The following is a 72,089-nucleotide window of genomic DNA, read 5'->3' as shown; positions in this document are numbered from 1 at the left end:
TACAGATATTTAATCTCTTTGATTACTTTTATTCTAAAGGTAATAGAGGCATTTTATAGTAATAGAGGCATTTTATGCCTCTTAGTGCAATTTTAAATAGGATCAATTCCCTCATTTCTTTTTCTGTTGTTTCATTATTGGTGTATAAGAATGCAACTTATTTCTGTACATTGATTTTATTATATCCATGACTTTGCTGAATTCATATATCAGTTTAGCAGCTTTTTGGTGAAGTCTTTGCATGCAGTTTTCCATGTAGAGTATCATGTCATCTGTCGAAAGTGAAAGTTTTGGTTCCTTCTTACTGACTTGGATGCATTTTAATTCATTTTGTTGTCTGATTGTTGAGACTAGGACTTCCAACACTATGTTAAACAATAGTGATGAGAGTGGACATCCCTATTATATCCCTGGTCTCAAGGGAAAAGCACTCAGTTTTTCCCCATTGAGGATGACATTAGCTGTGGGCCTTTCATATGTAGCTTTTATTATGTTAAGGTATATTCCTTCTAACTTTCTTGAGGGTTTTTATTAAGAAAGAATGCTATATTTTATCAAATGCTTTTTCTGCATCTATTTACAGGATCATATACTTTTTATCCTTTCTTTTATTAATGTGATGTATCATGTTGATTGATTTTCTAATATTGAACCAGCCCTGCAGCCCATGAATGAATCCCACTTGATCATAGCAAATAATTCTTTTAATACACTGTTGAATTTGATTTGATACTATCTTTTTGAGATTTTTTGCATCTATGTTCATGAGAGATATTGGCCTGTAATTCTACTTTTAGTGGAGTTTTTGTCTGGTTTTGAAATCAAGATAATGGTGGCTTCATAGAATGAGTCTGGAAGCTTTCCTTCTGTTTCTATTTTTTGCTACAGCTTGAGAAGAATCGGTATTAACCCTGATTTAAATGTCTGGTAGAATTCCCCTGGGAAGCTATCTGACCCAAGACTCTTAATTGTTGGGAGATTTTTGAAAATTGATTCAATTGGTCTGTTTGAATTTTCGATTTCTTCCCTTTCAAGTTTTGGTATTGTGTGGATAGTCTAGGAATTTGTCCATTTCTTCCAGATTGTCCAGTTTATTGACATATAATTTTTCATAGTATTGTCTAATAGTTGTTTGTATTTCTAATAATTGTTTGTTTGGCATTGATTGTGATTTCTCCTCTTTCATTCTTGTTTTTATCTATTTGGGTCCTCTCTCTTTTCTTCTTGAGAAGTCGGCTAGGTGTTTATAAATTTTGTTTATTCTTTCAAAAATCCAGATCTTATATTCAGTAACCTGTTCTAATTTTTTTGATTCTATATTGTTTATTTCTTATCTAATCTTTATTATTTCTCTTCTTCTGCTGGTGTTGGACTTTCTCTACTGCTGTCCTTTATTCTTTTATGTGTGAGGTTAGGTTCTGTATTTAGAACCTTTCTTGTTTCTTGAGATAGACCTGGATTACAATGTATGTTTCTCTTAGGATTGCCTTTGCTAATTCCAAAAGGGTTTGTACTGTTGTATTTTTATTTTCATTTGCATCCATATATTTTTGAAGTTCTTTAATTTCTGGTTAACCCATTCATTTTTAATAGGATATTTTTAAACCTACATATATTTGGGGAATTTAAAGTTTTTTTCTGCTTAATTTTAAGTTTCATACTGTGACCTGAAAATATGCATGTATGATCTCAATCCTTTAATATTGGTTGAAGACTATTTTGTGACCCAGTATGTGATCTGTTTTGGAGATTATTCCATTTGCACTCAAGAAGAATGTGTATTTTAGGGGCCCCTGAATGGTTCAGTCATTTATGCATCCGACTTTATCTCAGGTTATGATCTCACTGTTTGCGGGTTCAACCCCAGTGTCAGGCTCTGTGCTGACAGTTTAGAGCCTGAAGCTTGCTTCGGATTCTGTGTCTCCCTCTCTGCCTCTCCCCCACTCATGCTCTGTCTTTATTTCTCAAGAATGAATAAACATTATTTTTTTAAAAAACGTTAAAAAAAAAGAATGTGTGTTCTACTGCCTTTGGATGAAAAGTTCTAAATATATCCGTTAAGTCCATCTGGTCCAAAGTGTCATTAAGAGTTGTTTCCTTATTGATTTTCTGCCTTGATGATCTTCCCTTTGTTGTAAGTGGAGTATAAAAATATTTTTTTTAATGTTTACTTATTTTTGAGACAGAGAGAGAGCATGAGTGGGGGAGGGTCAGAGAGAGAGAGAGGGAGACACAGAATCTGAAACAGGCTCCAGGCTCTGCACTGTCAGCACAGAGCCCCACGCGGGGTTTGAACTCACAGACCATGAGATCATGACCTGAGCCCAAGTCGGATGCTTAACCGACTGAGCCACCCAGGCGCCCCAGTAAGTGGAGTATTAAAGTCCCCTACAATCCTGGTATTATTATCTACATATTCATTTATGTATGTGATTAATTGATTTATATATTTGGAAATTCCACATTGGGGGAATAAACATTTACTCTTAGCTCTTTTTGAATGTTAGACCCCTTAATTATGATAGGATGTCCTTCTTCATGTCTCGTTACAGTCTTTGTTTTAAAATCTGGTTTCTCTGACATCAGTATGGCTACTCTGGCTTTCTTTTGACATCCAGTAATGTGATATTTCCATCACTTCACTTTCAAACTGCAGGTGTCCTTGGGTCTAAAATGAGTCTCTTGTATGCAGCATATAGACAGATTAAAAAAAAAATCTACTCTGCTATCCTGTGTATTTTGATTGGTGCATTTAGTCCATTCAGATTCATAGTGATTATTGAAAGATATGGATTTAGTGTTACTGTGTTATCTCTAGGTTCTGTGCTTATGGTTATCTCTGGTAGTTTGTAGTCTTTGGTGCTCTCATATAGTCCCTATTAGAATCTCCTGCAGGGATAGTTCAGTGGTCATAAACCCGTTTAGTTTATGTTTGTCTAGGAAAGCCTTTATCTCTCCTTTTATTTCAAATGATAGCCTTGCTGGATAAAGGCTTCATGGCTGCATTTTTTTTCCTATTCAGCATATTGAATATTTCCTGCCACTGCTCTATGACCTGCAAGTTTCAGTGGATACATCTGTTACTAACCTCATGTGTCCACCACCCTTTTGTTCCTAGCTGCTTTGAGAATTCTCTCTTTATCTTTGTAATTTGATACTTACACTATATGTCATGGTGTTAACCTGTTTTTGTAAATTTTGAGGGGGATTCTCTGTGCCACCGGGACTTGGATGTCTGTTTCCTTCCCCAGATTAGGGAAGTTCTCAGCTATAATTTGTTCAAATATATTTTCTGCCCCCTTTTCTCTCTCTTCTTCTTCTGGAACTCCTATGATACAGATATTATTAGGTTTCATTGAGTCACTTAGGTCTCTAATTGTCCCCTTGTGATCTAGTAATCTCATTTCCCTCGTTTATTCAGTTTCATTATTTTCAATAATTTTATCTTCTATTTCACCCATTCTCTCCTCTGTTTCTCACATCCTTTTCACTATGTATAATTTACTTTGCATCTCATTTACCGCATTTCTTAATTCATCGTGACTACTACTTGGGTATCTGATATCTGCAGCAATCGATTCTCTGCTGTAATCTATGCTTTGTTCAAGCCCAGCCATTAGTCTTATAACTATTATTCTAAATTCTTGTTCAGATATATTGTTTATATCTGTCTTGAGCAATTCTCTGTCTGTCATTTCTTCCTGGAATTTCTTTTGAGTAAATTACTTCCATTTGTCATTTTGGCTAGTTTTATGTCTTTTACGAGTTTTAATAGATTGTTATATATCCTGCACTTGTGAGTTCTACCGTATTTAAAAAGGGTCATACACTGTCCAGGGTCTGGCACTTTAGGAAGTGTTTTTGGAGTGGGTTGTGTACACTCTGTTGTTGCATCTTTGGCTGCTCTATCTCACTGCTCATAGTGGTGGATTGGACCTTCCACTGGATGTGGTTTGATATGTTTGTTGAAGTAACCCTGAAAAAGAAGAAAAAAGGGGAAGAGAAACCTTATCCCATACAAAAAGAGAAATGAAAGGGGCAAGAAAAAATACCAGGCAGGGAATCATGAAACTATAAGGCTTAATCCAGAGATAAAGAGAGGGAGGAAAATAAAGAAGGAGAGGTGGAAAAGGTGTAAAAAATAGAGTAAAAATGCGTGATTAAACAAACAACCAGAAGAGAGAAAGAAAGTTAAAGAAAGAAAGAAAGAAAGAAAGACGATAGATATAGATTAGATATAGATATAGATATAGATGATATAGATATACTAAAATTCCAAAGGGAAGAAAAGGAAAAAAAAAAAAGGAGGAAAGTAAAAAGAAAAAAAAAAGAAGGGAAAAGAGAAGAGAAGGAAAGAAGAGAGAAAATAATAATAGTAATAATAATAACAAAACAGACTAACATACAAAATCACAGGACCGTTGTCCATTGGTGCTTGGGACTGGTGGCTGTGTGGATCTGGAGGAGAGGCCATTTGGTTTGCTCAGCATCAGTCCCATTCTGGTAGATAGGCAGTTAGCAGGCATGGAAGAACTGGGTTTGGTGTAAGTAGGTCCCGCCTCCACTGGGGGCTGCTGTCCTGTTTTCTGAAACCCCACTGTGTTGGTGATGGGGAAAAAAATGTGACATACCAATCTCTCTTCCCCACACCAGGTCTCTCAGACCATACTGTTCAGGCAACAGAGTAGCGTGGGCACTCAGCCTGTCTTGCTCCACAGTCTCCCAGACCTCCTAGGTGCTTCAGCTGGGATTCAAAACCCATTGTCTTAAGGGATCCAAAACCATATGGACCTGGTTCTGGGGTAGTGCTACTCCATGAAGCTGACAAAGGGCCTGTGACTGGTGCTAGCAACCATTGTCCTTGGTGGAGCGAGGGCGGGGGGGAGGTGGGCAATAAACTCTTCCCACAGTACTTGAGGGAAGGGACAGTTGTCTCCCAGTGTGCCCCTGAGATCACTACCTTGACCCAGGCCTGGCTTCCATCCCCCATGCACACGCAGGCAGGAGAAAGATGTGGTCAGGAGAAAGATGTGCATCCCTGAAAACTCCTATTTTCAGCTGCTAAGGCTGTTTGCAAGTAGAAACTGGCTCTCTATGTATTTCTCATTCCCCAGTCCATGGTCTGGAGAGGTTTTTCTTTTGTCCAAATACAATACTACATTTACACAGACTCTCTTTATCTTCTTGTCTCTCCACAAACAGGTACCCACTCCTAAATATGTATTTATTAATTTTGCTTTATTCACATTCATATAGCTTTGATAAATATACATTTTTATTTTTTTTAGCTTTTATACCTCAAGTATTTAGATCATTTAGGTTTTAGTTTGCTAACTGACTTTTCTTTTTGATACAGTTCTATTCTTTCATAGGTGAAATTATCCCTATTGCATATTTTACCTCAGTTACATATTATTATAATAAAAATCAGCATATGCTAAAATACTGTATTTATAGTTTCCCATTGGGTTTTCGCATGTGATGCTTTATAACTGAAATCAGTCATAATTTACTGGGATCCTCATCCTTTGGAGTCATCTCCTTTCTTATTACTTAGTCATTAATTCAAATATTCATTAAATGCAAACTACATGATAAACAATGCACTTTTTTAAAGGGGCTACAAGTGAGCACTGTGGATCTTCTATGTAAGTTATGAATCACTAAATTATATTTCTGAAACCATTATTACACTGTATGTTAACTAACTTGGATTAAAACAATAAAATAAAAAGAGGATCCAGTATAGAAACTCATAACATAACATAACATAACATAACATAACATAACATAACATAACATAAATGTATAATTGTGACCCTTAAATTTAAAAAAAAGTGAGCACTATATTTTTTTCTGATTTCAATAATTTTAATTAAGCAGGAGAGAAATAAATATGGCAGAAAAATTATAATGAATTTTATTTTATAATTTTATAATAATAATTTTAGAATAACTAAATAATTTTATAGTATGTAAATAATTCACAATTTTTCAATTTATAGCTTGAATATTCTTGCTTGATAAAATATAGTGTAGCCTATTAATTTTGAATATCAGACAACTAATAATCATTATTAATGTAAAATGCATGACACAATATTTGTGGCAAAGTTACACTAAAACGTATTTGCTGTTTATCTAGTATTTAAATTTATCAGCTGTTCTGTGTTTTGATTTGCTTAATTTGGTAATTGGCAACATGTGCTTCTATGTAATCTACATAAGCTGTAATTTGCTATGTGTTTGTTGTTTCTGCTATACCTTACATACAGAGATACATCTAAGGGGCTTGGAACTTTATTTATACTTTAGTAAGTGATGTTTTGTGACTTTGTGGCAAAGAGTTATACTTTTGTAACTTAATTTGGTGAAATAAATAAAACTGAATTGATTATATGGTTTATATCTAAAAACATTACCAAATTCAATTGATAAATCTATTATATACAACATTATATTATTTTTACATCCTACCAAAATTTTAAGTCACTTCAATAGAAAATCTTAATTTCTTAATGTCTAGAAAAGAAAATGACAGACCACATAAGGCAACATAAATTATTCTTGACTTTGCTCTGCTTCACGAGAGAACAACTAACAACTATACATAGACAAGACACCACTGAGACAATCCTAAAACACAAGAGGAAGGCCAAGGAACACCCCTGTGCCACAGAAACTAAGACAGACAAGAATAGTAACAGAGATGAGCGCCTTGTGGCTCAATTGGTTGAGTGTCCAACTTCGGCTCAGGTCATGATCTCAAGGTTCGTGGGTTTGAACCCCATGTTAGGCTGTGTGCTGACAGCTTGTTCTGCGCTTGGAACCTGCTTCAGGTTCTCTCTTTGACCTTCCCCCATTCACACTCTGTCTCTGTCTCTCAAAAATAAATAAATGTAAAAAAAAGTAAAAAAAGAATAATAACAGGGATGTCTACATCATGACCTCATTAATCCTTTCCCTGTCCAGCACACCCCCATGCAGATGAATTCTTCCTAAACCTACAGTTGTTCAGTAGGAAAAGAGAAACCAGGGATAATACCCATCCCCACCCTCACCATTGAAGATCACTTCATGGAAGCCTCCACTTTAGTTTCGTCCCTCAGTATAATGGAAATGTGCAGGGCTCAACCACTGGGAATCTGATTGTGAGGGAGAAGGAGGGAGGGGATTCCAAAAACCACCACTCAATTCTTGGCAGACTAGGTTCTTACCTGCAGGGTCTAAGCAGAAGTTCCTACCAGTGGTTTTGCTATCTGCAGAAGTACAGAGATGCAGTATGGCCAGAGAATTTAGTAGGGTGCAGGTCTGTCTGGGTCAAGTGTTGAAATGAGAAGTATGGCTCCACACACACACTATAGAGCATAGCTCTTGGCTCATGCTGACTGAAAATCTTATTTGGGAAAGTTTGGGAATTCCCATAAGTGGGTCGTCCCAGTCCTGCCAAGGTAGGAGAGCTGACTCATAGTCCAGTGGCCAAAGAGTATGGCCCCTGCCTTAGGTGAGAGGAAGGTCCAGTGAGAACACCTGGAAGATGATTAATGCAGCAATGCTAGCATTGAAGGCTAAATATGCAGAGCATAGGGGACGGACTACAGGACTCTAAAAGAAACAAACAATACTCACATTACAAGAATTCCAGAAGGAGAAGAGAAAACAAGAACAGAAAATATATTTAAAGCTACAGCGAGTGAAGGAAATAGATCTCCATATCCAAAACGACCAAAGGATACCAAATAGATTGAGTCTGACTACAGCTACATCAGTACCCATTATAATTAAAATCATAGGTCAAAGACAAATAAAAATTTTATTTATATTTATATTATTATTATTATTATTATTATTTTGCTTTGAATGATCTGTTTTTATTCATTACCAATTCATTTAGGTTCCTCTCCGACCATTGTATTGTCTGGTTGGATTTTATTTTATTTTATTTTATTTTATTTTATTTTATCATTTATTTATTTTATTTTTAATTTTTAATTTTTTTAAATTTACATCCAAATTAGTTAGCATATAGTGCAACAGTGATTTCAGGAGTAGATTCCTTAGTGCCCCTTATCCATTTAGCCCATCACCCCACCCACAACCCCTCCAGTAACCCTCAGTTTGTTCTCCATATTTATGAGTCTCTTATGTTTTGTCCCTCTCCCTGTTTTTATATTATTTTTGTTTCCTTTCCCTTATGTTCAACTGTTTTGTCTCTTAAAGTCCTCATATGAGTGAAGTCATATGATTTTTGTCTTTCTCTGACTGACTAATTTCACTTAGCATAATACCCTCCAGTTCCATCCACTAGTTGGAAATGGCAAGATTTCATTCTTTTTGATTGCCAAGTAATACTCCATTGTGTACACACACACACACACACACACACACCACATCTTCTTTATCCATTCATCAAATGATGGACATTTGGGCTCTTTCCATACTTTGACTATTGTTAGTGCTGTTATAAACATGGGGGTGCATGTGTCTCTTCAAAACAGCACACTTGTATCCCTTGGTTAAATTCCTAGTAGTGCAATTGCTGGGTTATAGGGTAGTCCTATTTTTAGCTTTTTGAGGAATTTTAAAAGCAATAATAGAAAACAACAAAAAATACATATAAAAGAACCCCATAAAAAGATTGATGGATTGTTCAACATGCATCCTTCATGACAGAAAATACTGGTTTACAAGTTCCAAATACTGAAAGAACAACTTTCTTTTTTTTATGTTTAGGTTATACTCAGTTTTATTTATTTATTTATTTATTTATTTATTTATTTTTTACTATATGAAATTTATTGTGAACTTGGTTTCCATACAACACCCAGTGCTCATCCCAAAAGGTGCTCTCTTCAATCCTCGTCACCTACCCTCCCCTCCCTCCCACCCCCCAATAACCTTCAGTTTGTTCTCAGTTTTTAAGCGTCTCTTATGCTTTGGCTCTCTCCCACTCGGTTTCTGTTAAGTTTCACAGGATCCACATAAAAGTGAAAACATATGGTATCTGTCTTTCCCTGTATGGCTTATTTCACTTAGCATCACACTCTACAGTTCCATCCACGTGGCTACAAAGGGCCATATTTCATTCCTTCTCATTGCCACGTAGTACTCCATTGTGTATATACACCACAATTTCTTTACCCATTCATCAGTTGATGGACATTTAGGCTTGTTCCACAATTTGGCTATTGTTGAGAGTGCTGCTATAAACATTGGGGTACAAGTGCCCCTATGCACCAGTACTCTTGTATCCCTTGGGTAAATTCCTAGCAGTGCTACTGCTGGGTCATAGGGTAGGTCTATTTTTAATTTTTTGAGGAACCTCCACACACTGTTTTCCAGAGTGGCTTCACCAATTTGCATTCCCACCAACAGTGCAAGAAGGTTCCCATTTCTCCACATCCTCTCCAGCATCTATAGTCTCCTGATTTCTTCATTTTGGCCACTCTGACTGGGATGAGGTGATATCTGAGTGTGGTTGTGATTTGTATTTCCCTGATGAGGAGCGACATTGAGCATCTTTTCATGTGCCTGTTGGCCATCCGGATGTCTTCTTTAGAGAAGTGTCTATTCTTGTTTTCTGCCCATTTCTTCACTGGATTATCTGTTTTTTGGGTGTGGAGTTTGGTGAGCCCTTTATAGATTTTGGATACTAGTGCTTTGTCTGATATGTCATTTGCAAATATCTTTTCCCATTCCGTTGGTTGCCTTTTAGTTTTGTGATTGTTTCCTTTGCTGTGCAGAAGCTTTTTATCTTCATGAGGTCCCAATAGTTCATTGTTGTTTTTAATTCCCTTGCCTTTGGGGATGTGTCAAGTAAGAAATTGCTGCGGCTGAAGTCAGAGAGGTATTTTCTTGCTTCATCCTCTAGGGTTTTGATAGTTTCCTGTCTCACATTCAGGTCCTTTATCCATTTTGAGTTTATTTTTGTGAATGGTGTAAGAAAGCGTCTAGATTAATTCTTCTGCATGTTGCTGTCCAGTTCTCCCAGCACCATTTGTTAAAGAGACCGTCTTTTTTCCACTGGATTTTCTTTCCCGCTTTGTCAAAGATGAGTTGGCCATACTTTTGTGGGTCCATTTTTGGAGGCTCTATTATATTCCATTGTCTATGTGTCTGTTTTTGTGCCAATACCATGCTGTCTTGATGATGACAGCTTTGTAGTAGAGGCTAAAGTCTGGGATTGTGATGCCTCCTGCTTTGGTCTTCTTCAAAATTACTTTGGCTATTCGGGGCCTTTTGTGGTTCCATATTAATTTAAGGATTGCTTGTTCTGGCTTTGAGAAGAATGTTGGTGCAATTTTGACTGGGATCGCATTGAATGTGTAGATAGCTTTGGGTAGTATTGACATTGTGACAATATTTATTCTTCCAATCCATGAGCAGGGAATGTCTTTCCATTTCTTTATATCTTCTTCAATTACCTTCATAAGCTTTCTATAGTTTTCAGCATAGAGATCTTTTACATCTTTGGTTAGATTTATTCCTAGGTATTTTATGCTTCTTGGTGCAATTGTGAATGGGATCAGTTTCTTTATTTGTCTTTCTGTTGCTTCATTATTAGTGTATAAGAATGCAAATGATTTCTGTACATTGATTTTGTATCCTGCAACTTTGCTATATTAATATATTACTTCTGGCAGACTTTTGGTGGAGTCTATCGCATTTTCCATGTATAATATCATGTCATCTGCAAAAAGTGAAAGCTTGACTTCATCTTTGCCAATTTGGATGCCTTTGATTTCCTTTTGTTGTCTGATTGCTGATGCTACAACTTCCAACACTATGCTAAACAACAACGGTGAGAGTGTACATCCCTGTTGTGTTCCTGACCTCAGGGAGAAAGCTCTCAGTTTTTCCCCTTTGAGGATGATATTAGCTGTGGGCTTTTCATAAATGGCTTTTATGATCTTTAAGTATGTTCCTTCCATCCCGACTTTCTGAAAGGTTTTTATTAAAAAAGGGTGCTGGATTTTGTCAAAGGCCTTTTCTCCATCGATTGACAGGATCATATTTTTCTTATCTTTTCTTTTATTAATGTGATGTATCACGTTGCTTGATTTGCGAATGTTGAACCAGCCCCGCATCCCAGGAATGAATCCCACTTGAGCACGGTGAATAATGCTTTTTATAAGCTGTTGAATTCGATTTGCTAGTATCTTATTGAGAATTTTTGCATCCATATTCATCAGGGATATTGGCCTGTAGTTTTCTTTTTTTGCTGGGTCTCTGTCTGGTTTAGGAATCAAAGTAATACTGGCTTCATAGAATGAGTCTGGAAGTTTTCCTTCCCTTTCTATTGTTTGGAATAGCTTGAGAAGGACAGGTGTCATCTCTGCTTTAAATGTCTGGTAGAATTCCCCTGGGAAGCCATCTGGTCCCAGACTCTTATTTGTTGGGAGATTTTTGATAAGTGATTCAATTTCTTCGGTGGTTATGGGTCTGTTCAATCTTTCTATTTCCTCCTGATGGAGTTTTGGAAGTGTGTGGGAGCTTAGGAATTTGTCCATTTCTTCCAGGTTGTCCAATTTGTTGGCATATAATTTTTCATAGTATTCCCTGATAATTGCTTGTATTTCTGAGGGATTGGTTGTAATAATTCCATTTTCATTCATGATTTTATCTATTTGGGTCATCTCCCTTTTCTTTTTGAGAGACCTGGCTAGAGGTTTATCATTTTTATTTTTTCAAAAAACCAACTCTTGGTTTTATTGATCTGCTCTATAGTTTTTAAAAAATTTTTTTTTCAATGTTTTTTATTTATTTTTGGGACAGAGAGACACAGAGCATGAACGGGGGAGGGGCAGAGAGAGAGGGAGACACAGAATTGGAAACAGGCTCCAGGCTCCTAGCTGTCAGCACAGAGCCCGACGCGGGGCTCGAACTCACAGACGCGAGATCGTGACCTGGCTGAAGTCGGCCGCTTAACCGACTGCGCCACCCAGGCGCCCCTGCTCTATAGTTTTTTTAGATTCTATATTGTTTGTTTCTGCTCTGATCTTCATTATTTCTCTTCTTCTGCTGGGTTTGGGGTGTCTTTGCTGTTGTGCTTCTATTTCCTTTAGGTGTGCTGTTAGATTTTGTATTTGGGAGTTTTCTTGTTTCTTGAGATAGGCCTGGATTGCAATGTATTTTCATCTCAGGACTGCCTTTGCTACATCCCAAAGCATTTGGATTGTTGTATTTTCATTTTCATTTGTTTCCACAATTTTTTTTTTAATTTCTTGTCTAATTGCCTGGTTGACCCATTCATTCTTTAGTACGGTTTTCTTTAACCTCCATGCTTTTGGAGTTTTTCCAGACTTTTTCCTGTGGTTGATTTCAAGCTTCATAGCACTGTGGTCTGAAAGTATGTATGGTATGATTTCAATTCTTGTATCCTTATGAAGGGCTGTTTTGTGACCCAGTATATGATCTATCTTGCAGAAGATTCTATGTGCACTCGAGAAGAAAGTATATTCTGTTGCTTTGGGATGCAGAGTTCTAAATATATATGTCAAGTCCATCTGATCCAGTGTATCATTCAGGGCCCTTGTTTCTTTATTGACCATGTGTCCAGATGATCTATCCATTGTTGTAAGTGGGGTATTACAGTCCCCTGCAGTTACCACATTCTTGTCCATAAGGTTGCTTATGTTTGTAATTGTTTTATATATTTGGGGGCTCCCGTATTCGGTACATAGACATTTATAACTGTTAGCTTTTCTTGATGGATAGACACTGTAATTATTATATAATGCCCTTCTTCATCCTATGTTACAGCCTTTGATTTAAAGTTTAATTTGTCTGATATAAATATGGCTACTCCAGCTTTCTTTTGACTTCCAGTAGCATGATAAATACTTCTCCATCCCCTCAATTTCAATCTGAAATTGTCCTCAGGTCTAAAATAGATGGGTCTTGTTTTTTTATCCATTGTGATACCCTATGTCTTTTCCTTGGTGAATTTAGTCCATTTACAGTCAGTGTTATTATAGAAAGATATGGGTTTAGAGTCATTGTGATGTCTGTAGGTTTCATGCTAATAGCGATGTCTCTGGTACGTTGGCTCACAAGATCCCCCTTAGGATCTCTTGTAGGGCTGGTTTAGTGGTGAAAAATTCCTTCAGTTTTTGTTTGTTTGGGAAGATCTTTATCTCTCCTTCTATTCTAAATGACAGAGTTGCTGGATAGAGGATTTTGGCTGCATATTTTTTCTGTTCATCACATTGAAGATCTCCTGCCATTCCTTTCTGGTCTGCCAAGTTTCAGTAGAGAGATCAGTCAGGAGTCTTATAGGTCTCCCTTTATATGTTAGGGCATGTTTATCCCTTGCTGCTTTCAGAATTGTCTCTTTATCCTTGTATTTTGCCAGTTTCACTATGATATGTCGTGCAGATCGATTCAAGTTATGTCTGAAGGGAGTTCTCTGTGCCTCTTGGATTTCAATGCATTTTTCCTTCCCCAGATCAGGGAAGTTCTCAGCTATAATTTCTTCAAGTACCCCTTCAGCACCTTTCCCTCTCTCTTCCTCCTCTGGGATACCAATTATGCGTAGATTATTTCTCTTTAGTGCATCACTTAGTTCTCTAATTTTCCCCTCACACTCCTGGATTTTTTTATCTCTCTTTTTCTCAGCTTCTTCTTTTTCCATAAATTTATCTTCTAGTTCACCTATTCTCCCCTCTGCCTCTTCAATATGAGCCGTGGTCATCTCCATTTTAGTTTGCAGCTCATTAGTAGCATTTTTAGCTCCTCCTGGCTGTTCCTTAGTCCCTTGATCTCTGTAGCAATAGATTTTCTGCTGTCCTATATACTGTTTTCAATCCCAGCGATTAATTTTATGACTACTATTCTAAATTCATTTTCTGTTATTTTGTTTAAATCTCTTTTGATCAGTTCATTAGCTGTCGTTATTTCCTGGACTTTTTTTTGAGGGGAATTCTTCTGTTTCGTCCTTTTGGATAGTCCCTGGAATGGTGTGGAACTGCAGGGCACTTCCTCTGTGCTGTCTTGAATAACTTGCATTGGTGGGCAGGGCTGCAGTCAGACCTGATGTCTGCCCCCATCCTACTGCTGGGGCCATAGTCAGACTGGTGTGTACCTTCTCTTCCCCTTTCCTAGGGCGGGATCCACTGTGGGGTGGCATGGCCCGTCTGGGCTACTTGCACATTGCCAGGCTTGTGGTTCTGGGGATCTGGCGTATTAGCTGGGGTGGATTGGCAAGCTGCACAGGGGCGGGTTGGGCAGGCTCAGCTCACTTTTCTTTAGGAGATCTGCTTCAGGATAGGCCCTGTGACCCCCAGAGGGAGTGAGACCTGCCACCGTAGGGATGGATCCACAGAAGCACAGCCTTGGGTGTTTGTGCGGTGCAAGTTCCCTGGCAGGAACTGGTTCCCGTTTGAGATTTCGGCTGGGTGATGGGCGAGGGAGATGGTGCTGGTGAGTGCTTTTGTTCCCCACCAAACTGTGCTCTGTCATCTGGGGCTCAACAACTCTCCCTCTCCTTGTCCTCCAGCCCTCCCGCTCTCTGAGCAGAGCTGATAACTTATAACCTTCCAGATGTTAAGTCCCACTTGCTGTCAGAACAAACTGTGTCTGGCCCCTCTGCTTTGCAAGCCAGACTCAGGGGCTCTGCTTTGCCAGTGGGCTGCCCCTCTGCCCTGGCTACCTCTCGCCAGTCCATGTAGCGTGCAGCACCTCTCTGTCCTTCCTACTCTCTTCCGTGGGCCTCTTGTCTATGCTTGGTTCCGGAAAATCATTTCAGCTAGTCTTCTGGTGGTTTTCTGGGTTATTTAGGCAGATGTGGGTGGAATCTAAGTGATCAGCAGGACACGGTGAGTCCAGCGTCCTCCTACGCTGCCATCTTCCCACCTTCTGAAAGAACAACTTTCAGCAAAGAATACTATACCAAAGTTTCCCTTAAGAAATGAAAAAAGATAGACAAACACTGAGTGAAATCTTCACCACCAGACCACCAATAATTCATTTAATACTCATGGTAAGCTCAAAGGAAAAAATCTGTGGTAGTAGTATAAAAGAGCATGATGAAGTCAAAGCATACTGCCCCACATGACACCAAAATACAGAAATAGAAGGATAAATTACAAGAAAAAAAAAAGGAATACAAAAGAAGAATACAATTAACAAAATGCCAACAGTAATTTCTCATTTTAACAATATTTTCATTTGTAAATGAATTCAATCATCCAATCAAAAATACAATATGGTTTAAAGGTTTGAAAAAAAGCAGGGGCTAATAATATGCTGCTTACAAGAGACTGACTATATTCTTACAGATACACATAGACCAAGAGAGGAGGGAGATATTTAAAGCACGTGGGAAAAAAAAAAGGAAGGATGGCTATACTTTTATCAGAAATAATAAACTTAAAACTAAAAATAATGGAGACAAATAAATTCTTTAAATAAATATATATGGGACAATTAATCAAGGAAATAATTGTAATAGTTATACATGCAAGAATGCAACAATGGAGCACTTAAATAAAGCTAAAAAAGTAACACAGCTAAAAGGAGAAATAAAACCCAACAAAATGATAGTTAGGAAGTTTAATACCATGTTCCCAACACTCAAAAGATCATCCAGACAAAAAAAGAGATAAAAATAAGAATACCATGGATTTCAAAAACAGTGTACACAAAAGGACCTAAAATATATATACAAAATACTGAAAATAAGTGGATAAACACCTTTCTCAAGTACACATGATGGATTTTCTAGGATATACATATGTTGGATCATAAAAGAAATCTCAGCAAAGTCAAGAAGACTGACATACCAAGTGTCTTCTGTGAATTCAGTGTTATGAAACTAGAAATGAATAACAAGAAGAAAACTGAAAAATTCACACTAATTATTTTTTAAAAGGAGGGGAGGGTGGGTGATGGGTATTGAGGAGGGCACCTTTTGGGATGAGCACTGGGTGTTTTATGGAAACCAATTTGACAATAAATTTCATATATTGAAAAAAATGAATAAATGTTAACAAAAAATTTTAAAAAATAAATAAATGTCTTCTAAACAAATGAGGATGTAATGAAATAAGACAAATTTTGAAAAGAGTATTTTGAAATAAATTAAATGGAAGCACAAAATACCAACCTTATGGGATGAAGAAAAATCATTTTGAAGTGTAAGTTTGGAGCAATACATGCCTACATTAAAATACAAGAAAGATTTCAAATAAACATACTAACACTATGCCTTAAGGAACTAGAAAGGAAGAACATAATGAAAATAAAGTAAGCAGAAAAAAGGGAAATAATTAAGATTAGAACAAAAACAAATAAAACAGAAAATGGAAAAACAAGGTTCACCTGACTAGCAATTATTTCTTTGAAAACATAAACAAAATTGACATTTACCTCAACTAATCAAGGGAAAAAAGTGGATCCAAATCAATAACATTATAAATAAAAAAGGAGATATTACAAATGATACCTTTTCAATATACAAAGGATTATATGATGAAAAGGTCAGAAGAGATACTATGAACAATGAAATGCCAACAAACTAGACAACCAACAAATGGACAAATGCTAAGAAACATACAAACTAACATAACTACATAGCAATGTAATAAAATGTCTACATAGATATTTTACTAATAAGGAGTTTCAATTAGTATTCCAACATCTCTAAAGCTGAGTGAAGACCAGATAGTTTCATTGTTGAATTTTACCCAACATTTTAAGAAAAAATAAATCTGAAATTTGTTCACAAATCCACAAGCTCTCGAAGCCCTATATGATTGGAAATTTTATGGAGGCTACATCACACAGGTGTGATCGATTATTAACTTCATTTCCAGTCCCTTTCTCCTTCCTATAGAATGCAGGGCAGAGATGAAATTTCTAATAGTCTGAGGGGCCAACATGGCAGAGAAGTAAGGGGTTCCATATTCCTGCGTCTCTCAAACAAAAATGCATTGAAGCCAAGAGACTTTCAACCCCAAGAGACTGTGAGGAAAAGAGACTGAGTCTACCAGGGAGACACCGGGAAAACCTGACAGGCCGTAGGTGGGTGATTTCAAACTGGGGGAGATAAAACAGGTCATGTGTCATGGAGGGGAGGGATCCCCTTCTGCAGAGAGACAAAGGGTAGAGAGAGGGTGGCTGGGGAAGTGTAGGACTGTGTCTGGACAAAAGCAAAACCTCGGACTGGGATGGAGAAGGAGCCCATCTCTTACTGCCAGGCTTTTTTGGACTAAGGCCAGCTGCCCTGTTTGCGCACCTGGGGAAGAAGGGCACCACACCGAGGTTTGGTGGTAGGTAGGGGGTGCAGTCTGCAGTAGGAGAAAGCTATCCCCTCCCTAGACTACTGTGGGGAAAAGCCTGCCATATATCTGGTGGTCCCTAGTGGCCCTTCCCCAGTACCTGGCTGCACACAGTGGGAGTTTGAATCCCAGCCAAGCACCTGGGCATGGGAGTTGGTGGAGCAAGACAGCCTCATCTACACCCCCCACACAGTGAGGACAGCTCAAACTGAGCGATTTGGGACACAGGTCCCTGGAGAAGAGACTAAGGGTTCGCCATTTTTCTTGCCACGACCACCAAGGCGGGGCCTCAGGGATTGGTCCTCAGGGCCCACAGTGGAGGCAGGACCTGCATATACCAAACCATGCCCCTCTGCACCTGGTGACTGCAAATCTACTGGAGTGGGATAGATACTGAGGAATCAGACTGCCCCATCTTCCAGACCAGCTTTGCTGCATTGTCTGGATGAATTCTAGGACAATTCTTGTTACTTAGGTATATTCTTCCTTCCTTTTCTCCTTATCCTTCCTTCCTCTAGCCTGGTTACTCTAGTTGTTTTTTAAGCAGACATGTTTAATCCATTCTCTTGATACATGTTCTATACTCCTTTCCTTTTCTTTCTCTCTCTCTGGAATAATCAAGTCACATAGTTTCTCTGGGTAACTAACTTCTTTTCTTTTTCCCCACCTCCTTCATTATTTTCCTTTTTCTACTTCCAGATTAAGCTCTTTAGTCTCTGAGCATGGTCATTGTTTATTTTTTCTTTTTCCCTTCCCTGTAATTTCTCTCTTTATATGTGCTAGTCCATCAGCACCATCTCCACCATGTTCTTGTAACTGGTGTTTCTGGTTTTATGCTTTCGGACTTGTTTGTTTGTTTGTTTGTTTGCTTGCTTCATTTGTTTGAGTGTTTGTGTGTTTTTGTTTCCTATTTGTTTGCCTGTTTTTTTTTTCCTTTCCAGGGCTACTTCAAGGAACAAATCAAAGCCCACCCAGTGGAGGGTCCAAAACATCACTACAAGTAAAGAAATAGAATAACCAAAATCACAACAACAGGAATGAAGTAACACTCTCCAAACAACACTTCGTGAAGGGCCTGGCCATGTACAGTGTACAGTAATATAGCAGTGCTTGCAGGTGCAGAGTACATAACAAGCTTTTAAAACTCATTAGGGACAAAAAACTAGCCAAAATGAAGACACGGAAGAATTCTCATGAAAAGAAATTCCAGGAAGTAGTGACAGATAAAGAATTGATCAAAAACAGATTTAAGCAACATAACTGAACAAGAATTTAGAATAGCAGTCATAAGATTAATTTCTGTCTTTTTTTTTTTTTTTTAAATTTTTTTTTCAACGTTTTTTATTTATTTTTGGGACAGAGAGAGACAGAGCATGAACGGGGAAGGGGCAGAGAGAGAGGGAGACACACAGAATTGGAAACAGGCTCCAGGCTCCGAGCCATCAGCCCAGAGCCTGACGCGGGGCTCGAACTCACAGACCGCGAGATCGTGACCTGGCTGAAGTCGGACGCTTAACCGACTGCGCCACCCAGGCGCCCCAATTTCTGTCTTGAAAAAAGCATAGAAGACAGTAGAGAATCTATTGCTGTAGAGATCCAGGAACTAAAAATAGTCATGATGAATTAAAAACTGTTGTAAATGAAGTGCAACATAAAATGGAGGTGGCCACCACATGGATTGAAGAGGCAGAGGAGAGAATAGATGAACTAGAAGATAAAGTTATGGAAAAAGAGGAAGCTGAGAAAAAGAGAGATAAAAAAATCCAGGAGTATGAGGGGAAAATTAGAGAACTAAGTGATACACTAAAAAGAAATAATATACGCATAACTGGTATCCCAGAGGAGGAAGACAGAGGGAAAGGTGCTGAAGGGGTACTTGAAGAAATTATAGCTGAGAACTTCCCTGAACTGGGGAAGGAAAAAAGCACTGAAATCCGACAGGCACAGAGAACAGCCTTCAGACGTAACTTGAATCGATCTTCTGCATGACATATCATAGTGAAACTGGCAAAATACAAGGATAAAGAGAAAATTCTGAAAGCAGCAAGGGATAGACGTGCCCTCACATATAAAGGGAGATCTATAAGACTCCTGACTGATCTCTCTTTTTAAACTTGGCAGGCCAGAAAGGATTGGCACGAGGTCTTCAATGTGCTGAACAGAAAAAAATATGCAGCCGAGAATCCTTTATCCAACAAGTCTGTCATTTAGAATAGAAGGAGAGATAAAGGTCTTCCCAAACAAATAAAAACTGAAGGAATTCATCACCAGTAAACCAGCGCTACAAGAGATCCTAAGGGGGATCCTGAGACCAAGTACCAGAGACATCACTACAAGCATAAATCATACAGACAACACAATGACTCTAAACCCGTATCTTTCTATAATAACACTGAATGTAAATGGATTAAATGCGCTAACCAAAAGACATAGGGTAACAGGATGGATAAAAAAAACAAGACCCATCTATTTGTTGTCTACAAGAGACTCATTTTAGATCTGAGGACACTTTTAGATTGAAAGTGAGGGGATGGAGAACTATTCATCATGCTACTGGAAGCCAAAAGAAAGCTGGAGTAGCCATACTTATATCAGACAAACTAGACTTTAAATTAAAGGCTGTAACAAGAGATGAAGAAGAGCATTATATAACAATTACAGGGAATATCCACCAGGAAGTGCTAACAATTATAAATGTCTATGCGCCGAATACAGGAGCCCCCAAATATATAAATTAATTACTCATAAACATAAGCAACCTTATTGATAAGAATGTGGTAATTGCAGGGGACTTTAACACTCCACTTACAACAATGGATAGATCATCCAGACACACGATCAATAAAGAAACAAGGGCCCTGAATGATACATTGGTTCAGATGGACTTGACAGATATATTTAGAACTCTGCATCCCAAAGCAACACAATATACTTTCTTCTCGAGTGCACATGGAACATTCTCCAAGATAGATCATATACTGGGTCACAAAACAGCCCTTCATAAGTATACAAGAATTGAAATCATACCATGCATACTTTCAGACCACAATGCTATGAAGCTTGAAATCAACCACAGAAAAAAGTCTGGAAAACCTCCAAAAGCATGGAGGTTAAAGAAAACCCTACTAATGAATGAGTGGGTCAACCAGGCAATTAGAGAAGAAATTAAAAAAATATATGGAGGGGCGCCTGGGTGGCGCAGTCGGTTAAGCGTCCGACTTCAGCCAGGTCACGATCTCGTGGTCCGTGAGTTTGAGCCCCGCGTCAGGCTCTGGGCTGATGGCTCGGAGCCTGGAGCCTGTTTCCGATTCTGTGTCTCCCTCTCTCTCTGCCCCTCCCCCGTTCATGCTCTGTCTCTCTCTGTCCCAAAAATAAATAAAAAAACGTTGAAAAAAAAATATATATGGAAACAAACGAAAATGAAAATGCAACAATTCAAACGCAGTCCTGAGAGGAAATATATTGCAATCCAGGCCTATCTCAAGAAATAAGAAAAATCCCAAATACAAAATCTAACAGCACACCTAAAGGAAATAGAAACAGAACAGCAAAGGCAGCCTAAACCCAGCAGAAGAAGAGAAATAATAAAAATCAGAGCAGAAATAAACAAAATAGAATCTAAAAAAACTGTAGAGCAGATCAAATAAACCAAGAGTTGGTTTTTTGAAAAATAAACAAAATTGACAAACCTCTAGCCAGGCTTCTCAAAAAGAAAAGGGAGATGACCCAAATAGATAAAATCATGAATGAAAATGGAATTATTACAACCAATCCCTCAGAGATACAAACAATTATCAGGGAATACTATGATAAATTATATGCCAACAAATTGGACAACCTGGAAGAAATGGACAAATTCCTAAACACCCACACTCTTCCAAAACTCAATCAGGAGGAAATACAAAGCTTGAACAGACACATAACCAGCGAATAAATTGAATCGATATCAAAAATCTCCCAAAAAATAAGAGTCCAGGACCAGATGGCTTCCCAGGGGAGTTCTACCAGACGTTTAAAGCAGAGATAATACTTATTCTTCTCAAGCTATTCCAAGAAATAGAAAGGGAAGGAAAACTTCCAGACTCATTCTATGAAGCCAGTATTACTTTGATTCCTAAACCAGACACAGATGCAGTAATAAAAGAGAACTACAGGCCAAAATCCCTGACGAATATGGATGCAAAAATTCTCAATAAGATACTAGCAAATCGAATTCAAGGGCATATAAAAAGAATTATTCACCATGATCAAGTGGGATTCATTCCTGGGATGCGGGGCTGGTTCAACATTCGCAAATCAATCAACGTGATGCATCACATTAATAAAAGAAAAGATAAGAACCATATGATCCTGTCAATCGATGCAGAAAAGGCCTTTGACAAAATCCAGCACCCTTTTTTAATAAAAACCTTTCAGAAAGTCGGGATAGAAGGAACATACTTAAACATCATAAAAACCATTTATGAAAAGCCCACAGCTAACATCTTCCTCAATGGGGAAAAACTGAGAGCTTTTTCCCTGAGAACAGGAACACGACAGGTATGTCCACCCTCACTGCTGTTGTTTAACATAATATTGGAAGTTCTAGCATCAGCAATTACACAACAAAAGGAAATCAAAGGCATCAAAATTGGCAAAGATGAAGTCAAGCTTTTGCTTTTTGCTGATGACATGATATTATACATGGAAAATCCGATAGAGTCCACCAGAAGTCTGCTAGAACTGACACATGAATTCAGCAAAGTGGCAGGATACAAAATCAATGTACAGAAATCAGTTGCATTCTTATACACTAACAATGAAGCAACAGAAAGACAAATAAAGAAACTGATCCCATTCACAATTGCACCAAGAAGCATAAAATACCTAGGAATAAATCTAACCAAAGATGTAAAAGATCTGTATGCTGAAAACTATAGAAAGCTTATGAAGGTAATTGAAGAAGGTATAAAGAAATGGAAAGACATTCCCTGCTCATGGATTGGAAGAATAAATATTGTCACAATGTCAATACTACCCAAAGCTATCTACACATTCAATGCAATCCCCATCAAAATTGCACCAGCATTCTTCTCGAAACTAGAACAAGCAATTCTAAAATTCATATGGAACCACAAAAGGCCCCGAATACCCAAAGTAATTTTGAAGAAGACCAAAGCAGGAGGCATCACAATCCCAGACTTTAGCCTCTACTACAAAGCTGTCATCATCAAGACAGCATGGTATTGGCACAGAAACAGACACATAGACCAATGGAATAGAATAGAAACCCCAGAACTAGACCCACAAACGTATGGCCAACTCATCTTTGACAAAGCAGGAAAAAACATCCAATGGAAAAAAGACAGTCTCTTTAACAAATGGTGCTGGGAGAACTGGACAGCAACATGCAGAAGGTTGAAACTAGACCACTTACTCACACCATTCACAAAAATAAACTCAAAATGGATAAAGGACCTGAATGTGAGACAGGAAACCATCAAAACCCTAGAGGAGAAAGCAGGAAAAGACCTCTCTGACCTAGCCATAACAATCTCTTACTCGGCACATCCCCAAGGGCAAGGGAATTAAAAGCAAAAATGAATTACTGGGACGTTGTGAAGATAAAAAGCTTCTGCACAGCAAAGGAAACAACCAACAAAACTAAAAGGCACCCAACGGAATGGGAAAAGATATTTGCAAATGACATATCGGACAAAGGGCTAGTATCCAAATCTATAAAGAGCTCACCAAACTCCACATACGAAAAACAAATAACCCAGTGAAGAAATGGGCAGAAAACACGAATAGACACTTCTCTAAAGAAGACATCCCGATGGCCAACAGGCACATGAAAAGATGCTCAACGTCGCTCCTCATCAGGGAAATACAAATCAAAACCACACTCAGATATCACCTCATCCCAGTCAGAGTGGCCAAAATGAAGAAATCAGGAGACTATAGATGCTGGAGAGGACGTGGAGAAATGGGAACCCTCTTGCACTGTTGGTGGGAATGCAAATTGTTGCAGCCACTCTGGAAAGCAGTGTGGAGGTTCCTCAGAAAATTAAAAATAGACCTACCCTATGACCCAGCAATAGCACTGCTAGGAATTTACCCAAGGGATACAGGAGTACTGATGCATAGGGGCACTTGTACCCCGATGTTTACAGCAGCACTCTCAACAATAGCCAAATTATGGAAAGAGCCTAAATGTCCATCAACTGATGAATGGATAAAGAAATTGTGGTTTATATACACAGTGGAGTACTACATGGCAAGGAGAAAGAACGAAATATGGCCCTTTGTAATGACTTGGATGGAACTGGAGAGTGTGATGCTAAGTGAAACAAGCCATACAGAGAAAGACAGATACCATATGATTTCACTCTTATGTGGATCCTGAGAAACTTAACAGAATCCCATGGAGGAGGGTAAGGAAAAAAAAAAAGAGGTTAGAGTGGGAGAGAGCCAAAGCATAAGAGACTGTTAAAAACTGAGAACAAACTGAGGGTTGATGGAGGGTGGGAGGGAGGGGAGTTTTGGTGATGAGTATTGAGGAGGGCACCTTTTGGGATGAGCACTGGGTGTTGTATGGAAACCAATTTGACAATAAATTTCATATATTGAAAAAAAATAAAAAAATAAATTAAAGAATTGAAATAATAAACAAACAAACAAACAATTAAATTGTGTTTTGGCCAGGAAAATGATATTCCAAAAACGTGTATGTGTCAATTGTTAGAGCTGAATGCAAAGAAGAGGGACACTAAGGAGATTCTGTCAAAACATTAAAATAATTCAGCAATTTATTCTCCATACTTGCCCTTCCCCACATCTTCATGAATACTCTGGGCACTTGTTGTGGAGTCTATAGATAAGGGGATTTGGCATGGGCTTAAGGATGGTGTAGAAAACAGAGATCATTTTATCTTGGATGGGAGAACGATCTGAAGTGGCAGCATGTATATGAACAATATTGTTCCATAGTACATTCCCACCACCCTGAGGTGACAGGAACAGGTGGCAAAAGCTTTTCAGCGACCATCTCCAGAACCCATGCAAATGACAGCCAGCATGACACGAGCATAGGAAGCAATGATGGTTGTTACAGGGATAACAATCCTTACAATACAGCGGTAAAAAAGAACTTCTTCAAATGTTGAGGTATCATTGCATGAGATGAATAGCGTGGAAGGAAAATCACAGAAGAAGTTGCCTATTTCCCTGAACCCACAATAGGAGAAGGAAAATGATACCATCAGTAGAGCCCAGGATCCAAGAAGATGCAGCCATAATTCCACAAATTTTAGGGCTCATAGATTGAGATATCTTAGAAGATGGCAAATGGCAACATAATGGTCATAAGACATGACTGCCAACAGGAAACATTCACAACCTATTAGTGATGCATAGAAGAAAATTTGTGTGGCACACGCTGCCACAGTAATGGACTTGCTGCCAGACAGGTAGTTGAAGGCCATCTTGGGTACAGTAGTGCAGATGAGCATGAGATCCATGAGGGACAGTTGGCTGAGGAGGAAGTATATGGGTGTGTGGAACTGGGTGTCCAGGTAGATAAGGAGAACCATGACAGTGTTTCCCGTGAAGGCCACCATGAAGATACCAAAGACCAAAGAAAAGAGGAAGATGTCATAGGGCTTTGATCAACGATTCCCAAAAGGATGAAATCAGAGGAGGGGCGCCTGGGTGGCGCAGTCGGTTAGGCGTCCGACTTCAGCCAGGTCACGATCTCATGGTCCGTGAGTTCGAGCCCCGCGTCAGGCTCTGGGCTGATGGCTCAGAGCCTGGAGCCTGTTTCCGATTCTGTGTCTCCTTCTCTCTCTGTCCCTCCCCCGTTCATGCTCTGCCTCTCTCTGTCCCAAAAATAAATAAACGTTGAAAAAAAAAAAAAATTAAAAAAAAAAAAAAAAAAGAAATCAGAGGTAAAATCTGATTGTCCCATGCCATGATGAATGTGTTCTTTATCTATTATAACAAAAATTGATGCTAATTAATTAATTTGGCAAACATGTACCCAGTGCCTTACAAAAGCTTGTGATTGTGGTAATTCTACAGGTGAATGATTAAGATGACATCACCAGGATTAGGAATTTCAAAGATCAAAATGTATAATATCAGAAAAAATATTTTCTGTTAGTACCGTCTAGTTTATAAAAGTGTGAAACATTTAAGTTCATCTTCTAACTATCCTTTGTCTTCCTTGGAAAATTAAGATAATAATATACATTTTATATAATTGATAATGTTTCTTAGAAAAAGAAACTTCCCCTAAAAAATCAGACAGTGTGTGGTAATATTAGAAGTCCTTTACAGATATGTTGATAGAGAAATTAAGCTTAAGTCTGCATGTGGAAGAAAAATATATTAGAGATAAAGAATACAATATGAACCTTTGCTCTCAAGATGCTAGAAATTTTTTTTCTATCAGTGTTAACAAAACCTTTACATTTGTCAATTTCTTTACAGTTTAATGTTTATTTATTTTTGAGAGAGAGAGAGAGAGAGAGAGAAAGAGAGAGAGCACAATCATAGAAGGAGCAGAGAGAGAGGGAGACACAGAATCTGAATCAGGCTCCAGGCTCCAAGCTTTCAGCCAGAGCCCCACACAGGACTCGAACTCATGAGCTGTGAGATCATGACCTTAGCTGAAATCATACACTCCACTGACTGAGCCACCCAGGCGCCCCAATTTCTTTACAGTTTAGAGTGTTTCATTTGTACTTACAGCAAATATTCTATACACCAAGTGAATGAAATGAGAAAATATTTTAATTATACAAATATAAAACTGTTGTACAATTTTTCTTTAGCTCAATGTGATATCCCTTCAAAAGGGATATGTTGAGTCCTCAACCCCAGCATCTCCAAAAGTAAACTACTTTCAAAATAATTAGTAAAGATGAGATGAGATCATACTGAATGACTTGTGCAAATACCACTCCAATAGGACTAGTATCTTTATAAGAAGATAGCCATGTGACGACAGAGACACAAGTGGAATGCATGATAATAGAGGCAGAGATTGAAGTGATACATCTACATACTAAGGAATTTCAATTATTGTTGGTCCTCACCAGAAGCTAGGAGAGGGGTTTGGCTTCTTTCTTACAAGCCCCAGAAGTAATCACCCTTGCCAATATCTTCAATTTTTCCTTGTAGTAGTCTCCATTACTGTAAGATAATATATTTGTGTCATTTTAAGACAACCACCATGTGGTACCTTGTTATGCTTTTCTAGGAAACCAATATATCCAAAATGTCCTCTAAATAATTACTACATACAAAACCAGAAATTCACAGAAACTTAATGTCCAAACATTCAAACAATGTTTCTGAAGTTCTGTCTATGTGTTGGGCACCGGGAGTAAATCAGCAATCACAACAGGCACAAAAACAAAACAAAACCAAACAAACAACAACAAAGAAACTTACCCTTACCAATAGAGACAAAAACAAACAAACAACAACAAAAACAAAAAAGACACCACTATGAAGGTGTGGAAACATAATTGAAATGGAGTGTTCCATTTTGAAGAGAGTACTCAGGGGGACCTCACTTATCTGGTGGTATTTGACTAAGTGCTAGGGGGAAGTTAAAAAAAAGACAGCACATCATAATAAAGAACAATCCATGCATAAATTCCACAAAGTGGAACATGCGTGAAAAATTTACATATATACAAGATTTTAGAAAAACAGATATTGCTAAGTTAATGTTTCATGTTCACTGTAGCATTTAAAATTTATTTTTGATGTGATTATTTATGTATGATAAAAGTTTGTATATGAAGCAGGTCATTCCAAGTAATAAAAACAGTGTCATAAACAAAAAGACTAGCCTGATGAATATAACAATTAACATTCATGTTACTTTTATTAATCCATGCATCACATTTTTTGAAGAGGTAAAAAACCCAAACCAAACCAAACCAAACCAAACCAAACCAAACCAAAACAACAACAATAACAACAGCAAAAACTTAAGTAGCAAGGAAAAATGTAGCTGACAGGAAGCTAGAACCTTGAATCTAGCCTCATGAGTTTGAATTTATTTTTCATTTTTTAAAAGAGGGTATGTAGTTCTTTAAGTTGAATCGTGTATACAAATTGTGAATGATGCTGTGAGTAAGAAAGAGAAAAACCTAAAAATATTTTAAAATTTCAATTCATAAATGATCACGACCTACAAATACTAATCTACCAGAATGACTTCTCTGTATTTTGATCTCATTAAGTCTCAAAGAAGAGTGACTTGATTCCGTGACAGTGATTTTCTGTGTATGTGTCCATAACAAGTTCAACCCATAAATCATGGAAACCATTCCCAGATATTGACAAAAGTATCACTGAACGAATTAATTGATATATACACTGACTGGCCAGGATTTGACCAGAAAAATTAAGCAAAACAGTATGCGAAATGATGCCAGGCTACATATTGATGTAATCAATTCTGGATGCTAAACTAATTATACTCGTTTGTAGAGGAATGGTCAGAAAAAAAAAATAGATGAGAACAGGAAAAAAATTTCATGAGCAAAAATTTCCATAGTAACCCTTTTTCCAATAGCAAAATACAGCATTAAAGTACATTAATTCCCGTTTTAAGAGCATAGCTACACTCTCTGATAGCTATACTATAATTAATGAGCCTCAATAATGAAATGTTGAATTAACAGATCACAGTTAACTCACAAATTCTATGATATGAAATTTAAATACAGATGATACATTATTTAAGAAGTAGAGCAGTATCAAAATAATGGTTATTATTATAACCAAATCAGGAGGTTATATAATTAGAGAGTGTCAGACTGATTTCCAAAAAAACATTGGTAATGTTATTGTAAAGCCTTTACAAAAGTGCTTTATACATAATAAATTTGTTGTTAAATTTGAAGTTATATGAATCTATTTAAAAATACATATAAAGGTCTTAAAAGAAAACATAACAAGTGTACAGGTTCTGTGAGTGTGAGCTGTGCTTACTAAAAGAAAAGACAATGAGGTCTCAAATTGCATTTCAAATGATGCACTCATATTCTTATTCTCATTCTATTCTCATATTCTTATTCTCAGCATTATATGAAAATAAAACATGGATTTTTACCCAATTTTTTCCATGTGTGAGCTGAGGCAAGTACTTAACACCTGCCACAATTCTCATATTCTTACAAACAGAGTACTATCACATTTCTCGAAAAAAAATGCACAGATTAAATGAAAGAATCACATAAAGTTCTTAGGACTAAAATCACTTAAGAAATGAATCCAATTATCTCCAGATCTCCATTTTCAACAGAATGTTTGGCATTAACTTGCAAACACTCTTACCTGATTGTTTATACTGTCTCTTAGTAGGAGTCTAAATAGCATATAATTTCAATGAGATATTACACTACAGAAAAAGAAAATTACATATTTTGCATGTTTTTATCTACATAATAAAAAAGAAACACTTCACACATGATTGGAAACTTTATCATTATTAATAAATGGAAAACATACTAAAGAACTAGAGAAAATAAACACATCTAGGGATACTCATAGTAACCCCTAGTAATCATGACAGCTACTCATAGAAATCATGAAAGTGTCCAAAGTCTTCATAACAGCACTCATTTAAATATCATTCTCAGTTTATTATATTATTTAACATCCCAGAAAATCAGCATTACTCTAATTGCATGTGTATGGTACATCCTTGATCATGAATACACATATACCTGTAAAAATATAACTTTCTTTTAAAATGTTTGAAACAGAAAATTATGAATATATTTTCACTTTATTCTAGAAGCACTCATAGAATGTGGCATCATACCTGCTCTGAATTATTTTATTGAAATCTCACTCTCTTTAACTTCCCTGGAAGACACAAATCATCAGTCTAAAGTAAAAGAATTTTTATTCGTAGATAAACCCTACCCAGTCTGACCATGGGAAGAAGATGGAAAATTAATGTGTTACCCCTCTGGAGATTCCATTCCCTTGTCTTTAATTATAATAGCTTTCATTGTTTTTCATCTCCTCTCCTAGGACAATGAAAAAAATTAGCTTTTATGCTTTTTGAAAATAGTTACTCTGGGTAGATGATTATGTCTCCTTCTTAAAGTATTAGTGTGAACTCACTGAAATTTTCTGCTCCACCTCACATCCATAACAATAACAGGAAAACCATATTGAGTGCTTCCTATATGGTTGGCACTGAGCAGGATGTATGTGAACTCACAGACATTTACAAACATTGCATGTATCAGGTACTGTTATTAATATTTTTTTCTTTTCTTCCATAATAAAACTGCTTAAGGAAATTGTCCAAGGTAATGGCAAACTGTTCAAGCTAATGAACAAAAGACAGGATATTCCAATGCTAGCATCAGTTCGATTTTTATGTTTTATTAAAGTATAATTAACCGTTATAAATTACACATATTTAAGATATTCAGCTTGATATTTTGATGTATGTATACACTGTGAAATGACTTCCACAATAAGTTGATAGACATAATTATCACTTCCAATACCATTATTATTGTGTAGTGAGAATATTTGAGATCGGCACACATAGTAAATTTTAAGCATATAATACAGTTGTGAAAACTAACTACAGTCAACATGCTATACATAGGACATCCAGAACTTACACAATGGAATGTTGTTCATTCAGCTTTTTAATTTTTTTTAAATTTTTTAAATTTACATCCAAATCAGTTAGCATATAGTGCAACAATGATTTCAGGAGTAGATTCCTTAATGCCACTTACCCATTTGGGCCATCCCCCATTCCCACAACCCTCCAGTAACCTTCTGTTTATTCTCTCTTATGTTTTCTCCCACTCCGTGTTTTTATATTATTTTTGTTTCCCTTCCCTTATGTTCATCTGTTTTGTATCTTAAAGTCCTCACATGAGTGAGGTCATATATTTGTCTTTCTCTGACTGACTAATTTCACTTAGCATAACCTTCCACTTCCATCCATGTAGTTGCAAATGGCAAGATTTCATTCTTTTTGATTGCCAAGTAATACTCCATTGTGTGTGTGTGTGTGTGTGTGTGTGTGTGTGTGTGTGTATATATATATATATATATATATATATATATATATACCACCAATCCTTATCCATTCATCCATCGATGGACATTTGGGCTCTTTCCATAGTTTGGCTATTGCTGATAGTGTTGCTATAAACATTGCATATGTCCCTTCAAACCAGCACACCTGTATATTTTGGATAAATACCTAGTAGTGCAATTGCTGGGTAGTAAGGTAGTTATATTTTTAATTTTTTGAGGAAACTCCATACTGTTTTCCAGGGTGGCTGCACCAGCTTGCATTCCCACCAACAATGCAAAAGAGATACTCTTTCTCTTCATCGTCACAAACATCTGTTGTTGCCTGAGTTATTAATGTTAGCCATTCTGACAGGTGTAAGGCGGTATCTCATTGTGGTTTTGATTTGTATTTCCCTGATTATGAGTGATTTTGAGCCTTTTTCATGTGTTGGTTGGCCATCTGGATGTCTTTGGAGAAGTGTCTTTTGATGTCTTCTGCCCATTTCTTCACTGGATTGTTTTTATGGGTGTTGAGTTTGACAAATTCTTCATAGATTTTGGATACTAACACTTTATCTGATGTTGTTTGCAAATATCTTCTCCCATTCAGTCAGTTGCCTTTTAGTTTTCCTGACTGTTTCCTTTGCTGTGCAAAAGCTTTTTATTTTGATGAGGTCCTGGTAGTTCATTTTTGCTTTTGTTTCCCTTGCCTCCAGAGACGTGTTGAGTAAAAAGTTGCTGCAGCCAAGACCAAAGAGGATTTTTCCTGCTTTCTTCTCAAGGATTTAGATGGTTTCCTGTCTTACATTTAGGTCTTTCATCCATTTTGAGTTTATTTTTGTGTATGGTGTAAGAAAATGGTCGAAGTTCATTTTTCTGCATGTCGCTGTCCAGTTTTCCCAGCACCACTTGCTGAAGAGACTGTTTATTCCAATGGATATTCTTTCCTGATTTGTCAAAGATCAGTTGGCCATACGTTTGTGGGTCTGTTTCTGGGTCCTCTATTCTGTTCCATTGATCTTACTGTCTGTTCTTGGGTTAGTACCATACTGTCTTGGTGATTATAGCTTTGTAGTATAACTTGAAGTCCAGGATTGTCATGCCTCCTTCTTTGGTTTTCTCTTTCAAGATTGCTTTGGCTATTCGGGTCTTTTCCGGTTCCATACAAATTTTAGGATTATTTGTTCTAGCTCTGTGAAGACTGCTTGTGTTATTTTGATAGGGATTGCATTGAATATGTAGATTGCTTTGGGTATAATTGACATTTAACAATATTTGTTCTTCCTACCAAGAAGCATGGAATATTTTTCCATTTTTTTTGTGTGTCTTCCTCAATTTCTTTCACGAGCTTTCTATACTTTTCAGTGTATAGATTTTTCACCTCTTTGGTTAGATTTATTCCTCAGTATTTTACGGTTTTTGGTGTAATTGTAAATGGGATCAATTCCTTGATTTCTCTTTCTGTTGCCTCATTGTTGTTGAATAAGAATGCAACCAATTTCTGGCATTGATTTTATATGCTGCAACTTTGCTGAATTCATGAATCAGTTCTAGCTGGTTTTTGGTGGAATCTTTTGATCTTTTGAGTTTTCCATATACAGTATCATGTCATCTGCAAAGAGTGAAACTTAGACCCCCTCCTGGGCAATTTGGATGCCTTTATTTCTTTGTGTTGTCTGACTGCAGAGGCTAAGACTTCCAATACTATGTTGAATAACACTGGCGAGAGTGTACATCTTTGTCTTATTCCTGACCTTAGGGGGAAAGCTCTCAGTTCTTCCCCATTGAGGATTATATTAGCGTTGGGTCATTCATATATGGCTTTTATGATCTCGAGGTATGCTCCTTCTATCCCTAATTTCTTGAGGGTTATGATCTTGAGGCAATAAACGAAAGGACAAGAACCATATGATCCTCTCAATAGGTGCAGAGAAAGCATTTGACAAAATACAGCATCCTTTCTTGATAAAAACTTTCTTTTTTTTTTTAATTTTTTTTTTCAACGTTTATTTATTTTTGGGACAGAGAGAGACAGAGCATGAACGGGGGAGGGACAGAGAGAGAGGGAGACACAGAATCGGAAACAGGCTCCAGGCTCCGAGCCATCAGCCCAGAGCCCGACACGGGGCTCGAACTCACGGACCGCGAGATTGTGACCTGGCTGAAGTCGGACGCTTAACCGACTGCGCCACCCAGGCGCCCCAAAACTTTCAAGAAAGTAGGGAAAGAAGGATCATGCCTCAAGATCATAAAAGACATCAAAAGACACTTCTCCAAAGACATCCAGATGGCCAACCAACACATGAAAAAGGCTCAAAATCACTTATAAAGTTATGACATTTGATTTATTCATCAAAACCCAAAAGCTACTTTTCCAAATTGACAATATTAAACATTCTCCAAGCATACTTATAATTTTATTTAATCTCATGAGTACTTCTCATTCATTACTTGCCCTCATCAACCCTTCCTGACTTAACTCTTTTCTATTAACAAATTTATACTCATGATACATATTCAATCTTTTTCATTTCCAATGCTGTAAATTCCATTGTCCTGCACCTGCTGGAGAATGACCTAACCAGTTCAATCCATTTTTATATTCTGAGTGCTGATGGAACAAAATCCCACAGCTTTTTTGTTTGTGTTATTACCATAAATAATTTTTGTTTTGTGTGTCCTCAAAACCATCCATTTTTTCAGAATTTCTCAAGAATTACTCAGAGGTTTCATCATAGAACTTACTCACAGGTAAGATTTGTTATAATGAAATAGGATACACAGTAGGATACTGAGGAGAAAAGACAGAGTCCAGATGAATCCCTATGCAGTCTTCCTCAAACTTCCTCCATCTGTGAGATGTCACTTGGAGCAGACTTTTCTCTCAGTAATGAAAATGGAACACTGATGATGTGAACCTGGTGGCTTTCTGTTTCCTAAATAATTAATGGTTCAGCTGTTAAAAGTACTGTTAGCAGACAGCTTTCATCTATATGCCCCCTCAGGGATTCTTTCACCTTTAGATAGCTCCTCTCTTGAGAGGAAAAGAGAGAGAGAGGGAGAGCGAGAGGCAGAGCAAGTTGCGGGAGAGAGAGAGAGAGAGAGAGAGAGAGAGCAAGATCTTTCTCTCTCTCTCTCTCTCTCTCTCCTAAAGTGTAAAATCATAATCCTCCCTCACCCATAAACTCATAAGCCCCCCCCCCCCAGCTCAAACTCCTGAATTGTAAGATCATAACCTGCGCTGAAGTGGGACAGTAAACTGACTGGAGGGGGGGGAGGAGAGAGAGAGATCTCGCTCTCCCTCTCTCTCTCCTCTCGAGAGAGAGAGAGAGGAAGAGAGAGAGAGAGAGGAGAGCGAGAGGGAGAGCGAGCGAGCGAGAGAGAGAGGGAGAGCGAGAGGGAGAGCAAGCGGGGGGAAGGAGAGAGAGAAGAGAGAGAGAGAGGAGATAGAGAGGGACTCCTCCCACCCACAGGCTCAAACTCCTAAAGTGTAAAATTATAACCCCCCGCCTCTCTCTCTCTCTCTCTCTCTCTCTCTCTATTTGCCTAAGGAAGGGAATAATTCATGATCAGTGTGGGAATGTGAAAATCCATTCATGTCCACCAACTCAGGCCAAATCCAAAGGGCTATTCCAACTGTGTACTTCCTTACTGGGTAAGCCAAAACTGTTTTATAAAACTAGAAATTGGGTCACTTGCCATGCAGAAGTCAATGTGGGCTACATCCTTGCATGTATGTAGAGCACAGGGTCCTTGCTTCAAAGTAGGGGTCCAAGTTTTAGAACAGGGAATGGAGAAGTGAGATAATACATAGAAGGGCATTCAATAACTTGTGCAATGTATCAGGTTTTTGAGAAACATGGGGAAAATAGTAACTGTAACTGAATAGGATATCTATCACTAAGTCAATTGATGATCTGGAAGAATAACGAAAAGAAGAAATTAATTAATTATCATTTGAAAGCTAAATGTGAAAGCCAGAGGGGCTCCTTTGGAATGGCTCATCTTCTGCAGTGGGAGATCAGAGAAAATTGAAGCCAAAGCCAAGTATCTAATAGAGCAAGTAGTGGAGCTCCAATGAAGTTGTGTTATCAATCAAGGAAGGTCTGCTATACCAAGGCCATGGGTAGGAAAAAATGAGTCCTACATTACAGGAAAACACTCCTGAATTTATTGTGTCCCTATATTTGTTTAAACCATCTTAAGGTACTAAACAGGTCCACTCTCCTTCAATACCTATCAATCTTCCCTTAATCAGAGGTTTTGCACAGGCTTCTACTGCCCAAAATGCCATATGCTTCTTTATGATATACCTCAATTTCCCCTCTTGGAAATTAGGTCAATCAATGGGTTTAAGTTATAGTGTAACTTGAGGGGGGAGATGAATCTGGTAAAAGTGAAAAGGAAATATACCCCATAGAGTTGCAATCTCTGATCTGTATTTATCACCAGGAGCTGGTAGATTACAAGTGGAATTGGATCCTTAGCATGCTTTTCAAGTAAGGCAAAATATATACCAATAAGAGTGTTTAACAACTCAAAACACTCTACTGGGACACAGAACATAACACTCTAGTAATCACTCAAGAAATGTCCCACACTTGCTACTTTAATACCTCCTAGAAGCATTAGAATTTGGGTCCATATAAAAAAAAACAAAAATCTCCTGAAATGGACAAAAATAAATGTAAGTATATTATGACAACTATGTAATTTTTAGTTACTCTATGTAATTGATTCCCTAAAGCAAAAATAATGCATTTCAAAGTTTATAATGTAAGTAAGGGTACTACATAAAAACAGGTTCAATAGAATATATCAACATAAATATAGATACATACTTAGATGGAAATAAATTTATTATGTGTGATTGGCTCATGTGACTACGGTAGTACCAAGTTCTGCTGTCTCCAAGTTGAACACCCAATATAGCAGATGCTGTACTTCCAGTTCAAACATGAAGACTTGAGAATCAGGGGGAGGCAACGGTGTAAGTCTCTGTCTGAAGGCTTGAGAATCAGGAACAATAATGTCCAAGGGTAAGAGATATTGAATATACCAGTGTATGCACATACAAATGTGCCCTTCTGCATTTTCATTGTATTCATTCCCTGAATTGAAGTACATCTGCATTGGTAAGGGAAATTTCTTTACTCAGTTCACATACTCTAATGGTACTCTCTTCTGGAAACACACAGACACTCTGACAAATGTTTTAACAGCTATCTGGGCATCCCTAACTCCATTAAGTTTACACATAAAATTAACAACACAGTTAGTATAAGTAATTTCATAAAAATAATTATATTGTTATAAAGTTATTCTACTACATGCAAAATGATACAATGTTAGTCAAAGATAAATTCTAATGAATATAATATGTATACTGTAAATTCTATGACAAAAAAAAAAGAGTTAAATAAATTATGCTGCATGCCTTACAAGGGTGGTAGGTTTTCCATAACTGGATATTAGGGAAATATAAATCAATGCCACAAATGATCAATAAGGTAAGATGCTCAACATTATTAGTCATTGGGAAAATGAAAATTGAACTCCATATTATATACTATCAGTTATTTTCCAGAACAGATAAAAATTAGAAAAAAAATAACTGACACTACTAAAAGAAATATACTTGGCAACATCTATTGAATTTGAACACACACCTTGTGTATCCATACATGCACCAAGAGACATAGACATGAATATTTCATTTCATTTCATTTCATTTCATTTCATTTCATTTCATCTGGAAGCAACCTAAATGTATATCAATAATCAAATGCATAGACTCATGTTACCATCACCATGATCTAAATAATAAACATATTATATATATATGTGTATGTGTGTGTGTGTGTTTATATATATCCCCAACTCATTAAATTTCACACACTATATGAAGTTTCTTGTGTATGTGTTATACCTCTATGTAACTGGAAAAGTAATCAAATATATACATAAATTGCAGTATAATTGAGCAATGGGTGCTTAACAGTTATATTGTACAATATTTTATACCACCCATATGAAATTATTAAGCACCAAAGATAATCAGAATTGGTTTATACTCTAAATGTAAAATGCACAGTATGTGTTTAACATCACATGTAAAAATTAAATAAAATATTTCAGCAAAGTTTTTGTAGCAATTGCATATGTTAATAGCATTTTAGATATGTGGCAATAAATAAAATGTTCTTAAAATCATTTTATTTTTACTTGTTTAGTGTATTTATAACTACATGTGTTTTCACTGGAGAAAATGGTTGTTAATTAATTTAAAGATGACATACATGGTACAGAGCTAGTGATGCACTATTCATTAAGCATAAATGTGTTTGTTTTATGAAAAATTATTATTGAAGTTCTATTTTGTGTAATGCCTAACTCAATAAAAATATTATTTACAAAAATGAATGTAATGTTGGTAAGGAATATTTAGAACAAAATATAAAGCATTTTATATACTTATTATATCTGAAGAAAAAACTGTAAGTAATGAAGTAAATATTAATCTGAATAACGTAAAAAGGCCAGCAAAATATATCTAAGGGAATAAGAAGGTCTGGAATAGTAAGGATAAGAGTAGAAATATGTGCAATAAAAGGAAAACATATGGTATATAGGGTCTAAAAAGCAAATATTTGACAAATTGAGATTGGTAAAAATACAGAGAAAAAAATTTAAAATATCAGAATAATAAAATGAGGCAAAAGCACATAATATGCAGCAATATGTGATATATTTGCATATTATAGTCATATTTTTTGCCATATGTTTGTTACTTTACCTGAAAAATGAAAGTTGATAGCATAGTTATCGAAGGTAAATATTGTAAATCAGTATCTTTAAATATAAATAAAATAATATATTCTTATGAGAAAACATTCACAAGAAATATTAACCTTATTAAGTAGCATTGCTTTTAGTAGTACTATTTCTATTATTTTGAGGCACCTACTATAAAAGAAAGCAATCAATATTTATGCTAATATTGTTAAGAACCAAGACTTTTTTTAGTGTTAAGTGAAAATACACTAAACATATAGAAACAAATAATTGAAGTAAAAATGTGTAATTTTAATTTTAATAAGAAATATAAAACCATGACTAATTTCTCTCTCTAAGTAATACATATTTTCTATCTATTGCAGAATCATAAGAGCCATACCAACTAGTAACAAGAGTCACTCCAGTTTCTTAAACATGGTACTTAGATAAAATTCTCAGGTACAACATCAACAATTTGTAGGGGAATGCTCATGATGAACTTAAAACATCTTTTTCCAGCAAGCAAGAAAGATATCAAATAATAATGAGGTCAGATCAAAGAGGCAGGACCTCAACTTGAAAGGATTACACTGGCCAAAGAGGGAATAATTTGAACATCAAAACAATAATAATAATAATAATAAACTTTAAAATATCAATTTTAAGAAATCTCCCAGTTCCTACTGATGCCTCTTCATCCAAATAAAATCATTATTTACTACTGGGGGAGGGAAACTACACATCTTGCCTTTACAATATGAATTATATTAGTGTAACTGAATAATTTTTAAAGTTTTAACTATAAAATTCAGAAAAGAGGAACTGGGAAGATGGTGGCATAGGAGGATGGCTGCGCTCACAGCATCCTACAGACCATGTAGATTCCACCCACATCTGCCTAAATAACCCAGAAAACTGCCAGAAGACTAGCAGAATGGACTCTCTGGAGCCAAACATAGACGAGAGGCCCACAGAAGAGGGTAGGAAGGGCAGAGGTGGTGCACATTACACGGACTGGAGGGAGGGAGCCAGGGTGGTGGAGGGGCAGCCAGCCCACCCAGCAAGGCAGAGCCCCTGAGTCTGGCTTGCAAAAGGGGAGAGGCTGGACGGAATATGTTCTGACAGCGAACAGGACTTAACATCTGGAATAAGTCAACAGCTCTGCTCGGAGAGTGGGAGGGCTAAAGGACAACAGGAGGAAGAGTTGTTGAGCCCCAAATGACAGAGCTCAGCTTGGTGGCGAACAAAGGCACTGGGAAGCACCATCTCCCTTGCCCATCCCCCAGCCAAAATCCCAAAGGGAACCAGTTGCCATCAGGAACTTGCTTGCACTGTGCAAACACACAATGCTGTGCTTGTGTGGATCCGTCCCTCCAATGGGTCTGCCTCCCTCCAGTGCCACTGGGCCCCTCTGGAAGCGGACCACCAAAGGCAAAGTGAGCTGAGCCTGCCTCTCCCACCCCTGTGCACCTTGCAGATCCACCCCGGCTAATACACCAGATCCCATCCAAGCACCACAAGCTTGGCAGTGTGCAAGTAGCCTAGACAGAGGCCACACCACTCCACAGACAGTCCTGCCCCTGAGAGAGGGGAAGATAAGGTACACACCAGTCTGACTGTGGCCCCAGCAGTGGGCTGGGGCAGACATCATCTAACTGCGGCCCCGCCAACCAATGCAAGTTACTCCAGACAGCACAGGGGAAGAGCCCTGCAGTTCCCCGCCACTCCAGGGACTATCCAAAATGATGAAACAGAAGAATTCTCCTCAAAAGAAACTCCAGGAAGTAGCAACAGCTAAAGAACTGATCAAAATCTATTTAAGCAATATAGCAGAAAATGAATTTAAAATAGTAGTCATAAAAGTAATTGCTGGGTTTGAAACAAGTATAGAGGACAGCAGAGAATCTATTACTACAGAGTTCAAGGGACTAAGAAACAGTCAGGAGGACCTAAATAAATGCTATAAATGAGCTACAAAATAAAATGGAGCCAGCCACAGCTCGGATTGAAGAGGCAGAGGAGAGAATAGGTGAACTACAAGATAAAATTATGGAAAAAGAAGAAGCTGAGAAAAAGAGAGATAAAAAAATCCAGGAGTATGAGGGGAGACTTAGAGAACTAAGTGACATAATTAAATGAAATAATATATGCATTAATGGGATTACAGAGGAGGAAGAGAGAGGGAAAGTTGATGAAGGTGTACTTGAAGAAATCATAGATGAGAACTTAAATGAACTGAGGAAGGAAAAATGTGTTGAAATCCAAGAGGCACAGAGAACTCCCTTCAGACATAACTTGAATAGAACTTCTGCATGACATACCATGGTAAAACTGGCAAAATACAAGGATAAAGAGAAGATTTTGGGATAAACATGTTCTAACATATAAAGGGAGACCAAAAAAGATTCGTGACGGATCTGTCTACTGAAACTTGACAGGCCAGAAGGGAATGGCAGGAAATCTTCAATGTGATGAACAGAAAAAAATGCAGCTGAGAATCCCTTATCCAGCAAGTCTGTCATTTAAAATAGGAGAGATAAAGGTCTTCCCAAACAAACAAAAACTGAAGGAATTCATCACCACTAAACCAGCCCTACAAGAGATGCTAAGGGGGATCCTGTGAGACAAAGTACCAGACACATCACTACAAGCATGAAAACTACAGACATCACAATGACTCTAAATCCATATCATTCTATAATAACACTGAATATAAATGGACTAAATACTCCAACCAAAAGACATAAGGTATCAGAATGGATAAAAAAAAAAACAAGACCCATCTATTTGTTGTCTATAAGAGACTCATTTTAGACCTGAGGACACCTTCAGATTGAAAGTGAGGGGATGGAGAGCTATCTATCATGCTACTGGAAGTCAAAAGAAAGCTCGAGTAGCCATGCTTATATCAGACAAACCAGACTGTAAATTAAAGGCTGTAACAAGGGATGAAGAAGCCATTATAGAATAATTACAGGGTCTATCCATCAGGAAGAGCTAACAATTATAAATGTCTATGCACCGAATACAGGAGCCCCCAAATATATAAACAATTAATCACAAACATAATTAGCCTTATTGATAAGAATGTGGTAATTGCAGGGTACTTTAGTACTCCACTTACAACATTGGATAGATCATCTAGACACAGGATCAATAAAGAAACAAGGGCCCTGAGTGGTACGCTGTATCAGATGTACTTGACAGATATATTTAGAACTCTGCATCTCAAAGCAACAGAATATACTTTCTTCTCGAGTGCACATGGAACCTTCTCTAAGATAGATCACATACTGGGTCACAAAACAGCCCTTCATAAGTATATAGGAATTGAGATAACACCATGCATACTTTCAGACCACAATGTGATGAAGATTGAAATCAACCACAGGAAAAAGTATGGAAAAACTCCAAAAGCATGGAGGTTAAGGAATACCCTACTAAAGAATGAATGGGTCAATCAGGGAATGAGACAAGAAATTTAAAAAAATATATGGAAACAAATGAAAATGAAAATACAACAATCCAAATGCTTTGGGATACAACAAAGGCAGCCCTGAGAGGAAAATACATTGCAATCCAGGCCTATCTCAAGACACAAGAAAAATCCCAAATACAAAATCTAACAGCACACCTAAAGGAACTAGAAGCAGAACAGCAAAGACACCCCAAACCCAGTAGCAGAAGAGAAATAATGAAGATCAGAGTAGACACAAACAATATAGAATCTAAAAAAATATAGAGCAGATCAATAAAACCAAGAGTTGGTTTTTTGAAAGAATAAACAAAATTGATAAACCTCTAGACAGGCCTCTCAAAAGGAAAAGGGAGATGACCCAAATAGATAAAATCATGAATGAAAATGGAATGATTACAACCAATCCCTCAGAAATACAAGCAATTATCAGGGAATACTATGAAAAATTTTATGCCAACAAACTGGACGACCTGGAAGAAATGGACAAATTCCTAAGCACCCACACACTTCCAAAACTGAAATAGGAAGAAATAGAAAGCTTGAACAGACCCATAACCAGCGAAGAAATTGAATCAGGTATCAAAAATCTCCCAACAAATAAGAGTCCAGGACCAGATAGCTTCCCAGGGGAATTCTACCAGACATTTAAAGCAGAGAAAATACCTATCCTTTTCAACCTCTTCCAAAAAATAGAAAGGGAAAAAAAAACTTCCAGACTCATTCTATGAAGCCAGCTTTACTATGATTCCCCAACTAGACATAGACCCAGCAAAAAAAAGAGAAATACAGGCCAATATCCCTGATGAATATCCATGCAAAAATTCTCAATAAGAAGCTAGCAATTCGAATTCAACAGAATAGGAAACAAATATTCACCATGATCAAGTGGGATTCATTTCTGGGCTGCAGATCTGATTCAACATTCGCAAATCAATCAACATGATACATCACATTAATAAAAGAAAAGATAAGAATCATATGATCTTGTCAATTGTTGCAGGAAAAGCCTTTGACAAAATTCAGCATCCTTTCTTAATAAAAACCCTTGAGAAAGTCGGGATAAAAGGAACATATAAAAGGAACATATAAAAGCCATTTATGGAGAGCCCACAGCTAATATCATCCTCAATGGGGAAAAACTGAGAGTTTTGCCCCTGAGATAAGGAACACGACATGGATGTCCACTCTCACCGCTGTTGTTTAACATAGTGTTGGAAGTGATAGCATCAGCAATCAGACAACAAAAGGAAATCAAAGGCATCCAAATTGGTAAAGATGAAGTCAAGCTTTCACTTTTTGCAGATGACATGGAAAACCCTACAGACTCCACCAAAAGTCTGCTAGAGCTGATGCATGAATTCAGCAAGTCGCATGGTACAAAATCAAATACAGAAATCAGTTCCATTCATATACACTAATACTGAAGCAACAGAAAGACAAATAAAGAAACCAATCCCATTCACAATTGCACCAAGAAGCATAAAATACCTAGGAATAAACCTAACTAAAACGTAAAAGATCTGTATGCTGAAAACTATAGAAAGCTTAGGAAGGAAATGGAAGAAGACATAAAGAAATGGAAAAACATTCCGTGCTTATGGATTGGAAGAATAAATATTGTTAAAATGTCAATACTTCCCAAACCTATCTACACATTCAATGCAATCCCAATCAAAATTGTACCAACATTCTTCTCCAAGCTAGAACAAGCAATCCTAATATTTGTAATGAACCACAAAAGGCCCTGAATAGGTAAAGTAATTTTGAAGAAGACCAAAGCAGGAGGCATCACAATCCCAGACTTTAGCCTCTACTACAAAGCTGTTATCATCAAGACAGCATGGTACTGGCACAAAAACAGACACATAGAACAATGGAATAGAATAGAAACCCCAGAACTAGACCCACAAAATTATGGCCAACTAATCTTTTACAAAGCTGGAAAAAATATCCAATGGAAATAATGACAGCCCTTTAACAAACGGTGCTGGTAGAACTGGACAGCAACATGCAGAAGGATGAAACTAGACCACTTTCTTACACCGTTCACAAAAACAAACTCAAAATGGATAAAGGACCTGAATGTGAGACAGGAAACCATCAAAACCCTAGAGGAGAAAGCAGGGAAAAACCTCTCTGACCTCAGCTGCAGCAATTTCTTACTTGACACATTCCCCAAAGGCTAAGGAATTAAAAGCAAAAACGAACTATTGGGACTTCATGAAGATAAAAATCTTCTGCACAGCAAAGGAAACAATCAACACAACTAAAAGGCAACCAATGGAATGGGAAAAGATATTTGCAAATGACATATTGGACAAAGGGTTAGTATCCAAAATCTATAAAGAGCTTACCAAACTCCACACCCGAAAAACAAATAATCCAGTGAAGAAATGGACAGAAAACATGAATAGACACTTCTCTAAAGAAGACATCCGGATGGCCAACAAGCACATGAAAAGATGCTCAACGTCGCTCCTCATCAGAGAATTACAAATCAAAACCACACTCAGATATCACTTCACGCCAGTCAGAGTGCCTAAAATGAAGAAAACAGGAGACTATAGATGCTGGAGAGGATTTGGTGAAATGGGAACCCTCTTGGACTGTTGGTGGGAATGCAAACTGATGAAGCCAGTCTGGAAGACAGCGTGGAGGTTCCTCCAAAAATTAAAAATAGACCTACCCTATGACCCAGCAGTAGCACTGCTAGGAATTTACCCAAGGGATACAGGAGTACTGATGCATAGGGGCACTTGTACCCCAATGTTTATAGCAGCACTCTCAACAATAGCCAAATTGTGGAAAGAGCCTAAATGTCCATCAACTGATGAATGGATAGAGAAATTGTGGTTTATATACACAATGGAATACTATGTGTCAATGAGAAAGAATGAAATATGGCCTTTTGTAGCAACATGGATGGAACTGGAGCGTGTGATGCTAAGTGAAATAAGTCATAGAGAGAAGGACAGATTCCATATGTTTTCACTCCTATGTGGATCTTGAGACACTTAACAGAAGACCATGCGGGAAGGGAAGGAAAAAAATGGTTAGAGAGGGAGGGAGCCAAAACATAAGAGACTCCTAAAAACTGAGAACAAACTAAGGGTTTATGGGGGTGTGAGGGAGGGGTTGCTTGGTGAAGGGTATTGAGGAGGGCACCTGTTTGGATGAGCACTGGGTGTTGTATGGAAACCAACTTGACAGTAAGTTTCATATTAAAAAATAAAATTCAGAAAAGAATGACAGATATCAAAATTATAATATTGCCTCCCCTGGTGAAATCATGGAACTAGGCCAGTCATCCATGACTATAAATTATTAGTTTAAATCTGAAAGGGGGATTTATAAAGAATTGATTAGAATGACACTAGGTGAGTTCACATATCAAATGTGACATTAATAGAAATGAGAAAATTGGAAGTTTAGGATGGGCTTTCTTAGGAATTTTTCAGCATCACCTTTGAAGTACTTTTGACAGTACATTTGAACCAGAAGTACTCAAGAATGGATGTAATTATCAGCAGAAAGAAGAAAAGAGAAGAGAAGACAAAAGAACAGAAAAGAAAAACAAGAAAAGAAATGAAAAGAAAAACAATAAAAGAAAAGAAAAGAAAAAAGAAGGAAGGAGGAAAGAATCATAAAGGAAGGAAGTATGAAGGTTAAGCCGAATTTAACAACATCCTGAGGAAGCCATCAGCCAAATACACAATATGAGACATATATAGGATGAAATGTCTCTAAGAAATAAAGAGCATTACCAAACATTGGGGAGAGTAACCTTTTCCATAGAAGCAGATCCTAAGATGGAGATTTGATGTAAGTTGTTTAACTTACAATAGGGACATAAGGAATTGATATGGAGAAGAGAAGGAAGCTAATAAACTGTGCCTTATTAAGTAATCTACCAAAGTGGGCAACTTAATCCTATGGTTTATTTCTGGGGAAGTGTGTAAAACATACACTCTTTAGAGTCACCTTTGGTGGTGAGACAGGACATAGATCCTCATGCACCAATAACTCGTTGAGAACTTCTTGATGGGTGTGCTTATTCCTTTGCTCTTCCAGTCTGGGTACACATGGATAGAGTGGTCTTTTATAAAGGTTTAAAGGATAGGGTTGGAGCTGAATGTGCTGACTGGAAATTCTTACATAAGAATAAAACACACACACACACACACACACACACCATTTAATTGGCATAAGGAATCAGTGCAAAATGTGGGTATTTTTGTGTCCTGATCAAAATAAACCAATTGGCATTGTTAAAGAGACATACAATTAATAATGTAATCAAGAAATATGGTTATACATGTGATATAGGGTTACACTATGAAAATTATTTTAATTTTGTAAGCATAATAGATATCACAGAAATGTAAAAAGGGAGAAATTTTAAATTACAGATATGTAATGAAAAAAAAACAATAGGAGGAAAATCCTGTTATATAGTATAATAGGGATGAATTTTGAAGACCTCATGTTAATCAAATAAGCTAGTCACAAAAACACAAATAGTGTATGCTTCTACTTATGTGAGGTATCTAAAGTAGTCAAATTTACAGAAACAGAAAAAGTATAAATGTGGTTATCAGGAACTGAGAGGGGGGAAATGTAAGGTTTAATCGATGTAGAGTTTTAGTTTTGCAGTAAGAAAAAATTCTGGAGCTCTATTTCACAAAAATGTGAATATACTTAACACTATTGACTTTATTTTTTTTTAAATTTTATTTTTGTTAACATTTATTTATTTTTGAGACAGAGAGAGACAGAGCATGAAAGGGGTAGGGTCAGAGAGAGAGGGAGACACATAATCCGAAACAGGCTCCAGGCTCTGAGCGGTCAGCACAGAGCCCGACGTGGGGCTCGAACTCACGGACCGCAAGATCATGACCTGAGCTGAAGTCAGACGCTTAGCCGACTGAACCACCCAGGTGCCCCAACACTATTGACTTTAAAAACACTTTGCATGTCCACTCTGTCCTCTTCTTTGTAAAATTACAATTGTTACCTTCCAATGTAAAGTTTGATTTATTTACTTATTCAATTTAAAGCCTAATTTCCTCCCATTCGGCAACAGAACTTAAAGTTTCATTATATCATAGGTTTTTTTTTCTATTTTATTTCTGGTTTATTTATAGTTTCTTAAATAGTGCATAGCAAATATTAGGTGCTCAATAAAAGTTTTTTGAATGGGGGTATGGCCACCAAGTGTGTAAAATGTAAAATATGTGCAGTGAAAAGACTTGTCATTCCTCTAATCTAAACCCCATCCACATTGTGCCATCCTACACAGGTTAACTTTATGGAGTCCATGGTTAGATGCATGCTTCCTAGTTTGAATACCCATATTACTGTCTCATTTCTGTATAGCAATGCTTCTAGATAAATATGTTGAGACATTAGGTATTTGTCCATTTTGTAGCTGAGGAAGTTTTTCTGATTTTTGCCACGGAGCTCTTTCTAGATCCCCAAATTCCAGTAACATCTATGTTTTTCTCTTACAAACCTTTTGAATGATGAGATAACCAAGGATTCATATTTTTTTTTTACTACAGTTAATAGTGAAAAACTGTATTAGTGTGTATTAGTGTTTTCAGGTGTGCAATGTCAGTGTCCATACATGTAACTTAACTGGACCAAACTCATTTACTTTAAAGACACAATGTTCTGCCAAGTTCCTCTTGGGATTCTGGTGATCTGCAGAAATTTAGGATCTCAATCCCAAAAGACTTGCTCAGAATGACATAGTAATTGTTACATATTTATATGAACATGAATCTGATAACCCTCATTTGACAACAAAATTCCTCCTGAAGTTTTTAAATGAAAGAACACTCATGTTTTTGTGAGGACTTTGAAAAATAGGTTCAGCTACGTTTGATTAACCTGTTGTGAGAAATTATCATAAAAGGAATTGCTCTTCTCTAGGGTAGAAACATAGTGAGTTGCTTTATTATTATTATTATTATTATTATTATTATTATTCACCTTGATGCTTCACACTCATTCTTTTGCACTTCCCCCTTATCTTATTTGAATGTATTAGAGCTGAAAACAAAATTGTCTGTAGGTGGTAACAAAACCTATCTATCTAGTTTAGCATTTCAGTGAAAAGTCATTCAAACTAATTATAGAACTGAATACATATAAAAGTAAACACAAACTAAATATAAATACTTTAAATTAATAATTTAAATTTAAAAACCTAAATATAAACCTGAATAGTTCATGTAATGTAAAGAAAAAGCTCAGCTTGTTGTCTCAATTCAGAAAAAATCAGTAAATCAATGAGCTACATTTATCACTATTCCTATCACTTCAAAGACCAAGGAAATTTAAATGGGTTAAAGTGTCAAAAAAAGCAGTGTGCTTTGTAATAGCTATCTATTGAAAACGAAAATATAACAATTTTTGTTGAGTCTTTTGAAATCATTGAGCAACTTAATGAAAGAGGGAGTGAATAAGACTATGACTGCCTTGAAAAGTAATTACTAAAGAGAAAGAAAAGAATGCATATAATATAAAGTATATAAATTAGAATAATATATCAAGGGAAAATTTAAAATATGCTACATTGCATGAATATCACCATTATTAAAATACCATGCTTAAAAACGGACTATAATCTTGTAGTCACTATTGAGTTCTTTTTGCCCAATCATGAACTGAAGAATTTTATAGTTTCAGTCATTAAGGTCTGCAATGACTGAGTAAATAAGCAAATATATAACTAAATAGATAATTTCATAAGTAATTTAAAAAATAATCAATGGATTAAGTTCTACAGGATAGAAAAATGCATCCTTCACATTGCTACACAAAAGATTATATATTATTTATTTCCTCTTTTATAAATAAGAAATTTTTATTTATATATTTATATAAATATATATTATATATATTAGTGTATTATATATTATTTATTTAAGGTGGAAGAAGTAGTTAAACCAATTATTTTTATTTTTTCTTATTAAATTGTTACATAAGGGGATATTTGACAACCTAGACAGTTTAAGTTACAGTTGGTTAATTCAGGGAATGGATTGTTTAAATATAAAATTTGATGGCTGTGTTAATCTGAGTTAAGAATTATAACTTGTAAGGGAACACCTACCCATATCACATGATAAATGAGTTGAAGAATTTTTTTAAAACATCTATCATTTTATAATTGTATACTAGTTTGGGAAATGTTTCTATACAGTAGAATTCTAAAAAATGAATGTAATTGTAGTCTTTGCAATGACATGGAAGGGGCTAGAGGATATTACGCTAAGTTATAAGTCAGTCAGAGAAAGACAAATACCATATGATTTTACTCGTATGTGGAAATTAAGAAATAAAACAATTAAGAATAAAACAAATGAGCAGAGGTATGTTGGATGTAACTGTTGAATCACTATATTGTAGTCCAGAAACTAATATTACACTGTATGTTAACTAACTAGAATCTGGGTAAAAAATATATTTAATTTTAAAACACATATTATGATTTATGGCTTAAATAATTAAGGATAATTTATAGAAATAATAAGTGATTTAGATAGGAGACAAACCAGGTTATTTTAATCCAAAACTGTCTGCTCTTGGAAGTATGTTACTTTGCCACATAGAAAGTCACTTTTTTGTGGCATTTTTAGAAAGTCATATTTAAACAAGATTTTGTTTCATAAGTAAGAAATTGATGTTTTAACTATTAAATTACTTCCACTTGAGGCAGCCTGATGTTTTTTGTTAATTTTAATTTATCTATGAAGATATCAGGTACTGTTATTTTTGAAAGCAGATGTCAATTTTTAGAACCCTCAAATATCTAAATATAAAAGAAGACAAATATGTTCAATATTTACCTTTATAGTTGAGTGATTTCATTTGAAAATAAGTGATCATGTAGGTATTTTAAATAAGTTATGAAAAAACAGTCTGCTTACTGGTGGTGAAAAACTGTGATGTCTCTTACTTGTGATACAAATGCTTTTAATATCCAGATTTTGACTAAAAAGCAATGGTGTTCAAGAAAAAATACATACATTGTTTTAATTTGTTATTAAGGAATGATTGGTAAAATATAAAATTATAATTTAATAAAAATAGAAAAAATGTTTATATATTTTCAAATTACATGTTAATAAAATATAAATTAAATTCTGTATAAACTCTTAGATTTTCGTCACTAATCATGAGTTGCATACACTCAAGTGTGGCTTCACTCTTAATCTTTCCATTAGGACAATTTATAATAGTAAATTTTTAGCTTCTAACACAATGGGACAAAGGTTAAGTTCCCAAAGTGCTGTAGTCTATTAACAGGGAATGAAAATGATTATATTATTACAGTGATAAAAATGGTGGCTTTATTAAGGGAATATTCCATTTAAAACTTACAAAGCTCTCAGAATGCTAACACTCTCAAGTATGCTAATTTTATGACAAAAGGGATTTCTTTTGTCATTTTCTAAAACAACTATATACAAACATTTTCAGATAAACCAATTAAGACTTTTAAAAACCTTGAGAAAATCTGTAAAAGAATGAAATTTTAGCCAAAAATCAATACTTAAAAAAAACTATTTTTAATTTTTTGAGGAACCTCCACACTGTTTTCCAGAGTGGCTGCACCAGGTTGCATTCCCACCAACAGTGCAAGAGGCTTCCCGTTTCTCCACATCCTCACCAGCATCTATACTCTCCTGATTTATTCATTTTAGCCACTCTGACTGGCATGAGGTTGTATCTGAGTGTAGTTTTGATTTGTATTTCCCTGATGAGGAGTGACATTGAGCATCTTTTCATGTGCCTGTTGGCCATCTGGATGTCTTCTTTTTTTTTTCCAACATTTTTTTTTTTTTTATTTATTTTTGGGACAGAGAGAGACAGAGCATGAACGGGGGAGGGGCAGAGAGAGAGGGAGACACAGAATCGGAAACAGGCTCCAGGCTCCGAGCCATCAGCCCAGAGCCTGACGCGGGGCTCGAACTCACGGACCGCGAGATCGTGACCTGGCTGAAGTCGGACGCTTAACCGACTGCGCCACCCAGGCGCCCCATCTGGATGTCTTCTTTAGAGAAGTGTCTATTCATGTCTTTGCCCATTTCTTCACTGGAGTTCAGTGAGTTCTTTACAGATTTTGAATACTAGCCCTTTGTCCGATGTTATTTGCAAATATATTTTCCCATTCCATTGGTTGCCTTTTAGTTTTGTTGATTGTCTCCTTTGCAGTGCAGAAGCTTTTTATCTTCATGAGGTCCCAATAGTTCATTTTGCTTTGAATTCCTTTGCCTTTGGAGATGTGTCAGGTAAGAAATTGCTGCGGCTGAGGTCAGAGAGATTTTTTCCTGTTTCTCCTCTAGGGTTTTGATGGTTTCCTGTTTAACATTCAGGTCCTTCATCCATTTTGAGTTTATTTTTGTGAATGGGTAAGAAAGTGGTCTAGTTTCATTCTTGTACATGTTGCTGTCCAGTTCTCCCAGTACCATTTGTTAAAGAGGCTGTCTTTTTTCCATTGGATATTCTTTCTTGCATTGTCAAAGATTAGTTGGCCATACTTTTGTGGGTCCAATTCTGGAGTCTCTATTCAATTCCATTGGTCTGTGTGTCTGTTTTTGTGCCAATACGATGCTGTCTTGATGATTACAGCTTTGTAGTAGAGGCTAAAGTCTGGAAATGTGATGGTTCTGCTTTGGTCGTCTTTTTCAATATTACTTTGAATATTTGGTATCTTTTGTGGTTCCATACAAATTTTAGGATTGCTTGTTCTAGCTTCAAGAAGAATGATGGTGCAATTTTGATTGGGGTTGCATTGAATGTGTAGATAGCTTTGGGTAGTATTGACATTTTGACAGTGTTTATTCTTCCAACCCATGAACATGGAATGTTTTTCCATTTCTTTATGTCTTCTTCCATTTCCTTCCTAAGCTTTCTATAGTTTTCAGCATACAGATCTTTTACGTCTTTAGTTAGGTTTATTCCTAGGTATTTTATGCTTGTTGGTGCAATTGTAAATGGGATCAGTTTCTTTATTTGTCTTTCTGTTGCTTCATTATTAGTGTATAAGAATGGAACTGATTTCTGTATTTGATTTTGTATCCTGCAACTTTCCTGTATTCAGCTATCAGTTCTAGCAGACTTTTGGTGGAGTCTATCAGGTTTTCCATGTATAATGTCATGTCATCTGCAAAAAGTGAAAGCTTAACTTCATCTTTACCAATTTGGATGCCTTTGATTTCTTTTGTTGTCTGATTGCTGATGCTAGGACTTCCAACACTATGTTTACAACAGTGGTGAGAGTGTACATCCCTGTCGTGTTCCTGATCTCAGGGGAAAAGCTCTCAGTTTTTCCCCTTTGAGGATGATGTTAGCTGTGGGCTTTTCATAAATGGCTTTTATGATGTTTAAGTATGTTCCTTCTATCCCAACTTTCTCAAGGGTTTTTAATAAGAAAGGATGTTGAATTTTGTCAAATGCTTTTCTGCATTGAATGACAGAATCATATGGTTCTTCTATTTCCTTTTATCAATATGATTTATCACACTGATTGATTTGGGAGTGTTGAACCAGCTCTGCAGCCTAAGAATGAATCCCATTTGATCATGCTGAATAATTCCTTTTATATGCTGTTGAATTTGAATTGCTAGTATCTTGTTGAGAATTTTTGCATGGATATTCATCAGGGATATTGGCCTGTAGTTCTCTTTTTTTTGCTGGGTCTCTGTCTGGTTTGGGAAACAAAGTAAAGCTGCTTCATAGAATGAGTCTGGAAGTTTTCCTTCCCTTTCTATTTTTTGGAAGAGCTTAAGAATAATAGGTATTTTATCTGCTTTAAATGTCTGGTAGAATTCCCCTGGAAGCTATCTGGTCCTGGACTCTTATTTGTTGGGAGATTTTTGATACCTGCTTCTATTTCTTCGCTGGTTATGGGTCTGTTCAAGCTTTCTATTTCTTCCTATTTCAGTTTTGGAAGTGTGTGGGTGCTTAGGAATTTGTCCATTTCTTCCAGGTTGTCCAGTTTTTTGGCATAAAATTTTTCATAGTATTCCCTGATAATTGCTTGTATTTCTGAGGGATTGGTTGTAATCATTCCATTTTCATTCATGATTTTATCTATTTGGGTCATCTCCCTTTTCTTTTTGAGAAGCCTGTCTACAGGTTTATCAATTTTGTTTATTTTTTCAAAAAACCAGCTCTTGGTTTCATTGATCTGCTCTATAGTTTTTTTAGATTCTATATTGTTTGTTTCTTCTCTGATCTTTACTATTTCTCTTCTGCTACTGGGTTTGGGGTGTCTTTGCTGTTCAGCTTCTAGTTCCTGTAGGTATGCTTTTAGATTTTGTATTTGGGGTTTTTCTTGTGTCTTGAGATAGGCCTGGATTGCAATGTATTTTCTTCTCAGGACTTACTTCGCTGCATCCCAAAGCATTTAGATTGTTGTATTTTCATTTTCATTTGTTTCCATATATTTTTAAAATTTCTTTTCTCATTGCCTTGTTGACCCATTAATTCTTTAATTGCGTGTTCTTTAACATCTATGCTTTTGGAGTTTTTCCATACTTTTTCCTGTGGTTGATTTAAAGTTTCATAGCATTGTGGTCTGAAAGTGTGCATGGTATGATCTATATTATTTTATACTTATTAAGGGCTGTTTTGTGACCCAGTATGTTATCTATCATGGAGAATGTTCCATGTGCACTCAAGAAGAAAGTATATTTTGTTGCTTTGGGATATGAGTTCTAAATATATCTGTCAAGTCCATCTGATCCAATGTATCACTCAGGGCCCTTGTTTCTTTATTGATCCTGTGTCTAGATGATCTATCCAATGTTGTAAGTGGAGTACTAAAGTCCCCTGCAATTACCACATTCTTATCAATAAGGTTGCTTATGTTTGTGATTATTTTATTTATTTGTGGGCTCCCATATTTGGCACATAGACATTTATGATTGTTAGCTATTCCTGATGGATAGACCCTGTAATTATTTTATAATGCCATTCTTCATCTCTTGTTACAGCCTTTAATTTAAAGTCTAGTTTGTCTGATATAGGTATGGCTACTCCAGTTTTGTTTTTACTTTCAGTAGCATTATAGATAGTTCTCCATCCCCTTACTTTCAGTTTAAGATGTCCTCGGGTCTAAAACATGTCTCTTGTGGACAGCAAATAGATGGGTCTTGTTTTTTGTTTTTGTTTTTTGTTTTTTTTTTTTTTTACCATTCTGATACCCTATGTCTTTTCGTTGGAGCATTTAGTCCATTTACATTCAGTGTTATTATTGAAAGATATGGGTTTAGAGACATTGTGATCTCTGTAGGTTTCTTGCTTGTGTTGATGTCTCTGTTACTTTGTGGTCATTGCAACATTTCACTCACAGAATCCTCCTTAGGATCTCTTGTAGGGCTGGTTTAATGATGATGAACTTCTTCAGTGTTTGTTTGGGAAGACCTTTATCTCTCCTTCTATTCTGAATGACAGACTTGCTGGATAAAGGATTCTCGGCTGCATATGTTTTCTGTTCATCACATTGAAGATTTCCTGCCATTCTTTTCTTGTCTGCCATGTTTCAGTAGATAGGTCTGCTACTATTATTATGTGTCTACCTTTGTAATTTAGGGCCTGTTTATCCCTAGCTGCTTTCAGAATTTTCTCTTTATCCTTGTATTTTGCCAGTTTTACTATGATATGTCTTGCAGGAGATCTATTCGAGTTACATCTGAAGGGAGTTCTCTGTGCGTCTTCGATTTCAATGCATTTTTCCTTCCCAGATCAGGGAAGTTCTGAGCTATGATTTGTTCAAGTACACCTTCAGCCCCTTTCTCTCTCTTCTTTTTCTGGAGTTCCTATGGTACTGATATTTTTTCGTTAGTTTGCATCACTTAGTTCTCTAATTCTCCCCTCATACTCCTGGATTTTTTTATCTCTCTTTTTCTCAGCTTTCTCTTTTTCCATAATTTTATCTTCTAATTCACCTCTTCTCTCCTCTGCCTCTTCAATCTGTGCTATGGCCACCTCCATTTTATTTTGCACCTCATTTATAGCATTTTTTTTAGTTCATCATGACTATTTCTTAGTCCCTTGGGGTCTGTAGCAATAGATTCTCTGCTGTCTTCCATTCTTTTTTCAAGCCCAGCAATTAATTTTATGAATATTATTCTACATTCTTGTTCTGTTATATTGCTTAAATCATTTTTGATCAATTCGTTAGGTGTTGCTAATTCCTGGAGTTTTTTTTTTTTTTTTTTGAGGAGAATTATTCTGTTTCATCATTTTGGGTAGGTCCTGTGGTAAAAGGGCACTTCCCCTGTTCTGTCCTGATTATCTCGTGTTGGTGGGCGGGGCCACAGTCAGACTGGTGTGTACCTTGTCATCCCTTCTCCCATGGTCAGGACTCTCTGTGGCATGGTGTGGCCCCTGTCTGGACTACTTGCACACTGCAAGGCTTGCGGTGTTGTTGATGAGATCTGCCAAGGGAGTATTAGGTGGAGTTGATCCCCGAGGTGCACATGGGCAGGAGGGGTAGGCTTAGCTCCCTTTGCCATTGGTGGTCCCTTGGGGGAGGGGCCCTGCCACACTGGGAGGGAGGCAGGCCCTTCAGAGGGATGGATCCATGGAAGCAGTGTTGGGTGTTTGCTCAGTGGAAGAAAATTTGTTTACGGGAACTGGTTCCTTTTGGAATTTTGACTGGGAGATGAATAGAGAAATGGCTCTGGCCAGCACCTTTGTTCCCCTGCTGAGCTCTGTCTTTCTGGGTTTCAATAACTCTTCCTCCCCACATCCTCTTGTCTTCCTCACTCTCCGAGAGCAAAGCAGTTGACTTCTAACATTCCAGATGTTAAGTCCCTCTAGCTGTCAGAACTTATGGAGTCCAGCCCCTCTGCTTTTGCAAGCCAGACTTCGGGGGCTCTGCCTTGCCCAAGTGGCTGCCCTTCCACTACCCTGGCTTCCTCCTTCCAGTCCGTGTAGCACGCACCACTTCTCAGCCCTTCTTACAGTCTTCTGTGGGCCTCTTCTCTATGCTTGGCTCCTGAGAGTCTGCTGCTAGTCTTCGGGTGGTTTTCTGGGTTATTTATGCAGATGTGTGTGGAATATAAGTGATCAGCAGGATAAGGTGAGCCCAGCATCCTCCTATGCCTCCATCTTCCCCTTTGGAGCCAAAATTGTATATGATTCAATACTTGAGTAATCTATAAACAACAAAACAGGAAGGACATCAGCTCAATTTCTTTTCAAAGTAAAGCAGTTGATGAAACATATCCTAAGACTGATGTGATTAAAAAAAAGAAGTCATGCTTGACAGATATATTTAGAACTCTGCATCCCAAAGCAACAGAATATACTTTCTTCTCGAGTGCACATGGAACATTCTCCAAGATAGATCATATACTGGGTCACAAAACAGCCCTTCATAAGTTTACAAGAATTGAAATTATACCATGCATACTTTCAGACCACAATGCTATGAAGCTTGAAATCAACCACAGGAAAAAGTCTGGAAAACCTCCAAAAGCATGGAGGTTAAAGAACACCCTACTAACGAATGAGTGGGTCAACCAGGCAATTAGAGAAGAAATTTAAAAATATATGGAAACAAACGAAAATGAAAATACAACAATCCAAACGCTTTGGGACGCAGCAAAGGCAGTCCTGAGAGGAAAATACATTGCAATCCAGGCCTATCTCAAGAAATAAGAAAAATCCCAAATACAAAATCTAACAGCACACCTAAAGGAAATAGAAGCAGAACAGCAAAGGCAGCCTAAAGCCAGCAGAAGAAGAGAAATCATAAAGATCAGAGCAGAAATAAACAATATAGAATCTAAAAAAACTGTAGAGCAGATCAACGAAACCAAGAGTTGGTTTTTTGAAAAAATAAACAAAATTGACAAACCTCTAGCCAGGCTTCTCAAAAAGAAAAGGGAGATGACCCAAATAGATAAAATCATGAATGAAAATGGAATTATTACAACCAATCCCTCAGAGATACAAACAATTATCAGGGAATACTATGAAAAATTATATGCCAACAAATTGGACAACCTTGAAGAAATGGACAAATTCCTAAACACCCACACTCTTCCAAAACTCAATCAGGAGGAAATAGAAAGCTTGAACAGACCCATAACCAGCGAAGAAATTGAATCGGTTATCAAAAATCTCCCAACAAATAAGAGTCCAGGACCAGATGGCTTCCCAGGGGAGTTCTACCAGAGGTTTAAAGCAGAGATAATACCTATCCTTCTCAAGCTATTCCAAGAAATAGAAAGGGAAGGAAAACTTCCAGACTCATTCTATGAAGCCAGTATTACTTTGATGCCTAAACCAGACAGAGACCCAGTAAAAAAAGAGAACTACAGGCCAATATCCCTGATGAATATGGATGCAAAAATTCTCAATAAGATACTAGCAAATCGAATTCAACAGCATATAAAAAGAATTATTCACCATGATCAAGTGGGATTCATTCCTGAGATGCAGGGCTGGTTCAACATTCGCAAATCGATCAACGTGATACATCACATTAACAAAAAAAAAGAGAAGAACCATATGATCCTGTCAATCGATGCAGAAAAGGCCTTTGACAAAATCCAGCACCCTTTCTTAATAAAAACCTTGAGAAAGTTGGGATAGAAGGAACATACTTAAACATCATAAAAGCCATTTATGAAAAGCCCACAGCTAACATCATCCTCAATGGGGAAAAACTGAGAGCTTTTTCCCTGAGATCAGGAACACGACAGGGATGCCCACTCTCACCACTGTTGTTTAATATAGTGCTGGAAGTTCTAGCATCAGCAATCAGACAACAAAAGGAAATCAAAGGCATCCAAATTGGCAAAGATGAAGTCAAGCTTTCACTTTTTGCAGATGACATGATATTATACATGGAAAATCCGATAGACTCCACCAAAAGTCTGCTAGAACTGATACATGAATTCAGCAAAGTTGCAGGATACAAAATCAATGTACAGAAATCAGTTGCATTCTTATACACTAACAATGAAGCAACAGAAAGACAAATAAAGAAACTGATCCCATTCACAATTGCACCAAGAAGCATAAAATACCTAGGAATAAATCTAACCAAAGATGTAAAAGATCTGTATGCTGAAAACTATAGAAAGCTTATGAAGGAAATTGAAGAAGATATAAAGAAATGGAAAAACATTCCGTGCTCATGGATTGGAAGAATAAATATTGTCAAAATGTCAATACTAGCCAAAGCTATCTACACATTCAATGCAATCCCAATCAAAATTGTACCAGCATTCTCAAAATTAGAACAGGCAATCCTAAAATTCATACGGAACCACAAAAGGCCCCGAATAGCCAAAGTAATTTTGAAGAAGAAGACCAAAGCAGGAGGCATCACAATCCCAGACTTTAGCCTCTACTACAAAGCTGTCATCATCAAGACAGCATGGTATTGGCATAAAAACAGACACATAGACCAATGGAATAGAATAGAAACCCCAGAACTAGACCCACAAACGTATGGCCAACTCATTTTTGACAAAGCAGGAAAGAACATCCAATGGAAAAAAGACAGTCTCTTTAACAAATGGTGCTGGGAGAACTGGACAGCAACATGCAGAAGGTTGAAACTAGACCACTTTCTCACACCATTCACAAAAATAAACTCAAAATGGATAAAGGACCTGAATGTGAGACAGGAAACCATCAAAACCTTAGAGGAGAAAGCAGGAAAAGACCTCTCTGACCTCAGCCGTAGCAATCTCTTACTCGGCACATCCCCAAAGGCAAGGGAATTAAAAGCAAAAGTGAATTACTGGGACCTTATGAAGATAAAAAGCTTCTGCACAGCAAAGGAAACAACCAACAAAACTAAAAGGCAACCAACGGAATGGGAAAAGATATTTGCAAATGACACATCGGACAAAGGGCTAGTATCCAAAATCTATAAAGAGCTCATCAAACTCCACACCCGAAAAACAAATAACCCAGTGAAGAAATGGGCAGAAAACATGAATAGACACTTCTCTAAAGAAGACATCCGGATGGCCAACAGACACATGAAAAGATGTTCAACGTCGCTCCTCATCAGGGAAATACAAATCAAAACCACACTCAGATACCACCTCACGCCAGTCAGAGTGGCCAAAATGAACAAATCAGGAGACTATAGATGCTGGAGAGGATGTGGAGAGACGGGAACCCTCTTGCACTGTTGGTGGGAATGCAAATTGGTGCAGCCGCTCTGGAAAGCAGTGTGGAGGTTCCTCAGAAAATTAAAAATAGACCTACCCTATGACCCAGCAATAGCACTGCTAGGAATTTATCCAAGGGATACATGAGTCATGATGCATAGGGGCACTTGTACCCCAATGTTTATAGCAGCACTCTCAACAATAGCCAAATTATGGAAAGAGCCTAAATGTCCATCAACTGATGAATGGATAAAGAAATTGTGGTTTATATACACAATGGAATACTACGTGGCAATGAGAAAAAATGAAATATGGCCTTTTGTAGCAACGTGGATGGAACTGGAGAGTGTGATGCTAAGTGAAATAAGCCATACAGAGAAAGACAGATACCATATGGTTTCACTCTTATGTGGATCCTGAGAAACGTAACAGAAACCCATGGGGGAGGGGAAGGGAAAAAAAAAAAAAGAGGTTAGAGTGGGAGAGAGCCAAAGCATAAGAGACTGTTAAAAACTGAGAACAAACTGAGGGTTGATGGGGGGTGGGAGGGAGGGCAGGGTGGGTGATGGGTATTGAGGAGGGCACCTTTTGGGATGAGCACTGGGTGTTGTATGGAAACCAATTTGACAGTAAATTTCATATATTAAAAAATAAAAAAAAAATAAAAAATAAATAAATAAAATTAACTGAAGATAAAAAAAAAAGGAAAAAATAAAACATAAAGAAGGAGAGGTTCCCCAGGAATTGATTTAACTACTTGAAGCAGACTACTTCCAAATAAGATGCGATGGCTAGAAAACTGAGCGAAGACAGACGTCCTGCCTTCTTCATGTCTACCCTGAGAAAACCTCATTGCACTCTATACCAAAGGGACATTCTATCAACAAGGGTTAAAAGAGATTCATAAGTATCCACTGTCATCAGTAAATGCAGTGCTTTGAGTCAATGGTCTGCTTGCAAAAATAAACCAAAGTTAACTATGAAAAACATGAGTCAGTTTTGAAAGAGATGAAAATAGTGCATATATGCCCCAAAATAAGCAAAGCTGGAATAAATAAAGATGATTTAAAGTTTAGAATTCTTTTTTGAATAATATTTTATATTTTAAAGTTTACAGAGTTCAAGGGTATGTTCATGGGATGCTGTACTTCTTCAAACACGCATAAGTTGGGAATGCCTCTCAACAGGTGTTCCTATAAAGTATTGTATAGATAAAATCTTTATAATAAAGTATTTTAAACACACACACACAAAAAAAGAAGTCATGGATTTGTGCAGGTTGTCTATGAAAACTTCATATGCAAGATGTTTAATAAGTTTATGAAAGAGCATACTAACAAAATGGTGTTTGCGGGAACTGATCATTGTGAGTGAGTCTGGATTGTAAGATTTTGAACAGAATTTAGAAGAAATTAATTTCAAATAAAGCATGAAAAATTTAACTTCAAATAAAGTGTGAATCACAGTAAACTTAACTGTGGACAGCGTTGTTCATGGTCCAATATTATTATTGTTGCTGTTGTTTGTTATTATTTTGAGGTAATTCAAAGAAAGTGCTATAAAAAATAATAGAGGAGATCTAGGAAAATACAAGTAACACAGTAAGTCAAGAAGAAAGTTGGTTCATATATCCACTGATGAATAAACCAAACAGAGGACTGACAAAATGAGCTATAAAGATGTGATAGCAATGACCAAGGACTTGTTGGGTGATACAGAATCAAAGAAATCAAAAAGGAAGAAATTCAAGAAATGTTGTTGAACATATGGAAGACTAAAGTGAGAAAAACACCCTCCATAATTTAACAGAAAGCAAAAATTAAATTAGTGTTGTAAGATTTTGTGTTTAATTTTGTTGCTTTGTTTTTTCAGCTAGTAAAACCAAAGAAGGTTTGAAAACTTGGAAAATTGAAGATTACAATGAGGGAATATTAGGGGTAGGTTCAAGAGGCAGTAAGGAAATAATAATACTGGGCTCATTCATTCTCTTTAAAAGCAGAGCAGAATAACTAGAAAAATAACTTGAAGTATAAAAATGTAACAAAAATTAGGCATAGATTCAGTTCAAGTAAGTATATCAGCTACTGAGGCTGTATTCCATTTGAGATATTAGAGTAAGTAAAGTTTCAAATTACAATGATATTTTGTTATGGTAACAGAAGAGAATTTTGACACCATTATGCATAAAAGATTAGCTCAAGAAAAATAAGATCATTTCCCCCCACACATCTGTAGCCTCAAATAAAAACATAAGACTGAAAACAATAAAAATATTTATTCTAATTATCCAGTGTTCAACAATACGATTTACATAGTATCTTTCAAATGCAACTGTATTTATGTAATCTGTATCTATATTTGTATGTATTTGACCATGCAATTTGTATTTTCCAATGGAAATGTGTAGAAATATGCATTTAATTTTTATGCTTATTGGTTATGAGCAATATGACTGTAATTTTCACTCCAGTATACAGTAGGATTAAAAATAAAATCAGGTAGACTAAAGGAGGTTCACTTAATTTTCTCTCAAAAATATTAGGGACATCAATATATATTAGAATTAGGTAGGAATCAAAACCATAGTAGTTAAGAAATATCTTTCCATAATTTGATTCTTCATGGGCTCAAGACTTCACTTTTTACTTTCAGGTACATATTGTGTTACCCACAGATGACAAATTCCAATGTGATGATGGGATTTCTCCTCACAGAGTTTTCTGAGGTATGGGAACTGCAGGTTTTGCATGCCATAACCTTCTCTGTGATGTTGGGAAACACTTTCATTGTTACTGTCACCACCCTTGACAGGAGTCTTCACACACGCATGTATTTCTTCCTCAGGAATCTGTCCATCTTGGATGCATGCTACATTTCTGTAACAGTTCCTAACTCATGCATCAATTCTCTACTTGACAGCAGCACCATTTCAAAGGCTGGGTGTAAAGCTGAGGTCTTCCTAGTGGTTTTCTTTGTATATACGGAGCTTCTGTTTCTGACTCTCATGGCCCAAGACCATTATGTGGCTATCCGCCAACCCCTTTACTACTCTATAATCATGAACTCTCAAAATCTGCATACAAATGACTCTGGCTTTAATACTCAGTAGTCTCATCCATGCTGCTGTACACAATGACAATACATTCAGGCTGCCATTCTGTCAATCCAATGTTATCCATCAGTTTTTTTGTGATATCCCTTCTCTGCTAAAGCTCTCCTGATCTGACACCTTTAGCAATGAGATGGTGCTCATTGTCTCTGGTCTAGGGATTGTTGGTGGCTGTTTAATTTTCATCATCAGCTCTTACAGTCACATGTTTTCTACAGTTTTCAAGTTTCCGAGAGGAGCAGACAGAAAAAAGGCTTTTTCTACCTGTGTCCCTAATATATTTGTGGTATCTGTCTTCCTCAGCTCAGGTTTTTATGTATACCTGAGGCAATCTGAAAACTATTCCACCATCCAAGACATATTCCCCACTTTTCAACCTTATTATCTACAGTTTTAGAAATGAACAAATAAATGTGCCATTAATAAAATAAAGAGAATGTTTACTCAGGAAATGTGCAGAAAATTTCTGAGGCTCACCAAAAATTAGTGAGTAAAATTCATGTTTACAACAATAAATTGAGTTAATTGATTGGATTTATATCAATATAACTGATATAAATTAATAAATAATGTCATTAAAATATATCATTTATCAAAATAATTTCCTTTCTGAAGGCATTGGATTATCTGAATGTGCCAGTGTGTAAAGGATCTGGTGTTCCAAATAAGAAATCCCCATTCATGCTTTGATATTGTAAGAAACCTTTAGACTAAACCTTTAGACTAAAATTTTTAGTCTAAAAATCCAAAAAAGTTATCCTTAGAAACATTTCATGTTAAACTTCAGTTTTGTATTTATACACTATTTAAATATTTATAAACCTAGTATTGAAAAGAATTATAAAGAAATAAAGTTACAATCATTCAAAAATAAATGTGAAAATTATAGGTTCTTTATTTCAATTTCAGTTTTAGTTAACATACAGTGCAATATTTGTTTCAGGAGTAGAATTCAGTGATTCATCACTTACATTCAACACCCAGTGCTCATCCTAACAAGTAACCTCCTTAATACTCATCACCCATCTAACCCATCCTCCACCCACCTCCCTCCAACAACCCTAATTTTGCTATTACTGAGTCTTTTGTGGTTTGTTTCACTCCTCTCTTTTCTCCCCCACTTTCCATATGTTCATCTGTTTCATTTCTTGAATGGCACTTTGGTGAGGGTAGGGAATCATGTATGAGAGGATCAGAATTATTTTACACAACTTGTATGTGTAAGGAAAGGATTCCTTTGTATGGCAAGGAAAATATATGGATACATTATATCTGTCATCAGACCAAAATTTTGCTAAAAATATGTTCAAGTTTGGGGATACATTTACCTGTTTATATTTAAACATTATTTGTTAGGTTGATTAAAGAAATGTACAAATTTTCTCCCCCCACTTATAATCACATGCTTCTCCATACATCCATTAAGACTCTGAGGAATAAAAAAATAATGTTGCTTTGCTTTCTTATAGTGTCATCTAAAATACTTATTTTAGGGGTGACTGGGTGGCTCAGTCGGTTAAGTGTCCGACTTCAGCTCAGGTCATGATCTCACAGTTTGTGAGTTCAAGCCCCACGTAAGACTCTGTGCTGACAGCTCAGAGCCTGGAGCCTGCTTTGGATTCTGTGTCTCCCTCTCTCTCTGACCCTCCCCTGCTCATGCTCTGTCTCTCCCTGTCTCAAAAATAAATAAAACATTAAAAAAATTAAAAAAATATTTATTTTAATCATCAATGATATCCTTTATATGCTAGACTATGATGCAAGAATTAGTAACATCAAAAGCCTTAGTAGCTTAATATAACAAAGGTTTACTTCTTCATTGTATCTGCCAAACATAGGCCATCAGGGGGCTTTCTGAATTGGATGCATTTGACAGAGCCATTGGAAATAAGAGCTCAGTCACATTGAAATATGATTTTTAAGCATTTATTTTAAAAAACTGAGGTAGAACAAGGGGAGCATTCACCAATAAGAAGCTAAATAACTACAGTTGACATGGAAATATCAGTTCTGTGAGTTCTTTCATAAACACAGGCATAATTTAAGGTAGCACCTGCACACCTTCCAAGAAGATTTTGGCATCGATAGTGGAGAGAGACCCTTAAACTCTCAATTATTAAAAGTCAATCCACCTATGCATTTTGAAAACAAGTTTTAATAGCAATGTAAAATAATATTTTTGAAAAGATTCAAACATATATTTTGGCACCAAGAAGAATCACAGTTACAAAGACATGACATTCATGTGAAAAGAAGTTTTTACGTACATACAAAAACAAAGAGACTTAGGCCAGAATTTTTCCTGTTTTCAAATGACACGAAATTATTTTATGGGAAAAGAGAATTCCATAGTCAAGTCTCAGTCACAGAGAGAAAGAAAACTTTAAAAAGTGCACACGGGTTTTTTATGTCTTTACTCATCATTTCTGTTCACATTTTATTGGACAAATAAGTCACATGGCCACATTAGCTGTTAAAGGGAGAGAGTCGGCAACCTTCCCATACTTGTAAGAAAAGGAGATGAACAAGAATGTCATTAGGTACTAGAAATGATGAATTGTAATGATGAGTGTAATGATGAAAACTCAGATTCTGAAGGCTTGTTTTCCATGAAATTAATATTAGCGTGAATAATCACTGCACATTTTCTAAGCCAGCACATCATAACAAAAAGTTTTAAAGTTTAATAAATGTAACATATTGTGGTGTGAAATGTGCAAAGTTCTTTTAATGCATTACCTTATTGAACTCTTTAATAATCTCATGTAACTGATAATCATGTTCCCACATTTTATAGATGTGTGCCCTACTTTAGAAATATGAGTGTGTCTATTTTTTATTATGTTTATTTATGCTTTAATCTCTATTGTTTTCCTTCTAGCATGGGCTGAGTTTGTACTTACAAAATATTTTTGTACTTGAAGACTAAAATTAAGTCATTTTATCAAACACTTATGTCTATAAACACTCATGTCTATAAACACTTATGTCTATAAAGTTCCCTGTAAGTACTACTTTTGGTAAATCACACAAATTTTGCCATTTTGTGTTTATTTTCATCTTTCTCAAGATGTTACTGACTGCACATTTGATATTATGGTAAGGTGGTAAAAGAACCTGTTGTTACATTGCCAGATATTTGAGCGTTTTCCAATTATCCTTTTGTTATTAATTTCTAGTTTTATTTCACTATGGATGAAAAATATAATTTGTGTGATTTCAATGTTCTAAAATTTGTTAAAACTTCTTCTTTGACCTAACGTATGCTCATTCTTGGAGAATGTTCCATATATATTTGAGAAAAGTGTATATTCTTCTGCCATTGGGTGCAATGTCCTATATATGATCATTAAGTCAATTTAGTCTATAGTGATGTTCAAATTCATGTTATTAATTTAATTACTGATTTTCTGTATGGATGTTCTATTAGGACTTGATATTATGGCTTGGGGATACTTCTCAAAAACTCATGGCTTCACTCTCTGAGTTCTTGGGTTTTCTCCCTTCCTTTGGAATAAATAAAAAAACTTTGCAACACAGCACTTTTCAGCCTGATTTCCACAAAATCCAAGTAATATGGAAGCCTTTTTTTATTGAATAATATGTCTGTGTCTGCAGTGTAATACTTCTCAAGACCATCTTCACTTTTGACGTCAACTGCAAGTTTGTGGGTATTCCAAACCATGGTCGGTTTCAATAATTCACTAGAAATATTCACAGAATTCAGAAAAGGCTTTAACCAATGTTTATGTTTTATCACAGCAAAAAAGATACAGATACATATTAGCCAAGCCATACAATACCTCAAATGTCCCAATGGCCCAGGAAAACAAAGACACTTATCTGGTAAGATATTTGAAGGGCTTATAAGTTAATAGTCTGAGGCTGAGGACAAAGAACAAACTTGCCTTTGGGAAAGGTTACTCCATTGCTGAATAGATTCCTTTAGTCATACTGGCCAGAAAAAAAATCTACAAAAGAATTTATCAAACTCAGCACCCCCCAAAAAAATAAATGAAATAATAATAATAATAATACACTGGAGAAACAGGCAGAAGACATGTAAGGACACTTTTCCAAAGAGACATCAAGATAGGTAACTGACACATGAAAAGATGCTCAGCATCACTCATCATCAGAGAAATACAAATCAAAACCACAATTAGAGACCACCTCACACCTGTCAGGATGGCTAAAATTAACAACTCAAGAAACAATAGATATTAGTGAGGATGCTGAGAAAGGGGAGCCCTTTTGCACTGTTGATAGGGTTGCAAACTTGGGCAGCTACTGTGGAAAATAGTAGTGAGATTCCTCAAAAAGTTAAAAATAGAATTACCCTAGGGGAGCCTAGGTGGCTGAATAGACTGAGCTTCAGTCTCTTGATTATGGCTTAGGTCATGATCTCACAGTTTGTGGGTTCAAGCTCTGCATCGGGCTCTGCCCTGGCAGTACACAGCCTGCTTGGGATTCTCTCTTCCTTTCTCTCTCTGCCCCTCCCCAACTCACACAGTCTCTTTCTCAAAATAAATAAATAAAAACTTAAAAAAAAAATAGAAATACCCTACAGCCCAGCAATTGCATTACTATGTATTTATCCAAAGGATACAAAAATGCTGATTCAAAGGGGCACACTCAACCCAACATTCAATGCTATCAATTATAGCCTATATATATATATATATATATATATATATATATATTCATACACACACACACTCAGTGGAATACTACTTGGTGTTTGATAAGTTCTTTATAGATTTTGCATACTAACCCTTTATCTGATGTGTCATTTGCATTAATTTCGTTGATTTTTTCCTTCACTATGCAGAAGCATTCTATATTGATGATGCCCCAAAAGTTCATTTTTCATTTTTTTTTTAATTTTTAAAATTTATTTTATTTATTTTTGAGAGAAAGAGAGACAGAACATGAGCAGGGGAAGGGCAGAGAGAGATGGAGATACAGAATCTGAAGGAGGCTCCAGGCTCCAAGCTATCAGCACAGAGCCTGGCTTACGGCTCAGACTCACGAACTGTGAGATCATGACCTTAGCCCTGAGCCGAAGTCCAGTGCTTAACCCACTGAGCCACCCAGGTGCCCCTCACAACAGTTCATTTTTGTTTTATTTCCCTTGCCTCCATAGACATGTCCAGTAAAAAGTTGCTGAGCTTGAAATCAAATAGGTTGCTTTCTTTGTTCTTCTGTAGTATTTTAATGGTTTCCTATGTCACATTTAGGTCTTTCATCCATTTTGAATTTATTTTTGTGTATCATGTGAGATAGTGGTCCAGTTTAATTCTTCTGCATGTTGTTGTACAATTTTCCCAGTACCATTTATTGAAGAGACTGTCTTTTTTCCATTGGATACTCCTTTCTGCTTTGTCTAAAATTAATTGGCCATATATTTGTGGGTCCATTTCTGGGTTCTCTATTGTATTCCATTGATCTATTTCTTTTTTTCTTTTCTTTTTTTTTTTTTTTTGCCAGTGCCATACTCTCTTAATGATTACAGCTTTGTAATACAGCTTGAACTACAGAATCATGATGCTTCCAGCTTTGGTTTTCTTTTTCCACATTACATTGGCTATTCAGGGTATTTTCTGGTTCTATACAAATTTTAGGATTATTTGTTCTAGCTTTGTGTAGAATGAATGTGTTATTTTGATAGGGATTTCATTGAATGTGTAGATTGCTTTGGGTAGCTTAGACATTTTAAAAATATTTGTTCTTCCAATCTATGTCTATGGAACGTTTTCCATTTCTTTGTGTCTTTTTCAATTTCTTTCATAAGGTTTCTATAGTTTTCAGTGTACATATCTTTTACCTCTTTTGTTAGGTTTACACCTAGGTATTTTATGGGACTTGGTGCAATTATAAATGGAATTGATTATTTGATTCCCCTTTCTGTTGTTTAATTATATGTGTACAGAAATAAAACCGATTTCTGTACATTGATTTTATATCCTGTGATGTTGCTGAATTCACATATCAATTCTAACAATGTTTTGGTGGGGTCGTTTGGGTTTTCCATGTAGAATATCATGTCATATGCAAAGAGTGAAAGTTTGACTTCTTCTTTGCCAATTTTTATGCATTTCCTTTCTCTTTGTTGTCTTATTGCTGAGATTAGGACTTCTAGTACGATTGTGAACAATCGTGGTGAGAGTGGGCATCCCTGTTGTGTTCCTGAACTTAGGGGAAAAGCTCTCAGTTTTTCCCCATTGAGGATTATATTAACTGTGGGTCTTCCATATATGACCTTTATGATGTTAAGGAGGGCACGTGTTAGGATGAGCACTGGGTGTTATATGTAAGTGATGAATCAATGGGTTCTATACCTGAAACCAATACTACACTGTATGCTACCTTACTTGAATTTAAATTAATTAATTAAATACATAAATAATATCAAAAATAAAAAAGAAATAAAAGATAACAAGTGTTTGTAATGTTGTTGTGAAATTGGAATGCTTCTTACTGTTGGTAATATAAAATAATGCAGCCACTATAGAAAACAGTATGGTGGTTTCTCATATAATTAAAAATAAAACTACTATATGACCCAGCAATCCCACTGTTTGGTAAATATCCAAAGGAATTGAAATTAATATCTCAAAGAGATAACTGTACTTCCATGTTCATTGCAACAATATTCACAATAGCCAAGATATGGAAACAACTTATGTGGATAATGGATGTATCAATAAAGAAAATGTGGTTTGTGTGTGTGTATACATACATATATGTATATGTATATTTCACACTGTGGAATATTATTCAACTTTGAATAAGAAGAAATCTTGTCTTTTGTGGATGAACCTGGAGGACATTATGTTAAGTAAAATAAACTAGGTACGTAAAGACAAATACTGCATGTTCTCTCTTATATGTGGTAGTTAAAAAAGTCAAAGTCTTAAAGCATAAAGGAGAATGGTGATTACCAGAGGCTCGGAAAAATGGGGAAAATGTTGGTCAAATGGTACAAAGCTTCAGATATGAAGGATAAGCAAGTTCTGGAGATGTAATGTACCATCATATGGTGACTGTAATTAATGCTATTGTATTGTATATTTAAAATCTGTTAAGACTGTAGATCTTAAGTGTTTTCACACCAACAAAAAGAAAAAGTAATTATGGAAGGTGTGGATATGTTAATTAGCTTAATTATGGTAACTATTTCATAATATATTCATATATCAAAAAGTTTTGCTGTACATCTTAAATACATACAATTTTACTTGTCAATTGTATGTCAATAATGCTGGAAGAAAAAATAATATACCTAAGAAACTTATACATATCATATGTAAGTGATAAATCACTGAATTCTACTCCTTAAACTAACATTGCATTGTTATGTTAATTAACTAGAATTTAAATAAAAATTTGAAAAGGAAAACAAAAGGTAAAGTTATTCAAATCGCCCAAGTGAAAAAGAAAAGACATTTCTATATGTTATCAAAGAGATCAATTTAATTAAAATCAATTAATTAAATTAATTAAAATCAATTTAATTAAAAGTCAGAAAATAAAAATCTGTTCAATATAATAGCAAAATTTTGAAGGCTGAATAATGTTAAGTGATGTAAAGAAGGTGGGCAGATACTTTTTTTTTTTTTTTTTGGTAAATTGTCTTTTGGAACAAGGTCTGATATTGGCATCTTTCGGTTCAAACTCTTGGTATCAGTTAATTTACATTTGCATATAAATTAAGACTCAAAAATTGTGGCCATGGACATTTATACAAAAATAAAGTTTCAGAAATATCTAAATAATGAGAAAAAATGCAAATAACTAAAACTTTGGTTTTAGTTATGAATGACAAGCTTCTTAAAGTATGTGACTTAACCAAAAAACTATTAAAAAACAAAACAAAACAAAAAACCCTCTGGATTGAAGTAATTTGTGATGGAAGGTAAACTTGAAGCAATTCTAAATAAATCTTAGCCATATGTAAATATGAAACAAACAAGTGATGATATTTTCAATGTCATCAAGAATTATTTTTAAACCAGAGGGGAAAAAAAAAGTAATACTGTAATAAATAAAATTAAGTAATGACTTCACGTATAAACTTTCATGCAAAGAAATTTGGTAAATATTAATGTCATTATAAATTACCATAGAAAGAGGGTCCAATGCAAAACATAATTTTGTGAAAATTGGAAAACCAATATGAAAAATATATGAAATTATATTCCTATTATTTTGCTTTCACAAGAGATAAATTAATGAGTTTATTGCAATTAATTTAAGAGTATATCTGGATGGGCAGTAAATACATGAGACAAATACACACAGTAAAAAAATGCATATTAATCTAAGAATGAGAAATCATTTCTCACAAATAAGTTCAAAAAAGTTTAAAAAATAACAATCAAGCAGTAACAAATGATTTTGACAGTGTGATGAAAGAATATGCTCTTTCTGTTCACAAAGCTAGTAAAAATATAAAATATTCCAAGCATTCTTGTATACAGTTGGTCAGTATTTTTGAAAAGCTAGACATTTTTCTTCTGGATATTGTTTCTATCCTACATAACTCTAGGAGGGGACCACCATTAACAAAATGGAGTGTTACTTTGAAGATGAAGTGAATATTAAATGAGTAGTAGATTCATACAGAGGTAATGGTTCAGAATTGAACATGAGATAAGGAATAAGTATCAGAACAATATAATATCAGGCATTTGGTAACATATGGATTTTAGAAAAAATATTAATTGAAGATATATAGATACAGTGATCATACATGTGAACCAAAGAGAAAGAGAGGAACAAGTCTGAAAATTTGGGGAAATCTAATTATCCATGGAGGAAAGGTTAACCAAGTGCATAGTATTTGGGAATAATGAAAAGACAACCAGTACAACCAGTACTAGAATCAGGAAAGAGTAACCACAATGGCAAGTGTTCAAAAACATTAAAAAGAAGGGGGGGGGGTAGTTGAGAGCAAAATAAAAAGACAAAGAAGAAATTAAAATTGTGTTGAGATCTTCAATGTAGACATCTTAAGTCAAATGGCTCCCAACATTAAACTACTTGAATTATCAATTTGGAAACAGCTAGTGAATTTTAACAGAGTTCTATTTAGAGGTAATAAACCCCAAATGTCAGTGAGTATCTCTACTTTAAAATCAGGAAACCAACTGCCTCTTGGTCAGTTAATATTATGGAAATAGCTTGAAATTATTAGAAAAAACACCTTAAGAGGAGAGTGCAAATGGAGTCATTAATATATGAATAAGCCAGGAGATACAAGGGGAGAATGCAGGGTGTTATAGTATTAATCTAGAAAATAACTGAATTTTATTTTGTTTATTAAATATTAGTAAGATCACATTTTTAAAATAGAGAACTCATTTTATATGAGGGCTTAAAAGAAAAAAGTAGGTGATAGCATACATTACTATAATTAAAGACCAGGGACTGGAAAACCTGGAGGGATTACAGGTTGAAATCACAGATGACTTAGCAAAAAAAAAAAAATGTGTTACACAAGTTTTCTCTAGATATTTAAACTTTTTCAGTTACTTACTAAGTAGTTCCATGTCTTCCTAAAAATATCTAGATGGTAAGTCCAAGGAAGACGGTATATATTTCAAAACGCCCTTCTGAAGTTCAGTAAGATGGAACTACATTTCCTTCAAAAGGTACACATTAAAAGTTTTGTTATTTTGAAGTCTTCTAACTAGAGAAGCAACTTATATTTTTACATTCTTTGTAATATTAGCTTAATATGTTTCTTATATTTAATACAGGGACTTGTGAATGTTAAATTAAATAATGATAGTGATGATGCAAAGTAAATGTGAGACATTACTGAGAACAATAAAATATATGCTAGCTATGGACTATTGCGAGACTCTGGTGAATCTAGTTTATTCAAGTTTTCAATCACTTATGGGGATCTTATGAACTCTACATGTGTGTAAACATCTACTGTTAACTCATTACATAAGAAAAATTTAAATATATACCTTAGCAATCAAAAACCAACAATCTAATAAGGAAAACAGAATATTGATTTATTTAAAATAATTGTAAGTAAGCAACATGGAAATTACTGCAAGAATCTAATAAAAGTGTGATAAGATGCGTGCAAAAGGTTATGTTGCTCTAAAGAACGTGCACTGAAAGACACTTTGATGAGGAATTCATAAGAATTAACACATTCTATCTTACAGTAACTCTCAAATGGGAGTTTGAGTGGGATAAAATAATCTCAGAGAAGTTAAGTAATTTGCCTGATGATATAGGAGTTAGAGGTAGCGCAAGATTGCAAACTCATGTTTGTCTGACCTTAGGGTCCATAATATTAGCTTTTTATATAGAACAGATGTAGATGCCACCCACTTGTAAGTACAATATATACACAACTTTTATCTACAGAATGAACAGAAATATAATGAAAAATGCATGTGCATTCAAACTTGAAACAAATATGATAAAATTTACAAAGGTAAAAGGAAAAGGAAAAGACTTTCAGAGTAAAAGAAAACTACTGAAGAGGGACTAAGCTCAGATTTATGTTGTATCTTTGGGATTTGCACAGAGTTGGTATTGTAAAATGGAGAAGAGGGGCTCCTAGGTGGTTCAGTTAAGCGTCGGACTTCAGTTCAGGTCATGATCTCGGGGTCCATGAGTTCCAGCCCCACGTAGGTCTCTGTGCTGGCAGCTCAGAGCCTGGAATGTGCTTTGGATTCTGTCTCCCTCTCTCTCTGCCCCTCCCCTGCTCACACTCTGTCTCTTTCAGAAATAAATAAACATTAAAAATTAAAAAAAAAAGGAAATGGAGAACAGATGACTTGAAATAGAGACTTTTATGGCTTTCCGCAATTCCTCACAAACAAGATCGATAAGGACATGAAAGTCTGTTCTGAAGAAAATTTGATCCATTTAATGCTTTGAGAAGGAGAGTGATGTAATCAGAAGGTGCTTTGAGGAATATTCAAAAATATTGTTTCAGATGAGTAAAAAATAGAAAATCAGAATGATAATGTCAGTGGATGCAGACGCAAACAAGATGAGTGTTTTTATTTTTATTTTCCTAAAGTAACGATGAACTTTTCCAAAAGGCATCAATAATCCTTTTTGTGTATAGTGGTTTAATCTTCTACCAGGAGGTAAGGGAAGCTTTTGCTATGTGATTTTATGTATAACATATTGCCTTTTTTTTGTGTGTCTGTCTGGTGGTGGGATCATAATAATAATTGGTTGAA

At 36.2% G+C, this 72,089-nt stretch overlaps 1 protein-coding gene and 1 pseudogene across 1 annotated transcript; one reads left to right on the top strand and one right to left on the bottom strand.

Annotated features, from left to right (window-relative positions):
* Positions 1 to 24,098: 24,098 nt before the first annotated feature.
* LOC131487811 (olfactory receptor 2M2-like) lies at positions 24,099 to 25,229 on the bottom strand (annotated as a pseudogene).
* Positions 25,230 to 60,429: 35,200 nt separating this feature from the next.
* On the top strand, positions 60,430 to 61,261 carry LOC131487758 (olfactory receptor 14C36-like). Its single transcript, XM_058688773.1, is given in 2 exon segments — positions 60,430 to 60,822; positions 60,824 to 61,261. Coding segments are annotated over 2 exon segments (831 nt in total).
* The last annotated feature ends 10,828 nt before the right edge of the window (positions 61,262 to 72,089 follow it).

This window comes from Neofelis nebulosa, chromosome 1 (genome assembly GCF_028018385.1).
Source record: "Neofelis nebulosa isolate mNeoNeb1 chromosome 1, mNeoNeb1.pri, whole genome shotgun sequence".
In the NCBI taxonomy this organism is placed as follows: Eukaryota; Metazoa; Chordata; class Mammalia; order Carnivora; family Felidae; genus Neofelis; species Neofelis nebulosa.
The sequence above is the reverse complement of the archived record's forward strand: the minus strand, read 5'-3'. Positions and strand labels throughout refer to the sequence as shown.